The sequence below is a fragment of the Strongylocentrotus purpuratus genome, unplaced genomic scaffold (assembly GCF_000002235.5).
Source record: "Strongylocentrotus purpuratus isolate Spur 01 unplaced genomic scaffold, Spur_5.0 spur5_scaffold_10, whole genome shotgun sequence".
Lineage (NCBI taxonomy): Eukaryota > Metazoa > Echinodermata > Echinoidea > Camarodonta > Strongylocentrotidae > Strongylocentrotus > Strongylocentrotus purpuratus.
The window spans coordinates 22166132-22237665 of NW_022145595.1; the positions used below are offsets into that span (position 1 = coordinate 22166132).

At 37.7% G+C, this 71534-nt stretch overlaps 7 protein-coding genes and 1 long non-coding RNA gene across 9 annotated transcripts; 1 reads left to right on the plus strand and 7 right to left on the minus strand.

The window, feature by feature from the left end:
* Positions 1-10166: 10166 nt before the first annotated feature.
* Positions 10167-25253, plus strand: LOC581875 (cytochrome P450 4V2). Its single transcript, XM_030979775.1, has 11 exons — positions 10167-10530; positions 11007-11125; positions 11779-11864; positions 13361-13554; positions 14288-14357; positions 14670-14796; positions 22225-22407; positions 23034-23136; positions 23611-23745; positions 24209-24388; positions 25006-25253. Exons 1-11 carry the CDS (start codon positions 10365-10367, stop codon positions 25167-25169), a joined length of 1527 nt encoding a protein of 508 aa, XP_030835635.1. The 5' UTR covers positions 10167-10364; the 3' UTR covers positions 25170-25253.
* LOC115921731 lies at positions 16657-18263 on the minus strand. The gene is made up of 2 exons (XM_030979773.1): positions 18058-18263; positions 16657-17335 (listed from the first exon to the last, which is right to left on the minus strand). The coding sequence occupies exon 2, from the start codon at positions 17331-17333 to the stop codon at positions 16971-16973; it is 363 nt and encodes a 120-aa protein (XP_030835633.1). The 5' UTR covers positions 17334-17335; positions 18058-18263; the 3' UTR covers positions 16657-16970.
* On the minus strand, positions 19867-20819 carry LOC115921732. Its single transcript, XM_030979774.1, has 2 exons — positions 20324-20819; positions 19867-20245 (listed from the first exon to the last, which is right to left on the minus strand). Exon 2 carries the CDS (start codon positions 20204-20206, stop codon positions 19898-19900), a length of 309 nt encoding a protein of 102 aa, XP_030835634.1. The 5' UTR covers positions 20207-20245; positions 20324-20819; the 3' UTR covers positions 19867-19897.
* A 2001-nt stretch (positions 25254-27254) lies between the features above and the next one.
* On the minus strand, positions 27255-41108 carry LOC115921734. Its single transcript, XR_004063076.1, has 2 exons — positions 41078-41108; positions 27255-27749 (listed from the first exon to the last, which is right to left on the minus strand). It is a non-coding gene; the product is annotated as an uncharacterized LOC115921734 (long non-coding RNA).
* On the minus strand, positions 27808-37985 carry LOC581825 (hematopoietic prostaglandin D synthase). Of its 2 annotated transcripts, none has more exons than XM_030979778.1 (6): positions 37889-37985; positions 36202-36343; positions 34365-34457; positions 32772-32887; positions 31502-31609; positions 27808-28094 (listed from the first exon to the last, which is right to left on the minus strand). In XM_030979778.1, the coding sequence occupies exons 2-6, from the start codon at positions 36341-36343 to the stop codon at positions 27924-27926; spliced, it is 630 nt and encodes a 209-aa protein (XP_030835638.1). In that variant the 5' UTR covers positions 37889-37985; the 3' UTR covers positions 27808-27923. The 2 variants fall into 2 exon arrangements, with proteins under 2 accessions (XP_030835638.1, XP_030835637.1); XM_030979777.1 differs by having other exon boundaries at positions 37865-37983.
* Positions 28259-30264, minus strand: LOC115921733. Its single transcript, XM_030979776.1, has 2 exons — positions 30127-30264; positions 28259-29032 (listed from the first exon to the last, which is right to left on the minus strand). Exons 1-2 carry the CDS (start codon positions 30176-30178, stop codon positions 28362-28364), a joined length of 723 nt encoding a protein of 240 aa, XP_030835636.1. The 5' UTR covers positions 30179-30264; the 3' UTR covers positions 28259-28361.
* A 3361-nt stretch (positions 41109-44469) lies between the features above and the next one.
* Positions 44470-50080, minus strand: LOC115918465 (cytochrome P450 2D27-like). Its single transcript, XM_030979779.1, has 5 exons — positions 49588-50080; positions 48025-48174; positions 46243-46586; positions 45086-45548; positions 44470-44754 (listed from the first exon to the last, which is right to left on the minus strand). The coding sequence occupies exons 1-5, from the start codon at positions 49967-49969 to the stop codon at positions 44564-44566; spliced, it is 1530 nt and encodes a 509-aa protein (XP_030835639.1). The 5' UTR covers positions 49970-50080; the 3' UTR covers positions 44470-44563.
* A 7951-nt stretch (positions 50081-58031) lies between these two features.
* LOC115921583 (cytochrome P450 2J5-like) lies at positions 58032-65329 on the minus strand. The gene is made up of 6 exons (XM_030979169.1): positions 64957-65329; positions 63763-63806; positions 61924-62343; positions 61213-61347; positions 58582-58921; positions 58032-58210 (listed from the first exon to the last, which is right to left on the minus strand). The coding sequence occupies exons 1-6, from the start codon at positions 65309-65311 to the stop codon at positions 58032-58034; spliced, it is 1473 nt and encodes a 490-aa protein (XP_030835029.1). The 5' UTR covers positions 65312-65329.
* Between the last annotated feature and the right edge of the window lie 6205 nt (positions 65330-71534).

The following is a 71534-nucleotide window of genomic DNA, read 5'->3' on the forward strand; positions in this document are numbered from 1 at the left end:
TTACAACTTTACACATTTTAGATTTGTTCGAAAAAAGTTTCTACTTGGCCTCAATAGGACCTCGCATTAATTGTCAAAAATGTAGAGAAGGGAGAACAATATTCAGCATGTTCAGATGATTATTTTTCGTAATAAGTATGGGTATGATAATAGAGATTTGAGTTTGATTTACTTATTTAAGAGAGAAATGACTAACAGAATAGAAATAAACGAACATTTGAAAGTACAAAATATGAAATTTCCTGCGAATTTGCTTAGTTATATTTGAATAAATAACTTGTGTATTATTGATGTTCCATTGATTTGCTGAATTGTAAGCAAAATTATGTTATTGCTTGAATATTGAATAAAAACCTCTAAGAGGCAAAGAGAAAAAAAAAATGTTCAGATGGATCCCCCAATAAGTAACAGAGTATAAAAGGAACAAAAGATAATTTTTTGCCGTTCTTATGTTATGAAACGTTATCAGTTTGAAACTTTGAAAATAATTAGATTGCGCATAATACACCTGTCAAATGGTGAAATTCAAAAGGAAGAGTGGCCAAATTTAAGCTCTCTATCTTCCCTCGCTCGTTTATAACAAAATTAGTCTTTAAATACCACTGTTACTTATTCTGCATATTTATTTGAAATAAAACTCCGCAAAGAAGCTGTTAACGTAACATCCGTCTTGGGAATATGCGGTTGTAAACGCACCACCATTAAACAATTTGTACTTTGACGATACAATGATATACGAACGGAAGTAGCAACCGCACCCATTTGATGAAATTATTACGCTAAAATCATCAGTATACACCATTTAATAGTCTGGAAGCCTGCCCCTAAATAGTCATCCCCATTCTATCCATAAGATTCGACCCTTCAATGTATAGACAATCTAAATCATTGAGAAAAAGGTTGTCAGCTTGATCGTAATGACCCTAGCTGTCGGGTTCGTTCGTTCGTTCGTGTCTCCTTAGATCAAGATTAATGTAATCTTGATCTTCGGAGTAGTTGCTACAACCGGCCGTGTCAGACACGTTGCCCCGGGGTGCGAGATAGGACTCTTGTAGCGTGCCCCCATTTTAAACAATTTTAAACAATTAACATTACATTTAATTAATAGTATGAAACTATTAAAATTACTCTCATGTTACGGGAAAAAAATATTGCATATATATATTATGAATCAATTGATTTGGTCGATCCAGTTCGATGGCACAAACACGGCACTAATGGACAGAGATCCTAATAATTACAGAGCTTGGTCTTGTTGCTCTGTTCGCCAGCAGTTTGAGGATATGGAATCCCGCGGCACATTACTCACAAGAGTTCTAACATGCCAAGCTTATACAGAGCCTATAATAAGTAATGTTGTGCATGTACCACCCACCCGATCGATTAAAAACTCATAACTCATAACTGAATTTTAACAAAAAAATGAAAAATGAAGAAGAAAAAAGAAGAAAAAAAAAAAACACGAAATGGTAACCAATGGTAAATTTCATAGTTGTGATAAATATCTATAAAGATTTATCAAGCACCAAAAATAAATAATATCATGTTCAAGAAAAGGATATATACACTTTGCATTCTTCTTCCGTGTCCTCAAATGCTCTGCCAGGCCTTGGCACACTGAAGAGCCTTCTCATTTGCTGCCACCAGGTCTTCCAGGCAGCATTGGTCAATTAGGAGTGGACATCTTAATAGGTGTGACATGGATTGCACGGATGTTCCACACTCGCAGTTGGTGTCTGTGTCGTCAGTATATCCCCATTTCTGCATGTTGTATTTACGTCGGGTTAAGCAATCAGAACTCCCAACACTGACCCCATAGTCGGGCGGGTCGATGTTAGTCTGCAAGCACAGACCCTAATTTGACACTTTATCAACAAATCATTGTGCCTTGAGAGAAGTCTAGCCCAGCTACCATGGTCCCATTTTTCTCACACTTTGCAATGAAAATGTCAAGTAACGCCTTAAAAAGTAAACGAAAGTAAAGAAGGAGACTATAGGCTCTGTTCATAGTTCAATTTCTTTATTTTCAAAAGAGTAAATAGAGGACTTTTCCACTTTCAGCAACGTTCTCGCTATGCTACATCACAGCATACCCACATTACAACATACAGAGCCACATACTGACTTATACACAAAGTCAGAGATACAAACATGGGAACCGAACCCATCTAAACAAAAAAATAAAGCACGAATATAAAACGGACTTTGTTTGGGTATTTCATGATGTATACTATGTATAAAACCTCCTACAAAATGTGAGGGAAAATTGTGTTGTTTGACACACGCTCCCACACAAATTGCTCCACAATAGTTTCCAACACGTCTTACTGATTTCCTAACTCTAATCCTGGACCCATACTATATCGTACCGTAAATGTAACTTAAATAACAATCCAACCTTTACCATGCCCATAGAATTTTCATGAAATAAAACCCGGAGCAATTGTCACCAGTGCAAATGTCGAATCACTGCAAACTGACCATCATGTTCCTGAAATAATATTTATTACATGGTAAGCTTTCTTTATTACACTATTATATTTCAGCATGATATGTGCAAGAGCTTCTAGTATGGTGAGCATCTTTCTATCTAGCAACACAATATCAGAGAAACCTTAAAAAATAATATGGCAGGGAGTTACCAACTTTATCATGAGCTATAAGACACTTAATGTATAATGGATCTCTTTTGGTTCTTATGTACATGCAATTGTAATAGAAAATGAATAGTTGAATGCTCAATACTTTGGTTTATTTGGGTTTAATTTTTATATTAAAATCATCTTGTAATAAATCCGTACAAGTGGTATTCCATAACCATTCTCATAAATCTGTTATCATTATTCTAATCATGCAAACAATCACATAGTAGTTCATGAGTTGCAAGATGATTGTACACCTAACGTGGACTTTTCCTGAATGCCTTTATGATATTACCATCAAATAGAGAAATTGTTTCCTTCATCTGGGATAAAAAAAAATAAAAAATGAGCCAATACATGAATTGGATATTGCATGATTATATGAAAGTTATCATCATAATCTTATGTATGTACATGTACAGTTGCTGGGTTGTTTTCACATTGTAATGCCCTTATTATTTGACATGTTGTATATGTATGATTAGTGAGTTTGAGTTTGAAACACTACATCAGAACATAAGCATGGCACCATGTATATTTATACATGTAGCATGTTCGAACCACAGCTAGTTAAGGTGGAAAGGTAGATAACTCTAGTTCAAACTACATGTATATTGAATTTAAATGTTAATACAACACATTTGAATCCCTGTGGCAGCAATAAATGTTCTTTTGGCGATATATTAATCTACATGTGCCACAGCATACCCAGGTGAGGTCGAATAATAGCAGCCGTGCTAAAAACTGGTAACAATAACGGAGCACCAGACATAAGCGCCAATGCCTTTATACAAGACTCCACTATTATTAGAAGTAATGGTACTAGTATTTCATCAGACAAAGGATCGTAATGTGCAAAACTATACATGCATATAATAATAAATCAGCAAATAATCGCAGAATTCGAAACTTACCTGCCCTCATGAGGAAGTATACGCTCTACACATAGCCTATACCACTCCAACAAAGCATAGAGAGTCATAGACCGAATTTTTCTGTCTCTTTCGTTCGTTAGCCTCTGATTTGGGTAGGGTCGGCTCTCTCAAAATGACTATTTAACGGGAAAACTGTGCATGTCATTACGAACTCGTAGCTCGTGCACAGTTTTTCCTTCATAATCATTTTGCCTTCGGCGTAGACTAGAAGGGATGAGGTTTAGATGACGTCATGCGCAGCGAGAGTTTTAAACCACCGCTGCAAGATTTTTATCATGGATGTCGATTTTGACCCATAATTTCCTAAAAAGGGACCATTAAACGGATTATTTCATTCAAGTTGGTATAAGTGGAACCGAAGAAGTTAAGCCTATATAGACCTAATTGTCAAAACAAGATGCACCGGATATGCATCCTGTGAAATATGGAATTTGGCCGGTAGTTTTGCCAAGTTTGGTGTAACGTTTCGTTACACAAAGCGTGAACACTAAAGCGTATAGGGCTGTTCTGTCTCTAGAGAGAGAGCCGACCCTACCCAAATCAGAGGCTAACGAACGAAAGAGACAGAAAAATTCGGTCTAAGAGAGTCAATGCTAATGCGTATTGACCTTTAGCACTGTAATACTTGTTAATAAGCAGCATTTACACGCATGAATAGTCAATACACTCTTAATACACAGATGCACATAATTATGCCGATGTGGCTGATCGGCAAGTTTGACAGTAGACTTACAACTTGAATTTTTTAATTATTTTTTCAAACGTCGGTAAGTTAAACAAATTGTATTTTACTGCTAATTAAGTCTGTCATTAATTGTCACCAAATTACTGATTTTTAGTGAAATCAGTTGAGTTTTGTACAGTGGTGTTTGAAAAGTTGAGAATCAATAGCACAGCTTTTAATACACAGCCAGGATAGCAATGCACCTATGTGTGCCTTATACCAGTACCAGGGCAAAGCTGGCACGGCGACGACTTATTGGGAATATGCATGTATGGTGGCCGTGAAGGGACAACGCGAATAGACGTTATCGCGAATTATTCACGACGAAATTGGCGACGAAATTCACGATATCGTCAATTTCGTCGTGAATAATTCGCGATTTCGTCTATTCGTGATGTCCCTTCCTGGCCACCATACACATGGGGGTATTGTGCGCTATCATAATATTTACACACATAGCCTGGGAGTCTCATTTTCGCACGCTGACGGAAGCTTATAAGTGCCAACCAGATGACGAGATAAGAAGACGGGAAGACGGGTTAAATGATGAGAAGACGAGATAAGAAGACAAGAAGAAAAGTTTAATGACGAGAAGTCGTGTTGTTGGAACTCGGCAAATCGACTTGTTGTGGACAAGAAGACAAGATGACGAGTTGTTGAAACTTCATTTCATTTTCATTTCATTTTATTTCATTCGTCATATAAAAAACATACATGATTAAAACATTGATATTTACAGATAAGTAAAGTACATACAAATAACATAACGAAAGACAAACATAAAATACAAATATATATACGAATGAGGAACCAGCAAGAAAGAACATTTAAGTCTTGTGTGGGGCTGGTCCCTAGCGACAATTTTAACTTATAACACTTAACACCTAACACATAACACCTAACACCTAACATCTAAAACCTGATTGCATATATAAAAACTAATAAAATACTATTCACAAAAACGTAATTGTTTGTATCTTCTTTTAAATATATTCAGAGTTGGGCTTGATTTAACGTTAGGAGGTAACTCATTCCATAAAATTGGTCCTTTAAAGAAACTCGGCAAGTCGACTTGTTTGGGATAAGAAGACAAGATGACGAGTTGTTGAAACTCGGCAAGCCGACTTGTATTGGACAAGAAGACAAGATGACGAGTTGTTGAAACTCGGCAAGTGGACTTATTTGGGATAAGAAGACAAGATGACGAGTTGTTGAAACTCGGCAAGCCGACTTGTATTGGACAAGAAGACAAGATGACGAGTTGTTGAAACTCGGCAAGTGGACTTATTTGGGATACGAAGACAAGATGACGAGTTGTTGAAACTCGGCAAGCCGACTTGTATTGGACAAGAAGACAAGATGACGAGTTGTTGAAACTCGGCAAGTGGACTTATTTGGGATAAGAAGACAAGATGACGAGTCGTTGAAACTCGGCAAGCCGACTTGTATTGGATAAGAAGACAAGATGACGAGTTGTTGAAACTCGGCAAGTGGACTTATTTGGGATAAGAAGACAAGATGACGAGTTGTTGAAACTCGGCAAGCCGACTTGTATTGGACAAGAAGACAAGATGACAAGTTGTTGAAACTCGGCAAGTGGACTTATTTGGGATAAGAAGACAAGATGACGAGTTGTTGAAACTCGGCAAGTGGACTTATTTGGGATAAGAAGACAAGATGACGAGTTGTTGAAACTCGGCAAGCCGACTTGTATTGGACAAGAAGACAAGATGACGAGTTGTTGAAACTCGGCAAGTGGACTTATTTGGGATAAGAAGACAAGATGACGAGTTGTTGAAACTCGGTAAGCCGACTTGTATTGGATAAGAAGACAAGATGACGAGTTGTTGAAACTCGGCAAGTGGACTTATTTGGGATAAGAAGACAAGATGACGAGTTGTTGAAACTCGGCAAGCCGACTTGTATTGGACAAGAAGACAAGATGACGAGTTGTTGAAACTCGGCAAGTGGACTTATTTGGGATAAGAAGACAAGATGACGAGTTGTTGAAACTCGGCAAGCCGACTTATTTGGGATAAGAAGACAAGATGACGAGTTGTTGAAACTCGGCAAGCCGACTTGTATTGGACAAGAAGACAAGATGACGAGTTGTTGAAACTCGGCAAGTGGACTTATTTGGGATAAGAAGACAAGATGACCAGTTGTTGAAACTCGGTAAGCCGACTTGTATTGGATAAGAAGACAAGATGACGAGTTGTTGAAACTCGGCAAGTGGACTTATTTGGGATAAGAAGACAAGATGACGAGTTGTTGAAACTCGGCAAGCCGACTTGTATTGGACAAGAAGACAAGATGACGAGTTGTTGAAACTCGGCAAGTGGACTTATTTGGGATAAGAAGACAAGATGACGAGTTGTTGAAACTCGGCAAGCCGACTTGTATTGGACAAGAAGACAAGATGACGAGTTGTTGAAACTCGGCAAGTGGACTTATTTGGGATAAGAAGACAAGATGACGAGTTGTTGAAACTCGGCAAGCCGACTTGTATTGGACAAGAAGACAAGATGACGAGTTGTTGAAACTCGGCAAGTGGACTTATTTGGGATAAGAAGACAAGATGACGAGTTGTTGAAACTCGGCAAGCCGACTTGTATTGGACAAGAAGACAAGATGACAAGTTGTTGAAACTCGGCAAGTGGACTTATTTGGGATAAGAAGACAAGATGACGAGTTGTTGAAACTCGGTAAGCCGACTTGTATTGGACAAGAAGTACAATCTCCACTATTACTTGATAGGGAGGGGTGCTCTGGAAGATGGGATCTAAAATGGTGGGGAAAATAATGATATAGCTGCAGAAAGCAGACGAACGGCCATAAGTGACATAAAATATGGGTGTGTTTAATTAATGCTCAGTGTATGTTTACAAATTTAAATTCAAACTTAAATGATTTCAATCCAAACTGATAGGATCATTTTCAATTTTTGTACATTGGATAACAAATTTCAAAGTTATAGTGTAACATAGATATTGCGTATAATAATAAAGATTATAATTACTAGGAGTGACACAAATTAACACATTACTATGTGTCTCAGCTGAAATATAATACAGGGATGAGAATAAATTATATTACTCTTAATTCTTTATATTTTCCCCCTTTTCTTTTCAAATAAAAGGAAGAAAACAGAATATAAATATATATACAACATGATAGTAAGACAATATACATATATATATGTTTTAGGATTACCAATTTAGATAATCCCGACAGCTCGGGTGCATGGGAATAATTAATGCCTTTCACAATACTTAATTACATCGAGAATAATAATAATAGTAAAAAACAACAACAATGATTTACTAATTTAGTATATGCATGGTCGTATTTCTATCACATACTAGACAATGAAAATATATCAATAATACATGTATTAAGATAAACAGGAATGTAAATAACAGAAGTATGAAATTACGTGGTCAAAAAACAATACTTGAACTTTGTATATATGTATACATACATACACATACATACATGAGCTCAGGCGCGTAAAAAAAGGAATACTCCTTACCCCCCCCCCCCCCACCCCCGCCCCCCACTGAGCGAAATATCGGTCAGCGCGATTTTCACATTTGTGGGGGCAAAAAAAAAAAAAAAAGTTCTCTCAACAACAGAGCTCGGGACTTCTCAGATTCATGTTCAACTTTATCTTCACTCGTAAAAGGACAACATCAATTCAAATATAAACAGTGGCGTACGCATGATTTTTTCAAGGGGGGGGGGGTTAAAATCGGGCCCAAAATTTCGCAACGACTCAGCCAGCCGCTGAATAAGGGGGGGGGGGGGTAAGAAGATACTTATTTTTTGGTTTCGAAATTTGAAAATTTGACATTTTGTTCGGTTGGGGGGGGGGGGGGGTCACCTATTTTAGGTCAGCCATTGGCATAACTTTTTTCTTTCTTTTTTTCCCTTTTTTTAATTAAAAAAAAAGAAAAGAAAAAACTCAAATTGGGGGGGGGGGGGGGTTTCCCCCCCAAATACCCAAAACATACACATAAAAAAATTCAAGGGGGGGGGGTTAACCCCAAACCCCTCCCCCCTCCCCCCCCCCCCTCCTGCGTACGTACGCGCCTGAATATATATATATATATATATATATATATATATATATATAAATACAATGAATTAAAACATACACATAAATACATACTTATACAACATTCATGTACATAAGCGAGAGAGAGAAAGGGGGGATTAAATTTCGAGTGGAGAAGCCATTAGAGACCAACATCTTTTCGAAGGCTAACTCTGTGGGCTGAGAGTACCATTTTATAAACGTTCTCTCTTTTTTATTCTTCAATGATAGGCCTAATTGATTAATATTGTTGGCACAAGTTCGAGACTTTCAATCAATTAGTAATTAGCCAAATGGTCAACACGTGAGTGCATACTTCCTCTAGTGAATAATTGGCAGTGACAATGGACTTTGTCCTCCTGTGCAAGACAGACCAATAAATGCGCGAAGAATCAATTCATGTATCATTGTACCCGAACTGATCGCCTGCTTATAAACAGTTATTGTCACGTCCATGTTCTCTCTATATAGCTAAAGGCACGACATGCAGGGTGTACTCGGCAAACCAAGAATCAACATTGAAGAGGTGGATTTAACCAGGGAATTGTTACAGACTGTTGTAGCTAGGTATTCATTTATCATTTCTGTCTTCAATTTTTAAATTTGAGGCGATTTCGATCTCCATCTACGGTAAGTGAAGGTACATGTAGTATGAATTCGATATAATTGTAGCCTAAAATCAGCCGCTTCTGCTTACGACGTCATCATCATAATCATCAAAATAAAATTAATGAACGATGTTTGATAGAGAATCCAGAATGTGCGTGGAGGATTACCTCCTCTCATTAGTTTGTTCAGTATTATATACACGTCCTTCAAAATCAAAAGGCATGTTTTTGCTAACTATATATACAGTGCGTTCCAGATTATGATTAATAAATAACACTTATTTGTAAAGCTCATATCCACCTTTTTCATTTGATGCAACTCATATGATGCATTTGTCACACATGAGTGATTAAAAACAATTCGAAGAAAGGGTACCAAAAAATCATTTGGTGAACGGTATCTGAATTTCAAAAAGAAAATCACATTTCAAGAAAGTTCATTTTTTGCCCTTTCATATGACACCTCAGTCAGGAAAAAGGAGCCAGGAATAACAAAGTTCCGTTTAAAGTATTGCTCACATTTCCGTTATTTTATAAAAACGAGTCCGTTCCAGCGTCTGCATGCCCTAACTACAAAACCGACGAAAGACTCCATGCAGACTTCACGATCAGCCATGCTTGAAGTCTTTTGTCAACTATGTTTGTTGCTACGGCAGGCAGCCAGTAAAAACGAATCCGTTTAATAAAATTATAGAAATGCAAGCAGTACGTTAAACAAAGAGAACTTTGTTATTCCTGGCTCAATTTTCCAGATCGAGGTGTCATAATGAAAGGGGAGGAAATGAACCTTTTAGAATTGTGATTTTCTTTTTGAAATTCAGATACTGCTCGCCAAATGGGTTTTTGGTACCCTCTCTTCAAATTGTTTTGAATCACTAATGCATGAAATATGCATCATATCAGTTGCATTGACTGAAAGAAGAGGTTCTAAGCTTTACAAATATGTGTCATTTATTAATTATAATTGCGATTAAGTTATAATATAACATCGATAATTCTCGGGTTCGTCTTTTCTGGGACACACTGTAAGGAACATCCATTCACTGCTATTATGTAAAAATGTTTAGAACAGGTGTCATATGCATATTCACCTGTTCTACACATTTTTACATAATAGCAGTGAAGGGATATTCCTTTGTCTACCTGAGGAACTGTATATTTTGTCCTCTTTCTTTGTTCGTCATATTCATAGTGATAATTCGCAACGAAGTACTTTACAAAGACGTATGAATTAAATTTGATTACAATGTGAAAATGGTCACTTAAAAGGTTGCTATTAAAATCTTGGTTTTATCCAATTTTGAGCACACAGAGCTCCATAATATAAGAGGTGATTAGACAGACCACGTACTCGACATCATGGAATACGGTATCGTCCTCCCAATCATTCTCATCCTCGTCTCCGTGGTCGTGACATTCCTCCTCGCCAAGGCCATCCGTATCTTCGTCCTCATCAGCAGGTTCGATGGACCACCGGCACTACCTCTTGTAGGCAATGCCCACGAATTCAAGAGCGATCAAAGGGGTAAGATTGTGATCTTCATGCTGTCTGAACGCTATTGAAAAAGGAGTATGTTTAATTTGTTTTGCCTACACATTACCGACCACATTTCAATTTTCAGTATTTCTGATCGCTGTTTATAAAGCTGATATCCCTATACTACCACTACTAATACTACTACTACTGATATTACTACGTACTACTTCTCCTGCTACTACTGCTACTACCACCACCACCACCACCACCACCACCTCCACCACTACTGGGACATTCTCTCTATGATATCCTTCTAACCTAACACCTGCAATATATACTCACATCGTGAAACACGCTTTACAATGATTTCAATATTGAGAAATGTCTCTCTTTGCATTTCTTTAAGAATCATTTTCTCTGGATTGTTCGTGGTGATTTATTAACCAGTCCATCAGTTTACATTCAGTCAATCAATCACCCAGCCTGTACTGCTGCTTCTCATCTTTTCTTCTCCAACTTGCCAGAATTCTTCGTTGACATGACAACTCTCATGGAGGAGTACAGGGCGAGGAGTGGAGGGCTTATTAGGATGTGGCTTGGACCGGTCCCATCACTCGTCCTCTACAAAGCCAAACATGTTGAGGTGAATTTTAGGTTGTTCGAAAACTGGGAGCAACTTTAGAATACCCCACCAAAAAATTGACCAGACGTTCGTAGGGTACCTAACGCTTCACTAACGAAGCTAAATTTCAAGACTGAAGTTTCTTAAGTGACACCAAACCTAATCCTAACCCGAATCCTAAACCTAACCCTAGATCACCGAAGTTTATGTACATTTAACCCTATTGATGGGGTATTCTAAAGTTAAGCCGAAAACTGCTCCCGAGACAATATATACCAGGACAGCGTTTCACGAAACAAGTTCGTCGACAACCCATTGAAATGCGCGTATTATAATTTACTCGTGTTTTAATGGAATGTCGGTGAACCTGTACTTGTGACGGTTTCGTGAAACGACGCCCGGTTTACTAACATTTCAAATTTAAACGTCTTGGGATACAACAGTCTCATTGGAAAAATCATGCCTATGTTTACAAGACAACTACCGGTATAAGAAGAATGTGTGGCCTGAGATTTCATTTAAAAATAATTATTTCCACCTCCCTGGAATAACTCACTAGCTCTGGTGGGCCAATCAAGTGGTGCACTGCATCTTAGAGTAACTAAGGCAATACCCCCCCCCCCAACATGTAAATGTTATCTCTCAAACTAGATCCCTCACTTTATTACACACAGGTGATACTGAACAACAGCCGACATATCAAGAAAGGATACCTGTATAAGTTTATAGAACCATGGCTTGGGTTAGGATTGTTAACAAGGTAAGAATTATTTGATTGTCTTTTAACCCCCCCCCCCCCCACCCCCTCTAAATTGCGTATTTCTGTACTGCTACGGTTTTTCATCTACAATGTCTAGTTTATCAGGAACCACTGAGTTTTGGAAACGCCTCCCTCTCAAAAAATGAAATGGAAGCTCTTATTACCAATCATGTGAAAGAATATGTTTTGACTAATACGTGATGATACAAATTTGGCCGGGAAACCGCCTATACTAATTGATATATTTGGTAAATTATTATATCTATCTGGACCGGATAGATATCGCGCACGTGTCGCGTAGTCCCATATACATCTTTCTGTGTACAGTGCTCGTAGCTTTAGCAAGACTGGGCCAAATTTCTTATCATTTTGATGATTCGAGAACCTTGCAGTACACACCAATACTTATATGCTAGATGATCAACCTTTTCTGATCGATTCCACAAGGTTTCTTTCACAATGAAATCGCATGACCAGAACTAGTCTTTATCTTTAAAGTAAGTATGTAAATATTTAATTAATTACTGGGAGAAAAAGTACAAGATAATCTCAAAGATGGTTTCTGATGCTTCACCCATATAGGTAGACACACTTTAGTGGGCACATAATCATTATGTAAATATTTCAATTTTATGTTGATTAAGTGATTAAACACATCAGCTGTATGAGAACCAAATATCTACGTGTTAATCTTCCTAATTACACTTGATCAAATACACTATTCAAACAAGTTCTAACATAATGATTATCACAATGCTCTCGTTGTTACTTCAGCATCATGTTTGCTAATACTGAATCATGCAGACCAAAAAATATATTAAAAGAAAGAGTGGAAATTGGCACGCATTCAATTGATCCAAAAGTATTGTCACTTTGCCCACCATTACAAAAAAAAATCGATAAAGATAATATAGTTACCAATACAAAGTTACCTAGTGTCGTGAACTAATTTAAGTTGAACGCACTTGTTAAAATCAAAGTACAAGATGAACATAGAACTGCGAGAGGAAAATTGGCACAATAAGTAAACAGAGCCTCGTTGACATATCAGAACAGTGTAACCCTTGTGACCATCCTGATAAGAACACAAGATAATAATTTTTTTTATAAATATAGTAAATATATTGGTTTAATGTGCTTGCTAGAATGAGACAAAAACGACGTGGAAGAATATGTGAATACAAAGTAGACTTACGTCCCACTTGTACCTACCCAACATATATGAAGAAGCGTTCATAATAACTGATTGTTTTTTATATCTTCGATAAACACACACCAGATCATAACATTAAATTCATAAATGAGCTAGTTCGCTCATCGAAGAAAACAATTGACAATGTTTTTTTTTTTTGGGGGGGGGAACCAATTTTTTTTTTTTTTTTTTTTTTTTTTTTTGCGAATTCTAAAGCACAACTTAAGTTCTACCACTGAGCCTTGGCGCCACCTCGAATCACCATGAAGACTATATATAACTATCATGACCAATCTTTCTGCAGCTGGGGTCAGAAATGGTTTCATCGACGGAAGATGCTCACTCCGACCTTCCATTTCTCCATCCTGCAAAGTTTCATGGATGTTTTCAACGAGCAGAGCATGATCTTGGTCAAGAAACTCGAAAAGTTTGCAGAGAAATCTGAGACGGTCAACATTTTCCCGCTCGTCGCCTATTGCGTACTGGATATCATATGCAGTGAGTAAGGAAATGTCTTTGGCACACAATAAAAGGGGTCTCGAGGTTTTGTGCACCATAGGTTCTACGAATTGTTAGGTTTGGGGTTCGATTTCCTAATGGTAAATGAATCTAAATATATGGCAGCTGAATTACATTACCTTGTTGAAGGAGACGAAACAAGCAATAACCAAACGAAAATCATTATTATGTATATCGTATTATCAAGAACAGAAAATATCAATGTTTTATATCTTAAGTGTTCTTGTAAAACTATGTCTGATCGGTTTTTATCTATTTCATTTTGTTTACTTCATTTCCATTTCCAAACATAAAATACAACAAAATATATAAACATGTTGTCAAGTTCAGGGCATGGTTAATAATCACGAACAAATGAATAAACTTACAATTAATAAAATTACAGCGTGACTTGGATCATGAATAACTAACAATTACGTAAAGTTTCCCATAATGTACCAAAATTGTATAATGCGATTTTTCCCGTCAATTCTTAAACAACTGAACAAAACAAGGCAGAGGCTGATATGGAAGCCACAGGCTTGAAAATTAAAGGCCCCTGGGCGAAACAAATATCCATGTACAAATTATATTGGACGACCAAATGAAATAAAATGAAATTGCGACTCCAAGTCGTCATAACATATAATTCTCCTGTCACATATTAATGTTCAAAGAGAAAGAGAGAATATTTGGTTTATCATAATCATACTCTATATAATTTTACCCACAGTTACCGCGATGGGACGTTCTTCCAACGCACAAGAAAATAGTGAAAATGAATATGTGAAAGCTGTTGGAAGGTAAACAAAAAATACCACCAGATGACATGCCACATCTGGTAGTTAAACCATTCGTTCTCTCGTCTCTTCCTTCGACTTATCTATGGTATTGATATCAATTTACCATTGTTTACCCTTTAATTACCTTTTTAATACCATTTATTGAAAATAATGATAAAATATAAATTAATAATCATCGTAGAAGTACATGTAGTAGTAGTAGTAGCAGCAGTATTATCAGTAGTTAATAGTAGGAATAGTAATATAAGTAATGTTCTTTGCCATGTTTACAATTATACTCGCTGTGGATAATCTTCATACATAACTTCACAGAATGAGTGAATTGGTGACGATACGAGGAAAGAATCCCTTGCTCTGGCCCGACTTCATCTTTGACAAATTAAAATCCGGTAAAGAACATAAAGAAACCCTGAAAATCCTTCATGGTGTAACCAACAAAGTAAGTTTATTTTATCACTACCATGACAATCAATATTGTTAACGTTTTAATGAATTTTCAGTAAGATTTCGTGTTGGGGTCGGAGAGAGCAAATGTGAAATATTGCTACAACTAGCTTTGTAAATGGGTGTCGAGCCGGGACAATTATTGTTCCCACAGCAATTTGCACATTTTGTGGGTTTGTGGTAATAGTCCAGGCATTTCGTGAAAAAAAAGGGGTCAACCTCCCACTAATTGCAACAGAAAGTCTGTCGACTGTTTTATACCCAGAAATATGTCCTCTATAACATATCAAAAGTCTTAAAGAATCCTGGTGGGGGAAAGTTCCGTGGCGGCCATTTTACAAAATGGCCGCCATGTATAACTACTGTTGTACATTTCTGGGGATTACTTTTTAACAGCACCTCATTTTACCATGCATAAGGTGTCATATGAAAGACAATTACATTTCCTACAAGATGATACCTCATTCAATAGGTTTCGGGATGATTTGATTACCAATTTTGAGCCAAAAGTGTGATTTTTTACCATTTTTTCCAAAAATGTGAATTGTGCCAAAATACATATTTCTCTATATTTATTTGATTATTATACTAACCGACTTGAAACTTGCTGAAAAACTGTTCAGCATCCTGGTTGATATCATATCCAAATTTCAAGTCTATTACTCTTCAAACTAAAAAGTTATAGCGCTCTAAAGTTGAAACTTTGTTATGAGCTAAAATGGCAAATTTGGTTGCTAAGGGCTATCTTCTCCTTAGCAACGGTAACATATTGGCGTGAGAAATAGAATATATCACGAGAAACTGCTATCACCAAGCAGATGACTACTTTTATAGGAAGTATGATGTCCAATGATGCATTTTTATCCTATTTTAATGATAAATATGGCTTAGTTCCCGTTGCTATGGTAATAATATGCCTAGCAACCGATATAAAACACATATTTTTGTTGTAAATCTAATGTTTCCCATATCTCTGCTTCTAAATAACATAGAGTTTTGATTTTAAGTGATAAACATACATTTTCAGGGACAAAGAATCAAATTAATTAAATTTTAATGAGCTAAACCTAGCCAAAAAGCCGAAACGGCAGCCATTTTCCAAAATGGCCGCCATAAACCTGATATTTCGCAATATCTCTGCTTCTAAATGACTTAGGGCTTTGTTTTTCAGTGCTAAATATACATTTTCTGGGCCCAGGAATCCTTTGAAGCGCTATATAAGAACGAGCTATTATTATTATTATTATTATTATTTCAATGAGCTTAACCTGACAAAAAAAGCTAAAATGGCAGCCATTTTCCCAAATGGCTGCCATAAACCTGATAATTCCCACTATTTTTGCTTCTAAAGGCTTAGAATTTTAGTGCAAAACGTACATTTTCTTGGGCTAGGAATCCAATGACACACATTTCAATAAGCTAAACCTGACCAAAAAGCATTATTCTGAGGATGTGTCAACTATATATCATGGCATGCCGCATGCCTTATGGACAACGTACATGTATAGGTCATAATTATTATAATACTGCATGTAGTTACCATAGCCTCAGACTACCATCTTCGATCCATCAATCTTCCTCAAAAAGTCTATTCATTGTCATCACTGTCACATGCAACTTGGGTTGAGTTCGTGCATTCTGACCCTCTACAGTTGCTACATGCAGCTGAGCTCTCTATGCTCTGCTTCTTGCAGGTGCACTTCAGACTGCTGCAGTCTGTCTGGCAGTTACAGCGGATCATCTTGAGGAGCTGTTCTGGAGCTGGTGGCAAGTCGGTCTGTACGCGCATGACTCCTCCATTCCGCCAACCCCAGTCATCTGGTCGTAGCTCATCAGCTGCAATGCCCTTCCACTGCCGGACCTGGTAGTAGACACGAAGGCTGTGGTGTTTCGCTGCTGCTGATGTGGGCGGTAGACTTTGGGGTTGCACATGAGAAATGCTGGAAGCGACCTTCTAGCAGAACCGCTTATGTCGCGCCACGTTGAGTGACTCTGCAGGCTTCCCATTGTACAGGCATGCCAAGGCTTTCTCTCCTGCTTCCATCTACAACATCATCGGTGGACGCTGTCGGTCTGTCAAACACAATTGCTTGTTAACGGAAGTGCGCACAGGTTTTGAATTTGTGAAGGGAAGCTCCCTTGTCAAAGCCATGCACGCGGGAAGTAGTATCACATGCATCCCAGGAGAGCGTGCATGACAAAAATGTGCTGTGATACATCGGGGCCTAACTGCTGTTTGACAGACTTCATGTTCCAGACACGCGGTTTCTTCACATTCTTCTTTGGCTCGGGTTGGAAGAACTGGTCACATGACTCGAGGTTGGTGTGGTAGATGAGCAGGATGAGTAGATCTGTGTCATCTCCGATCAGCACAGTATCAGTGGTGGCTGCAGACTCCACTGCTTTCTGCACTATGAGGAGATCAGCATCACCTGCAGCATGATGTGTCTGGCAGTTTTTTGCCCATAGTTTGGTGCTGAGCATGTTGATGAAGTGCTGCTTATTTGTCTTGTTCTTCATTGTAGCCTGCATATCTTCATCAGGCGCGTAGCCAGGGGGGGCGGTGGGGGCGGTCGCCCCCCCCCCAAAACGCCGGCCAAAAAAAAAAAGAGAGAGAAAGAGAAGAAAAAAAAAAAGAAAGAGGACGTAGGAAGAAAAAGGGAAAAGGAGTCGAGAACGGTATAATGAATCGTCAAAGCTTCCGCGCTTCGCGCGGGAAGGGGGAAACTGAGTTCAAATTAAGAAATATGAGTCGGGAAAGGTACAACGAATCGTCTTCTTTCTCTAATAATTTAATGAAACGTCAAAGCTTCGCGCGAGAGGGGGGGGGGGGAACAGAATTCAGACAAGGATTAAGAGTCGAGAAAGGTACAACGAATCATCTTCTTTCTCTAATAATTTAATGAAACGTCAAAGCTTCGCGTGAGAGAGGGGAGGGACTGAACACAGATAAGGATTAAGAGTCGAGAGAGGTACAAACGATCGAATCGTCTTCTTTTTCTAATAATTTAATGAAACGTCAAAGCTTCGCGCGAGAGAGGGGAGGGACTGAATTCAGACAAGGATTATGAGTCGAGAAAGGTACAACGAATCGTCTTCTTTCAAAGTTTCCGCGCTTCGCGCGGGAGGGGGGAAACTCCCCCTCCCTGCACCCACCCCCCTAGGGAGCGCGCTTTGCGCGTTCTTTAAGTGATTCGCACGCTTTGCGTGCTCACTACCGCCCCCCCTAAAATGAAATCCTGGCTACGCGCTTGATCTTCATCAAATGTCACCGTTGATCCAGCATTCCCTCTTGCACGTTTTTGGTGTGCTGTGCTCTTTGTTGATGTACCATCATATCCATCAAACACGACTGTTGCCTGTCCATACTTCTTTGGGATATACTCTGTGTATTGCGTGCAGATACATTTGTTTGTTGAGCCACGTGCCCATGGAATGCGCTGAACTAGTGCCCCACCATCCAACACGTATTGGACTTGGCCTGTGATTCCTGGTGCATCCTTTGTCAGAAGTGTCCAGATAGCATCTGCTAGCACTGGCTTCTGTGGTTGTCGGAGCAGCAGTGTGGAATCAAACAGATCTGGTGGGTAACTGCACAGCTCATATTTGAACACAGACTCTAGAGCCTCTGTAGCTTTTGCAACAATTGTCAGTCGCTGGAAAAGCAGCTGGGGATCGACTTGTATACTGCCTCATCATAAATCTTTACTGCCGATTTCAAAGCCAAGGTGATGGCCTGATCATTCCTCTTGAATGTGTAGTCAGCAGCAATTTGTCCATCCATGTTGGTCAGGATTGCTGTTCCAACAGTTTTTGCTGAATCCACATTGACTTTGCTGGTTGCATGTACCCCTGTCGAAATGCTGCGCAAGCCCGGATCTGAGCTGAAGGGTGTTCTCTCTTTCAGACAGCTGATAACTGCATGTGTGTCTTTTATGTCACTTCCTTGTCTAGCATTTGTCATGTCCTTGTTTTGTTTACCAGTGTAATAGTTGACACCTGTGAGCTGTTGCATAGCATTGTTGACTTCAGCACAGGCAGGCATGGAGAGCAGCCATATGAGACGCTGTTGCTCTGTCATGCCTCGCCCTCTCGTCAGGCCACCGCTGGTCTTCATACTCCTCATTAGGACCTGTTCGATGGTGAGATCTACGGACAGACCAGCCCATAGGCGATCACTTCTTCTGACAACATTGAACCCTTCTTCGAATCGTTGGTACACATCTGGATGTTCATCCTTGAGCTTGCTCATTTGCTGCACATAGAGGCGGATTGATTTGGTGTAGAGGTTGAGCCCAGAGGCTGCCAGGTAGGGCAACATTTCTGACACAGCTTCAAGGTGCAGCGCCCAGTTTCCAATACGCTCTGCTCTAATAAACTTCCGTAGTATGTCAACCATCTCCATGTACTGTAGCCAAAGTGTGGCGGTCCTAGAGGACTTCAAGGATTCGGTTTGGGCCTGGAAGAGCTTCTTGATTCTGGTTAAAACATCAGCTTGGCAGAACTCCTCTGCAAACACAGAACCTTCCATCAGATTCTTGTAGAGGGCAGCACTTTCATCAAGATCAGTGTTTCCAGTACCGTTTGTCGTAGGCTCATCATCTGGTGACACTGTTGCCTCATTGGTCTCCTCCACTTCATGTGGATCTGCAGATGGTTTAGGGAGTGGCACACCAAGTGCGTTTGACAAAATTAAGGCGTGCTGCATCAACAAGTAGATGTCCTCGTATTGATCGTGCAATAGCCTTGCTTGACATCCTGTGTACCACCGCGTTATCTGCATACATGTAGATTGCTTCCCAAGAAACTCATTTCTGTGTGAAAGCCTCCCAGGCGCAAAAGCATGTCATTCAAAACACTTCCTATGAGCTCAGTCTCGATGATCATGAGGGCTAGCCACCATAGTGGTTGGTCAATGCTCACACACAAACTTCAGTGTGGAATAGATGCAAGTGACATCGCTGGGATTCATGTTGATCATTGGGAGAAACATCACCGATGATTTCCCGGGGTGGTCACCATGATGCACAAGCTGCATCAGTCCAGACCATGCCGGTCTTGGTGAGGTGAACATAACAGATGTCTTCCACAGGAGATCAAGTTCTGCTGTTGGGTCCTTTTGCCTTCATGTTGACCACCTTCTGGTATGCCAGTGTTGTCGTACCGCTGCTCTCTTCTTTGTGGTAATGGATAGCAACTCGTCCCACCGTGGAGATATCGCTGGAGGTGACCTGCGCCCTGAGGGTAGGTCTGCTGGTCTTGGTGGCTGGGGTTATGGCAGCAATCATCCCCATGCCATGGAATGTGTTGTTACCATCAAGGGTACGGATGTTGTGGTCTACATTGTCTGCAGCATACTGGACAAACTCCGAACTGAAATCAGGTATGTCTGTTCCATGAGACATCACAGCATAATGCTGTGATGTCTCATGGAACAGACATACCTGACATCACAGCATTGTCTGCAGCATACTGGACAAACTCCGAACTGAAATCAGGTATGTCTCATGGAACAGACATACCTGATTTCAGTTCGGAGTTTGTCCAGTATGCTGCAGACAATGTAGACCACAACATCCGTACCCTTGATGGTAACAACACATTCCATGGCATGGGGATGATTGCTGCAGACACTGCAGACCTGGTGGTACACTGCATCTGCAGCATGAAGGTCATGCACATGGAGGACACGGGCTTTGACTGTTCCTGCCCAGGCATCCTTCCTTTCGTCACAGGATTCCAAGATATTTTCCTTGAATAATTATGACCTATACATGTTCGTTGTCCATCAGGCATACGGCATGCCATGGTATATAGTTGACACATCCTCAGAATAATGCTTTTTGATCAGGTTTAGCTCATTGAAATGTGTTTCAAAGGATTCCTGGGCCCAGAAAATGTATATTTAGCACTGAAAATCAAAGCCCTAAGTCATTTAGAAGCGGAGATATTGCGAAATATCAGGTTTATGGCGGCCATTTTGGAAAATGGCTGCCGTTTCGGCTTTTTGGCTAGGTTTAGCTCATCAAAATTTAATTAATTTGATTCCGTGTCCCTGGAAATGTATGTTTATCACTTAAAATCAAAACTCTATGTTATTTAGAAGCAGAGATATGGGAAATATTAGATTTACAACAAAAATATGTGTTTGATATCGGTTGCTAGGCATATTATTACCATAGCAACGGGAACTAAGCCATATTTATCATTAAAATAGGATGAAAATGCATCGTTGGACATCATACTTCCTATAAAAGTAGTCATCTGCTTGGTGATAGCAATTTCTTGTGATATATTCTATTTCTCACGCCAATATGTTACCGTTGCTAAGGAGAAGATAGCCCTTAGCAACCTAATTTGCCATTTTAGCTCATAACAAATTTTCAACTTTAGAGGGCTATAACTTTTTAGTTTGAAGAGTAATAGACTTGAAATTTGGATATGATATCAACCAGGATACTGAACAGTTTTTCAGCAAGTTTCAAGTTGGTTAGCATAATAATCAAATAAATATGGAGAAATATGTATTTTGGCGCAATTCACATTTTTGGAAAAAATGGTAAAAAATCACACTTTTGGCTTAAAATTGATAAGTAAATCATCTCAAAACCTATTGAATGAGGTATCATCTTGTAGGAAATGTAATTGTCTTTCATATGACACCTTATGCATGGTAAAATGAGGTGCTGTTAAAAAGTAATCCCCAGAAATGTACAACAGTAGTTATACATGGCGGCCATTTTGAAAAAATGGCCGCCATGGCACTTTCCCCCACCCGGATTCCTTAAGACTTTTGGTATGTTATAATGGACACCTTCAAGAGCACAAAACAGTTGAGACATTTTCTGTTGCAATTAGTGGGAGGTCATATCAAATTATGCCTGGACTATAATAACAATAACATGGTAAAATATATTTAAGTTTCACGTAATGAGCCATGATAATTGTTGTTATTGATATTGTTATGGATATTAGTATTGTTATCATTATTATTATAATTATTATCATTATTATTGATAGTAGTACTGTGGTAGTAGTAGTGGTAGTAGTAGTAGTGGTAGTAGTAGTAGCAGTAGTAGTAGTAGTACTAGGAGTATTATTATTATTATTAGTAGTAGTAGTAGTAGTAATAGTAGTGGTAGTAGTAGTAGTGGTAGTAGTAGTAGCAGTAGTAGTAGTAGTACTAGGAGTATTATTATTATTATTAGTAGTAGTAGTAGTAGTAATAGTAGTAGTAGTAGTAGTAGTAGTAGTAATAGTAGTAGTAGTAGTAATAGTAGTAGTAGTAGGAATAGTAGTATTAATAATAATGTTAATATTGTTATGTATTATTTTTCCCTTTATTATCAATAACCTTATCGTCATAAAACTATTATTATTATCATCACCAAATTATTATTTATTACCATGACTTATCATATAGATGATACAGGAAAGACTGAAGGAGTCTCCAAAAGACACTAACACGGATGATGATGATGTTGATGTTGTTGCTAGGACACGTAAGAGAATCGCATTCCTAGATCTTCTTCTTCAGATGCACCGAGAAGATGCAAGCTTCACCCTGGGTGATATCCGCGAAGAAGTAGACACGTTCATGTTTGAAGTAAGAAGGATGAAATTCATTTTGGTTCGAACTTTGTAGTTATTCCTTCTTTTTCAGGGAAGGCTGGCCTTGGTATAGACGGTAGTAATACAGATACCTTGCATGTTCAAGAAATGATAGTCACTGTAACGCGCGATGAGTCAACGGCATGCTAACGATCCGACTACGACCCAAATCTCTTCTACGACTGGGAGCCCAATGGATCGCAGTCAAGGCTTATAGCACCTTGGACTCTCCCATAAAGAACTTAGTGTAATCGTAGTCTGATCATTTCCCTGTGCGGTGGGCAGTCATCTATATTCTTCATGTCATGTCATAATCATATAGCTCATGATCAAATGGGACATGGGCAGCTCTAAAGGAATTATAATTCTGTCTATATATGTACATGGACTATTACTATTTCTAATCAGTAGCATTTCTTTACCGATTTTTACACAATGGTACAATCGTATTACCATTAAGGGTAGCTGATAATGTTATGTAGGTAGCCTGTATATGGCTTAATGGGTGCCTATAACAATTAAAACAGTTCACATTTCAAGATAACATCTCTATTTAAAACACAAAATTGATCTGATGTTGCTGGATTTTTTTTTTTACCCCCCCCCCCCCTCATTTTACAGGGTCACGACACCACGGCTGCTGCGGCAGGCTGGGCAATCCTCCTCATCGGCCATCACCCGGATGTACAGGCACGACTACATATGGAAATAGACGAGGTCTTTGGTATGTCTAATAAAACAAAGATTATTGAGGCTGGACGGATCCAGGGGGCAATGGGACATGCCCCCTCGGCAAAACTGTGCCCCCCCCCCCCGCTCCTCCCGAAAAAGGAGGACAAACCACTCGAAACAGATAGCCTAGTCAGAAATTTATCCTAGAAATAAAAGGCTTACCCCTAAAATGCGCCAATTTTTTTTTTTTTTTTTTGGTATAAAAGTAATTTTTTAAAATTTTAAATATTGTTTATCTTATTAAACTAGGCCTATTTTAAATCGGGATGACAATCTGTTTTGCATCTTGGTCCTGAATTGTTTGTTTGCTTACTTGTCAGAGAGATGTGGAGTAATACGTTAACATCAACGTTTTAAAGGCGATTTCGGCCCATGCATTACAATTGGCTAATTCCTGAAAAGTTTTACTTTAATTTTTCTTTTAATACATGTTTAACATAATCTTACTCTTTTACTTTCCATACAGGTGACTCCATGCGGCCCGTGACGTCAGATGACCTGTCTAGGCTCCAGTATCTCACATGCGTCGTCAAAGAAACACTTCGCCTCATCCCTTCGGTCCCCAGTATCTTTAGAAAACTCGATGAGGATATAATGTTAGGTAATTTCATCTATCGATAAGTTTTACAGTGTTCCGTCTATCACTTTTTTGTATTATCATTTTAATTTGCTCCCTTCTTTTTCCCCATTCTTCATGTCCGTTTCCGACGCTGATTTTTGCGGAGTTGAATCATCAGGTGGTTCGATAATCGGTGGATAAAATTCAGGAAGTAATTGGGGGACGATGGGAAAGCACCTGGACTGTTGGAGGTATTGGACCCATGTAGCCCCCGATCCCCACCACCCATCCGTACCTTAGATCTACGCAAGTTGTTTCACCCGTTCCGAACATACGGCGCCATACAATGCAAAACGTCATCTGCTGGTCAATGATACAACTTCCCAATGCCTGAAGCTCCTATCTACAGCTAGGCTTGTACAGCATTACCATGTTTACGTACCAACCTGAAAGTATTTTTGTTACGTTTTATCTGTTTCTACCTCTCTATCAAATAAATTATCAGATGGCAAGGTGGTTCCTAAAGAGACCCTGGTGGCCTTAAGCATCTACGGCCTTCACCAAGACCCGGACGAATTCCCTAATCCTGAACGGTTTGACCCGGATCGGTTCCTTCCCGTGAATGCCGAAGAAAGACATCCGTACGCCTATGTGCCGTTTTCAGCTGGGCCAAGAAACTGCATTGGTAAGACAAACCCCAGCAAGGGTTTAGTAATGTCTTCCTTTTTATTTTTCTTCTCGTTTGGGGTGGGGGGGGGGAACTGGTAATACATGGATGAAAGTTAGGGGAGTGGAGCGACCGATAACAAGGGCAAGCGAGAATGCATGCCCTTAGCAGAATAGGGAATCGATCTACTTTCTGCGTTTATGTTTTTATAATATCTTCAGATTTTAAAATGCAAGAGAAAAAAAAACAGAAGCACGCAGTTGTTTATTTTTGTTTGTATTTATTTTATAAAATCAACAATAATGGGAAAATTCATCTTCCTATCCCCTATCTTTATAGCGACGTCCCCTGCACAATTATCACAGACTGGCTCACGAAAGGGAGGGGGGAGGGTAGAACACATCGCAAAGACTTCAATAACAATGAGCCTAGGTCAATTAAAACAGTCTTGTGCGTCACCTATTGAATAGGTTTGAATTGGCTCCATAGGTTGATTTCTCGAACGCATTTGTGATCGTGTTACTAGTAAATAGACAGACAGACGGATAGATAAATACATGCAGATATAATGGTTTTACCGTGACTCCTTTGTAACAGTTTGTACCATTTGACCTCTACCTTCAACATTAACACAGGTCAGAAATTTGCCATGATGGAGGACAAAATAATCCTAGCCAGCATTCTCCGAAGATTCTCCATCAAATCGATCCAGACCATAGACGAAGCCAAACCTGCAGGGCAGCTCATCCTAAGACCCGCAGAAGGCAACATGCTTGTCAACTTAAGCCGGAGAAAATAGCCTGCCAAGGACAAGACAACAAAGCCAACCCAGCGCGTAGAAGTAGTAGTAGTAGTAGTAGTAGTAGTAGTAGTAGTAGTAGTAGTAGTACATGTAGTAGGATCAAATCATCATTATAATTAATTAATGACACATAATATTTGGAAAGCTTAGATCCTCCTCTTTCATTTGATGCAACTCATGTGATACGAATTCGTTTTCACTGGCTCCCTGCCGTAGCAACAAGCAGAATTGACAACAGACTTTACTCCGTTTCGTAGACAATCAGCCATGCATGAAGTCTTTCGTCTAAGGCTGATTGTCAACGAAACGGAGTTTAATAAGTATTTTGTTAATTCCGTTTGCTGCTACAGCAGACAGCCAGCGAAAACGAATTCGTTTGATAAAATTATGGAAATGCAAGCACTACTTTAAACAAACAGAACTTTTTTATTCCTAGCTCATTTTTCCTGACTGAGGTGTCATATGAGGGCAGAAACTCAACTTTCTAGAAATGTGATTTTCTTTTTGAAATTCAGATACCGTCCGCCAAATGACTTTTTGTTTTCCTCTCTTCAACTTCATTTTAATCACTCATGCGTGAAATATGGATTATACGAGTTGCATCAAATGAAAGAGGAGGATATAAGCTTTCCAAATATGTGTCACTTATTAATTATAATTGTGATTAAGTTAAGATAAAACATCGATAATTCTCGGTTTCGTTTTTTCTGGGACGCACTGTATAATGATTTGATCCTATTACATGTACTACTGCTACTACTATTAGTACTACTACTAATAATGATAATAATAATAATAATCCTATTACTAATATTGGTGGAAAAAAAACCTCAAAGGAATATAAAAACAACAAGACTGCGATATCTAATAGAATTCTGTAAAATCTTATAAAACTATCCCTTTTCATTTTTCCTGGGCGTCAAAACACAAAAAGTGTGTCTACAAAAATAGAATTACAGTGAATAATTTATGTTTGAACGATATGTTATATATATGTAACCACTACAGTATTTTCTCTTATGGCAATTGAAGAAATATTCAGAGGTACTCATGTTATCGTATTTTATTACAAACGAAAATGCAGTTTGTGCGTTTTTTTAAAGAAAAACGACAGCCATATAACATATAATCTTTTAAAGCATGATATATTTTAAAGAATTATATAGTTTCTTTAATCTTTATACATTGTACTTTGTGAAAAAGATCATGCCCGTTGTTGATTAGACGTGGCGTGTCATGATTATGATAGTAGTTTTTATAATCGTTTTCACTTTTCAGTCAGAGATTGTAGTTGTTTTCTTATACTCGTTACACAATAAGATTGAATTGTGCAAGCAAAATGATAAGTTTTTTTTAAGTACAAAGTGTTTATTATAAGAAAGAGTGAATGCATATAGCTTACACCAAAGTTAATGAATAGGATCTTTTGCTGCCATGTAATGATAACCAATATTTGTTTACTTTAAATTTGGTCACAAGATGAGATGATTTGGTATTAAAAACAAGGATGTATTTATGTTGATTGAAACTACCTTTGTATTATTCTTTTTGCTATACCTTCTTGTAAAGAAAATTGACAATGTGTACAAAACTCGATATGTGAAATATGAAAATAAACTGAACCTTGAATCTTGAACCTTGAGATTTTCTCTTTGCAACTTTGCTGAATATAATCGACCTCTAAAGATTACCCAAGACAAGGTTTTGTGTCTCTACGACTCGGTTGTGGCATTCCTTTCTTCTAAATTTTGCATTTTCGAGAAATCAGAGCTATATCTTTTTCTTACCAAAGGATTTATCCATTATCAATACATGCTTGTGCCATGGCTAATTACTGAATACTTTCATGTTTTCAATGTCAAGTCATTGGCGGATTTGGGAGCACAACCGGCCGGTGCACCCCCCCCCCCCCCCATGGCATACGTACAGTTAACATCCACAAACACACACGCGCACGCGCGCACACACACACACACATACCTACAACCAGCGCAGCTGAATATATTTTGTATAAAAGCTGCGCTATATAAATCTATTATTATTATTACACGCACACTCACACAAATTAAACACGCAAGTAAATTTTATTATAGTGTTTTTTTAATAACTTAAAACAGTAAAGTAGTAATCATTATAAATTTTAACAGAAACACATTGACATAATGAAACTATAATTATTTAGATCTACGGATACTATCCTGCAATATTAAAGTTTGATGGACAAATTATGGGATAAATATGTTAGATATAAATGGATTTATTTTTTCCAATTCCCATCTATTGCGCCTATTGAAACAGATTTCTTTGTAAAAGAAATGTTCTGTCGTCTTCCAGGTATTTTGGCTGAATCTGTCTTTACGGTCACATTGGTTAAACTGTAAGTTCATTCTATATGTTAGTAAAAATGTAAAATGAAAATGGATCTTTCTGTAATGGTAAACTTAATAGCACAAAAGTGTTATTTTACAAGAATTGCAATCGATTACATAATGCAGCGACGGTTCCCCTTGCAGATTTCTCTTAAAGACAGTCTGTACTAGTTATATATACTTGCGCCCTCTATATAACAAGCAATGCCTAATCGGTGACCATTGGTCCCCCATGGTCGTCTTTTTCTTATTTTAATTGAGAGCTGAGTTGATGAGATAAACACCTGTCCAGTGACCATGCAGGGAGGTCTAATCCTCCCTGGCCAAACTAATACAGACGGGCTTTAAAATGCCCAAGGTCAGCCTAAGAGGACTCCAGACTTTAGATATCCATCTCTCCTTTCGGTCTCTTCTCCAACCAGGCGGCGACATTGGGTTCTACCTTCACGCGGTCAAGGAAAGCTTGCATTGGTGGGTTCTTGGTCAATATGTCTGCGTGCTTGGTGGACAACTGCTCGAGGAGGTTGAAGAGCGCTAGATCTGCCAATGTTACCTGATTGGAAGACATTACACGAGAGGACGCAAGTTAAAACGGAGAAGAAATACTGAAGTAGGACTGGATCTACCATCTGATTTTAATTAGATCAGACGGCGCAAATCAGGGGGGCGTTTCACAAAACTTTTCATCAGTGACAAATGACTGTTTTTGTTATATTATCTGTATCTGTATGATTTGGTCAGCAAAATGTCCTTTCCAGACACATCCACGCTAACGTATTTGTAGACAGAGCACGCTGTGTGTGGGTTGACTCTAATCAAATTATTGGGTATGTTTAAGTAAATTGTTCTTAAAAGTGGTTAATGATGGGCTGTTTACTATGGAAGTTGGGAGGTTATTCCAGTCCTTGATGGTTGACACAAAAAAGGAGTCCTGGTAGGCTCTAGCTTTGTGGCGAAGTTGTAGGAACTTCTGGTTGTTCCCCCTGGTTTCCCTGGGATTCAGTTGTACATAGTCATACAAAGGAATGTCGACCAGTCCATTCTTCATTTTGTATAACATGCTGAGTCTCTGGTTTCTCCTTCTAGTTTGAAGCGATTCCCATCCTAGGTCTTTTAGCGCCTTGGTGACTGTGCCTTCTTCTCTACTGTAGTTGCTAGTACAGAATCTGGCTGCTTGTCGTTGGACACGTTCTAGGGACTTGATATTCTGCTTGGTAGAGGGATCCCAAGCTGACGATGCATACTCGAGAAGCGGTCTTACTAACGCCAGGTACGCAGTTGATTTCACCTTCTTGTTGCAACTCCACAAGTTCCTGCGGACTACATTCTGTATTCTCTGGGCTTTCTTGGTAGCTGCCTGAGTATGAGTATTCCAGCTCAATGTATTCGATATGTGAACACCCAGGTATGGATGAGAAGACACACTCTCGAGACTATGGTTACAAAAGTTATACTTGTGATGAGGGGGGTTTCTCTTACCAATGGTCATGGTACAGCACTTGGTTGGGTTGAAGTTCATCAGCCATGTGTCTTGCCAGCTTTCCAGTTGTCTAAGATCTTTCTGCAGTACGCTGGTATCTTGATCAGCTGATACGGCTGTATACAGCAAACAGTCGTCTGCGAACAATCTGGTTGTGCAGGCCATGTTGTTTGGTAGATCGTTAATATACAACAAGAACCATAGTGGGCCGGTCACTGTACCCTGCGGTACGCCAGATGTAACAGATGCAGGTAGAGATGAATGACCATTGATGACAACTCGTTGTGTGCGGCCCATCAGAAAACTTCTCACCCAAGAAGTGATTTCTCCCTCAAGACCATAATATTGTAGTTTAGAGATTAGGCGACGATGAGGGACCTTGTCGAAAGCTTTTGTAAAATCAAGCACTGCCATGTCGACTAACTTATTTCTATCCAGTTCTTGGCTAATATCATTGATTGTGAGAATTAGCTGCGTTTCAGTAGATCTTTTAGCACGAAACCCATGTTGGAAGTCTGATAGGATATGTTGATTTTCTAGGTGTTTCATTACGTGGCTATGTATGATGTGTTCCATGACTTTACTCAGTACTGATGTCAACGAGACAGGTCTGTAGTTTGCAGCACTCTTCCTGCTCCCCTTCTTGAAGATGGCGGCTACGTTGGCGTCTCTCCATTCTTGCGGTACTATTCCAGTGTTGATGGAAGATTGGAACAGGTCTTGCAAAGGTGCAGATAGCTGCTCAGCTCCGATCTTCAGGAACCACGGTGGAATGCCGTCCGGCCCTTGTGCTTTGTTGGTCTTCAGCGTGCTGAGCAGCTTTTCGACCCCTTTCCTAGTAATGTTGAGATGTCCAATCTTCTGGTAAGGGCTGTTGCCAAGGGACTGTGCTAATCCAGGAGGCTCGTTGGTGAAAACGCTCCGGAATTGTTCATTCAAAACGTTTGCCTTGTCTGTGTCGTTGCTTACAGTCTTCTCCCCTTGCTGGAGATCTGCTACTCCCGAGTTTTCTTGTTTCAGTTGCTTAATGTAAGACCAAAACCTTTTTGGCTCTTCTAGAATTGCCGATTCAAGAGTGTCCCTAACATATAAAGAACGGGCTTCTTTAATGAGCTTGTGGGTGCTTTTCCTAAAGGCCTTGAACGATTCCCAGTCATCTGGCTTTCCTGTCCTAACTGCCTTGTTGTATAATCTCTGTTTCTTCTTAATCGTACGACGTAGTGATCTATTGAACCATGGTAAGTTAAATCGACTAGTGGAAAACTTGTGCGGGACATGTTTTTCCATTGTGTGTAGTATTGCACTTCTAATTTGTTCCCATTTGTCCTCTACACTTTTGTCTTGGTTCGTTTGGAAATAAGTATCTGAGAAGTCTTGAAGTGTTTCCTTGATACCCTGAGTATCTGCTTTACCCCTGAGGTAGATTTTCCTTCTTATCGGGCGCTTCCTAGTAGGAGCTACTCTTAAGTCCACTATCACTGAGCTGTGGTCAGCAATGCCATCTGTAACAGATATCTTGTCCACTATTTCAGGGTTATTGGAGAAGATCAAGTCCAAGATGTTTTCTGTGTTTCCCTGAATTCTTGTAGGTTGGGTGACATGCTGATTAAGTCCCAATTCTTCCACTAGAGTGACAAGCTTATCAGCTGCTCTGGTGCTGTATCCACTCCTGCTGGAGACAACATGATCATCCCACGAGATGTTGGGTAGATTAAAATCCCCTGTGAGGATGACATTGTGAGAATTGATCTTATTTCCTAACCTTGTAAAGGATTGCGCCAGGTGGTCGATTGCTTCACCATTGCTGTCATTCGGTGGACGGTAGAAGACTCCCACAAGCAAGGGTCTACACCCCTTTATTTTTGTTTCAGTCCATAATATTTCACAATCAGAGTTAAGTTCACTGCAGTGCGTTGTAATCAAATCCCCCTTCACTGCTTGGAAGACTCCACCTCCAGTCTTTAGCTGTTCACGATCTTTCCTGAAGATAGAGTGGTTGTCTGGGAAGATTTCACTGCTATTAACCTCTGGGTCAAGCCACGATTCTGTTCCACAGAATTAGCTACTGAAATCCTTGCTTCTGATTGGTTATCAGCAGATTTGTCACTGATTTTTGTCATTTGTCATTGAAAAAAGGCTTTGTGAAACAGGCCCCAGAAAGAGGAAGACATACTACCCATAATTATGTCGTTGAGATCCAGAAGGGCGTTTACTTATACGCTTAAACACAGACTTAATGCCCTTCTTGCTCTTAACAGACTGTATATAGAGCTATCGATACCTGTCAATGCCCCTGATGTGTAAGATATCAGAATAAAGAATGCAAGTCAGAAAGGCGGAAGAAATGATTTGTTAATGCAGCGGTAGATGGAGAGGGAAGATATAGAACGAGATGTGGAGTAGGGGTGTTAGACGATTGGGTCAAGTGTGGGTAATATATTTGGTTTTTTTTTCATTCATGTTGTGTCTATGATACCTACCGTATTTCCAACAAGGAATCCTTTGTCGTCACCATTCTTTTCCAACCAGCCAGTAAACACGGACATGTAAGTTTCAGACTTCTTCGCGAACGCTGTCGTCATATCCTCCTAAAAATATAAATGCGTATTTGTCACAGTGAATTTACATACTGTCAATTATACTGCGATACGGAGGTGGGGAGGGACGTAAAGTGACATGATTCTGGTACGAGTATAACCTCGCACAACTATTTGCTACAAAAACTCCCCTAGGACAAGTAACCCAGGACCATTATGCCCTTTGTCAATTACTACTCTCGGAAAACGGCGTCGTAAGATCCCGGCGTATGATATATAATAGGGACTTTTAGATTCTGCACGACGAGAGCGTGGACTGCCCTTTTAAGGCAATGTGACGTCACTGCCAGTGCCTTAAAGGGACGTCACATTGCCTTAAAAGGGCAGTCCACGTTCGCGTCGTGCAGAATCTAAAAGTCCCTAATGATTCTACCCCCTTCCCCGATAGCTACCCTAACTACACATATTATGACGAGTGGAAAACGAATGCAATCAACAACATGTTTTAAGGCTTTTTTATTGCTTGATCTTTGCAATATATTAATTGTCTCTTAATTGTTCCTTCTTCTTTCCTCTGAACTGTAAAATATCAAGATAATCTACCAATAAAAGCCTATAAAAGGACTTATGTTTAATGATGTCGTTTTCATATTGCGTAGTGGCGAGTGGTGCGTAAGCGCCACCTGTCGGCAGTGTTTGGATAATGGTCATAAAACGCTATTTTGTGCTATAGAGAAAAATAGGAAGTTAAGAAAACGTACTGATGAAGGGACAAAATCGCTAACCTCATTGACAAAAAGATCAACGTATTGATAGTAAGAAAATAGAATTTTATTTATAATAGTAGAGGTGTCGTGGTCGAGTGGATACGTCGACGGACTGTCGATCTTATGGTCCGCGGTTCGAGTCCCGCCGCAGCACTAATGTCCTTTGGCAAAACATTGATCTACATTTGCCACACTCAACCCAGGTGATGTAAATGGGTACCTGGCAGGAATTAATTCCTTGAAATGCTAGTGCGCCGCAGTGGCTGCCTTGCTAAAGCCAGGGTAATAATCGGGGCAGCGCCAGGAGCGTCACAACGTGACGGACATGTGCGCTATATAAGAAGCCACCATTAGTATTATTATTATTATAATAGAGAATGTGAGTTTTTTTTATAAATAGTAAAGAACAAGAGTTAAAAATGATAATAGCATAAATCAAACCAAACCTTTCGCTTGGCGTCTTTCTCGAAGATAAGTTCAAACATCTCATTGAGCATGTCAGTGCATAGATCACTCATCATGTCAATCATAGTCATCTCCTTCTCATCGTTACCAGCCAGCCCTGAAGAAAAAGAAATATGAATAAAAGTAAATAAAGCCATGTTGATAATCATTTACTAATATTCACGAATACTTAAATAGACTTGGTAACATTGTTCAGATGAGAGAAAGTGGTGCTAAGGTAGTGACTTCAATGATAGATGTTCAATTAAAGATAATCTGAAAGTTTAAGTGAAAACGGACCATTATTAACGATAACAATTGGGAAAAACTGAGCTGATCGATACCTTAATTCTCCCAACAATATTATTACAATTCAATTACATTTTAGGTTAATGTAAATCCTCACAAAGCAATGGTTTGGCTCTATATACCATTCCAGACATTTAAGTGTTGACAGATTTTTAAAAGCCTGTCTGGGAAAAAAAAATTAAAAATGGGAGAATTCAATTTTAATTACTGTTAGACGGTGTTGCACAGTGACAATTTTTTTGAAAACTATTAATATCTAAGTGGTTTTAGAATATTTTCAAGATTTTGTTTACATGTTAGAGGGTTAGTAGAGTAAAAGAAAGATAATATGTTTCATTTAATACAAAAATTACGCAATCTTTAAATCAACTTTCAACAATGTTACCGTGTCACTTTAACGTATAGGAGATGGATAAAGAAAGGCTAGAAAAAAACTAAAATATGATGAGGAAGAAGAAATCTGAGATTTGAGAATTTGGGTGAAAGATGTTGATGATGAGGAGAGTGGAAATGGTGACGATTGACCATGATGATGATGATGATTGAGATGATGATCATGATTATGATGATGTTGGTGATGATTGTGATGATAATTATAATCATGATATTGTTGATGAGGAGGACAATTAAAATTTATGATATTGTTTATATAGTTAAATGTTGTTGATGATAATGTAATTAATGATGATAATTTCATATGATTTAATGTATTGATTTGTCCAATGCATTTTCTCATGTCTATTTGTTTCGCTCACAAATGTTTCGTACTTTCTGTTCATGACCAAAAAGAAAAATTACACAAAGATACTAGCTGGTTCTATAGGATTAAGCTAAGTTTATGCCATTCCACTGTCAATATACATAATCTATAAAATAACAAGTGTTTAAAATTAGACGAGAAAAGAATAAAAGTGATGACGATGAAGATGATGGTATTTGTGATAATGTTGTGAACAATGATATTGGTTAGTATTCGGATGAAGAGACGAATGAAGACGATGATCATGACATAAATTGGAGGCGGGTGTCACCGATGCTAAAATTAAACATAAAGATACCAAATTCAATGGTGTGCATGTCTTTTTCAAATAATTAGGCTGTTAGGCTTTCTGCTCATTCTTGAGCCTCAACTCTTTCATGATGTCTCTCCAAAACTAGCTTCAGTAACTATGTCTTTCTTCAAAACGTTAAACTATCTTCTGATTTAGTAGTTTGTATAATCATGATATTACTTGTAATGTCAAGTGTATGATAAGTTACTCTTATTTAACATCATTTCATCTTACCAAATTTCCTTGCGAGATGGCGAGCTATGACCATACTTTGCATCATGGTCATCCCATCCAAGTCCATGACTGGACAACAGCCCATTGGGAATCCTGAATATGAAAGAAAAAGTCAAAAAGCGTTTAACGTTTTATAATTTATATTTGTTACCAGTTGTAATGCACAAAATAATGCTCCTGTGACGATTACTCCGCGGTGAAGACACAAACCACCAATGTCTAACTTCCAACCCTGAACCATACTATATCTTATCATAAACCTCAGCCTAAACTTGAGGAATTCATAGTTATAAGCATTTAGGTTAGTCAGGAATCCCATGACTTTTACATGCCGATCGGGCGATCGCCTGTCTGATTATCAAGATATCTATGATCGGAATTCGAAATTTCAAAAATCGTTTTCCCAACGGTTTTTTAATATTACACTTCAGTCTTCTGGGGGGATGGAGTATAGTAAAACCGTTTACTCAAAGACTTTTACTTCGTTGAGGCACTTCATGATCAAGAAGCGAAATTTGTTTAGGGCTTCAATATTAAACTATATCACAGACATTGATAACACATATAGGGCCATGCATCTCAGATTTGTAAAACTGGAAACATTGTTAAACATTGCCTTTAATCTAAGACCGACTTGTAGCCCTAACCCTAACCCTACTATAACTTTGACGAAATAAAGCCTGGAACAATGTTGTCACAGGACCCAATGCCAGATTGGTTGTACGGCAATCGCTCCGGTGATAACGGGTATGATGTTTGATTTAGCGCTATAGATTAGTGTTCGGCAAATTGTCGCCGGTCAACGTTGTGAGGCTATTAATTGGTATTTCATCCCGTACCCGGCGATGTTATTTCTTTTACTTCTACCTCTTCTCATTATGTATGCTTCACAATCCGCCTTCTTCTTCACGTCATATTGACTCCCTAGCCATGACCAGTAAATCCTCATCGCAAACATGATTGATATGCATCATAATATACTTGTGGGTTTCGTGAATGAATCGTGGACCTTTTCTTTCTTTCTTTTTTATTTATTCGCTTTAACGTGTGCTTTCAGATAAGAATGGGTGTGGGATTTAGTGGGTTTAGAAGGTGCGCCATGGAATTCGGTTCGCAAACTGTGAACAAAGTTATCTGCGTTTTGTTGGATTTTCGCAAACAGATATTTGCCCAAAAGATCAAGTATTTAGAAACCATATGTGAATGCACTCATCAGTGTACTTGGCAAGGTAGGTTCACAAACAGACTTTATGTTTAAATAGTACCATTTGTGACACACCCACATCGGGATGGTAATCTTATCAGAAATAGAAAAACGAATTGGTTTGCATTATTGCATCAAAAAGAGGTAAGAAATATAACATTCCAACTTTATGGACAACGGTGAACTAAAAGTTAAAATTAAAGGGTGGTATTCTCGAAAGCGGACTAACTTTAGTCCATGGCTTAATCCACCGACTAAGTATAGAATGCCAAGTGTCCATATGAATATGTTTTTAAACATAATTAATAAACAAAATATAACTATGATATAATTATGTTTTCATGGTTATTTAGGGACATAGCAAATTATTCAAATATATATTCATATGGACACCTGGTATTCCATACTTAGTCGGTGGATTAAACCATGGACTAAAGTTAGCCCGCTTTCGAGAATACCACCCATGAGTATCTATTTCTCTCGGAAGGACCATTTTTTCAGTGATATTATATCTGACACATGATTGGTCAAACCTTTTCTTTGAAGGAAAGTAATGTAAATGTATAAAATACATCGGGGAAAAGAAATCACACAGTTTGAAGCTGAAAGAGATGGGGTCATGTCATCACTTACTTGACCTGTCTGTCTTGCTGCTATCCCACTCGGCAGGCAGAATTCGTACGTCTTCGTACTCGACCTGGGCCTGTGCGAAGACCAGACGAATCACCTCACCTCGTCCGCGGACGTCGAAATAGGTCAGCTTGTACGTCGACATCTGGGGGGGGGGGGGAGATGAGAGAAATTGTTTACAGGTATAGACTAGTTTTGGAAACGCCCCCTACCCCTCTCAAAAAATGAAATGGAAGCTCTCATTACCAATCATGTGAAAAAATATGTTTTGACTAATACGTGGTGATAGAAATTTTTCCATGAAAGCGTCTACTTATTGATATATTTGGTAAATTATCATATCGATCCGACCTGGAAAGATATAGCGAATGCACTTCAAGACTGAAGATTTGGGCATATATTTCTGCTTTTGGGGGGATTTAGGTTGAAGTATTGCCATCTAAACCTCAGAATGCAATATTTAAAAAATATTGAATAAATATTTTGCACCCAAAACCCTTGAACCACAATTCAACCAAAACTGGTCTATACCTTTAATTGTTATAAGAATAATATTATTTGAGAAGCTAACTAGAACAGCTGAAAACAGAAAGCTATGGCGAGCTTGTGTCTTCACATTTTCAAGGTCCATTTCATTGTCACCCCCAATGCCCTCCAAGTTATGATAACTAGAAATCCACTTTAATAAGGGTTGGCCAAGAAAACTTGGTAATATTGGGAAACATAATGTTCACTGCATTTTGGGATAAAAGTTAACCAACTTTTTAAACCCAATGTTGGATAATTGCGATGCCTAGCATACGATAGTTTTTACTATCACTACGACCGTCATGATCTGCAATCTATCATTGTTCATGTGACACATTTAGATCAATCGTGATGCAAGATTCCTAGTACATGTTTTGGGATATAAAAAGATATCAAAAAAAATAAACGTACAACCAAAGAATTATAACGCCTGAATAACTACAGTCCATCAAGTCTGCCACAAACGTGAGGGATCTGGAATAATAAGGACAAAGGGAGTAGGGGGTTGGGTTGATACGAAAACGCGAAACTCTTTTACTATCTCGACATTGATTTTTTTTTCGAGGCAGGGTTGAGTCTTGACAACCATCCTTACCCGCCCCTAATATCGGAGGTCTATCCAAACCCAAGCACTATTGTATGTCCCCTAAACCGGAATCGCGACCCAGTTGGACCCAAAAGAAACTCATATGCATGGCTAATAGTCGTCTTTCATTTTCAAGTGTATCTTAGATCTCTTAAATAAAATCAAAATAAGTTGACAAACATGAGGAAAAATAATTTAATTTTAAATCATATAATAAATTCAATATTCGCAGAATGAATACATCACTTGGATTAAACTAGGCAGGAAACAAACCTCTATGTAAGAACAATCTAACATACTATGCCCACATCATCTTGTCGTCATTACAAAGAGAAATGTATTGTTCAATAGCAATACATAAATATCAAGATGGTTCATTACGTTATAATATCTCACATGTCTAACGTTTGAATTCCGTCATGGGTTAATTCTGAAAAAACAGCAATAATCCATGAACAAAAATACTGCAAGGTGATTTATCATAATTCAGCAATACTTATCATAAAAGTGATGAGACAATGGAATTTAGAAGAAAAAAGTAACGCTGCTTACCTTCGGAAGCTAGAAACCGTGTACCTTTTGAGAGAGGAAAGAGACACCAAAAGGAGGTCTTTGAAGTTTGTTCGATTCGCTGCCTTGATTACGAAGACTTGTCCTTGGATCCTGCGTTTGAAGCCTTTTACGTGGCCGAATTTCAAGTGGTCAAAGGGTCAATCAATAGCTAGTTGATTTCTAGTAAGTCGCGACAGCGGAAGCGGTTTCTGATTGGTCAGTAAAAAAGATAGGGAGCTCCAAATGGTTCCATATAGTAGATGCCTGGGAGGGAACTACACTGTTGCCACTGAAGTTGGAATAAAGTTTTCTTACCTCCTTTCATGAAAGGATTTGGGGAGTATGATTCTTGAAAGGTAACGTGTATATCTTCTCAGGACTTTATTGATCAATCTAAGAGTCATAGAGATTGATCGTTTGGGTTCTGACAAGGTATTAGCTATTTCAAGAATAAACATATTGTCAAAAACATTTCGTCAAAAACATTTCATAAAAAGAGGTTAAAGGTATTACAAAGTTTTGGTATGGGGTCATGAATTTCGTTCAAATTAACATATTGGAAGCATATGCGTTCCTACAATATTCATTGATCGTTGTCCCGGTTGAAATCGAGTCTAAAGTTATGAAATTATAAATATTAAACTCTTTATGTTGTATAGCTCCCTCTCAAGGTTAAGATATTAATTTAGCTATGAAACAACGTTTCTTGACTAAAATCGACCGATTAGCTATTCCCGTTTGGAAATTATATATCACAACTACATATTCTGATATTTTCATGGTCGCAGTTACCATTGTACGACCATAATCACCATTTGAAATTTATCAACATTTACCGGGAGCACCGGTAAATTTTTATATTCAATTTTTCTCGAAAACAAAAGTGTTTTAGGGGTTAATTTTTTTAGAGCTTATAATACATCCACAGGGGCATCCAAATATATCAAAATTGTAAAGATTCACTATCCACCCAATTCTCAAAATTTCCCAAAACTTTGTATTACCTATAACAAAATTAATCCGACTTTATGGGCACCAATGTCCATGAAACAACCTACGATCGCTGACGCGCAAGCGTCTATGTCACAACTATATCTCTAAATGCGCTATGGGCCAAGCTAGCAGTGTACAAATAAGTTATGCAAGAGTTCAAACAACACGGTCTGTTTTGCATAATCGTTATGCATACGAAGAGGGGCGTAGGCCTTCACAATAATGACTCTGTATAAACAGACTTGTTGTAAATTAACGATGATAAGTCTTGAACGCCCACTCTGAATTGCATTAAAAATTAAACACGATCAATTGAACCATTAAAGTCATTTCGAGAATATAATCCTGACTCTAATTTGTACACGGAAACCCTATTTTCTTGGGGATATTTTGGATAAACTATTCAAAATACACATGAATTGCACATTTTTGCTTTAGGGCGAAGCCTTCAGTTTTCATCATATTGATGAAGAATCTATGAAGAAAGAAAAGAAAAACTTGGGCCCCTATTCATAAAACCTTAGTGAGCCTTGTTGTCAGTATGTACTATAGCCTATGTAATTAATTGACAACTATGCCTTAGTAAGGGTTTATGAATATGAGCCCAGGCTCTTAAGGAAAAGCTCAAAATGTGGGTTACTAAACTGTTTGAGACGCCTGTCGAAAAGAGAAAACCCCGTCTCCAATTGCCCGATTTTTTCTTCTTTATTATGTGGAATAGTTTCCTGATCCAAAAGCACTGAAATATTGTCTTATACACATATAAACAACAACAACAACAAAAACACACAAAGCAGGGGGATAGGAAATTACAAAGGTGTATTGACCATGGAGCAATAATTGTCGCCATAATAGCATCGTACAAACTAATCAGTGCTCTTAAAATATACAGGAGGGGGAAATTCGCCTTTTTAGAGTTTATTTTAGGAGTCGCTTCGATACTGAAGGGGAATCAACTATCAAAGGAATATATATTTATAACTTGATCTTATTTAAACATGTGTGGATATGCTAGAGGTAGATAATTATGTATGTCATCCGTGATTTTGTATCTGATTAAAGATTTTATACAAAGAAAAAGAAAACTCTCCAAACTGAGTAATTCTAATTATTCCTTTGGAGGAGTCTCACTATAAACTGAAGACAATTCAACTCCAAATCCGAAGGGATCCCTTATTAAACCAGGATCGCAAAGAGGTCCGAAATATCAACCTGAGGCAATTTCCTAAGGCCCTGTCCATCACCTATTGAAACGAACAAACATTATGTTAATGTATTACGTAACCCGAATATTATTTCAATAGGCTTTTCAATCACTGAATTGTTGGAATGAGCAAACATGACAGTGATGTTTTACTATTACGTAATCCAAAATAATTTCTTTGGGCAATTGCCCGCGAGTAGAACTCCGAAAGCTTTTGCGCTCTTCTTAATATAATGACTCCGTAAAGAGTGGATTCCAAATCTTCTATAATGGGAGAACAGTTAGCATCAATTTCGACATTGGAAATTGTACAATATGGAGTATTTAATCATTAAAACACAGATTAATAACGGATAGAACGATCCCCTGTAGTCTATATGTAGTATACTAGCGGAGAGGGGGTGGTGACAAAACAGCTTGCCTATATGTACAAATAACGCTGAGTAATAGCGCTCCCTCGATGGATCGTAGTGTGCAGACACAGACGTCATTTCGAATCTTAAAAATCCTATCCGACGAAAAAACAACTTGATATTAAATGGAAAACTGAATGAATTAGAATACAAATATAAAGGAATAACAAGTATTTACCCTTTCATTATTGCACAATTACCTATTAATCATCCTTTTCTTTTCCTTTGCCTTTTTTTAATTGTTTGTTGTTGTTTAAATTCTATTATTAATTAATATTATTAATATTTAGTCATCGTCATAATCATCATCGTCTTCTTTTTTCCCTTTTCATTTTCCTTTTTTTTTGGTTCTCGTTTGATTTCTATTATTCAAATTTAGTCATTGTCATCATCATCATCATTATCATCATTTGAATCTGTAGTATGCACTAGCAGTGATACAAAAGGAACGTAAATTTAAATGAAGCTGAATACTTTCTTAATTTACATGATATCAAATGTGCTGAAATAAGCCACTACCTGTATAGAAAGAATTTAAAGCCCCACTGCACTACTCGTAGCTAGTTGCGCCCTCTATATAACAAACAATGCCTAATCGGTGACCATTGGTCCCCCATGATCCTCTTTTTCTTATGTTATCTGAGAGCTGAGTTGATGTGATAACCACCTGTCCAGTGACCTTGCAGGGCAGTCTAATCCCTCTTGTAAACTACGGCAGATAAGCTTTAAAGTCAGCCGGTAACATTGTTGAAGGTTGATAAAAAAAACTGCCTAATTTGTATTCCTTATTTTATTCCTTCTACTGTATTAATCCTCTAACGTGTACAAAATCCTGAACAAATTCTCAAACCACAAAGATATTTATGACTTTCTTTGAAGGCGTCAACACCCTCAAACACTAAATTCTCCCCACCAATTTTCGAATTTTCCCATGAAATAAAATAAGACATACATCAGGCTTTTAAAAATCTGTCAACATTTAAATGTCTAGAATGGTTTATAGAACCAATTTTTTGCTTTTTGACGATTTACATTCACCTAAAATTTAATTAAATTATGATAATATAGTTGGGAGAATTGAGGAATCGATCAGATTATTTTTTCCTCCATTTGTTATCATTAATAAAGATCCAGTTTCACTCAGACATTCAGATTATCTTTAATTGTACATCTAGCATTGAAGTCACTACCTTAGCATCAGTTTCTCTCATCTGAACAATGTTACCAAGTCCCTTTATACAAGTAGGCCCAAATATTACTTAAAATCTGAACCCGACGCCGGCTTTAGGTTTTTGTTCACAATCGGGTTTAACAAAATAGTAGTTAGTTTGAGGTCTAAGTTTGCCTTTGTTAAACGTGACTTTATACCCAAGGTCGGGTTTGATTTGTAGAATATGGACTGTTGAGACTGTATTTATTGGTGGCGACGGTGATTTTTATGAAGAGCACCACCTACGATGAGTACGACAAGAGTTCTTCTGATTTCGTATATCTGAATTAGAATTCTCGATATCACACATTAACTTGTTGATACCAAAAAGGCGATTCCTGATATTTCACAATTTAATTCTTGATATCACAAACTCAAATTGTGGTCTATTTGGCAATTTCAGCTAAATTTCCCGTCATAATATATTTAAAGTGTTTACAGCCTCTTTCTAATTGAGTATACTTGTAAAACTTAAAAATGCATATAAAAACTAAAACCTATACCAATTAAAATCGCGTATTTATCACTTAAGTTGACTTGAATTTAGATTTTGTTTCGATAAACATGAGATGTAAATGAAGCAAATTAATCAAAAGATAAGTGAACATAAACCCATGATAATGCTATGAAGAAAATACATAACACACTCAGACTATAATATTGTGGTATGAAAAATGCTTATGCATCTTTTTAATATATTCACAGTTAAACGTTTCAAGTTTCAAATGAATCAGTCAGTGGTAATCAAAAACAAGGTATATAATATTTCCATCTAATATGTGCCCCGACAACTGGCAAAACGGTAAAAACATAATGCCCCTTAAAATATAATCAGCCCCCAATACATGTGTCTATTCGATTACAAAGGAACTTTAAAGGTAATACAAAGTTTTGGGAAATTTTGAAAATTGGGTGGATAGTGATTCTTTACAATTTTGATATAGTTGGATGCCCTTGTCGATGTATTATAAGCACTAGAAAATTTAGCCCCTAAAACACTTCTGCTTTCGAGAAAAATGGAATATAACAATTTACCGGCGCTCCCGGTAAATTTTGATAATTTCAAATAGCGCATACGGCCGTACAATGGCAGCTGCGACCATGAAAATCTCAGAATATGTAGTTGTGATATATAATTTCCAAACGGGAATAGCTAATCGGTCGATTTTAGTCAAGAAACATTGTTTTATAGCTTTATTAATATCTTGACCTTGAGAGGGAGCTATACAACATAAAGAGTTTAATATTTACAACTTCATAACTTTAAACCCGATTTCAACCGCGACAACGATCACTGAATATTGTAGGATCGCATATGCTTCCAATATGTTCATTTGAACCAAATTCACGACCCAACACCAAATCTTTGTATTACCTTTAAGCCGAATCTCTTGAAGGTTTTCTTTTAATCTTTCCCGAGATTTCACATAAGTTGATGCAGTTTCACAATCCATACAAGTGGATATAATTATGCTGTATTGATTTTGACTGCACGTTTGCTATTAAATATTGCAATCGATATTTTGACCTCTAGGAAGAATAGAACCATTTAATCAATGGCTCGGAATAAAGCTATCCATGCAGTATTCTTTTTAAATAATCATCATTAATCTTTTGATGTTCATATGTATGTTTACATGCTCCTATTCTGAAAATAAAACATAACCAAACCAAAACAAATTTATTCATGTATCACATTATGCCTAATCTTACGTATAACCGGGTGAGAGGAAAGAAGACCTCTTTCGGGGTCGATATGTGGTCCTCGATTTTGCTCTCTATCTAAATAATTACGTAATACATTTCATTAGCAACCTTATCCATATTCAGCAAGCGTTCGTATCAACGATTTATCAAAGATTTAATACTAAGTATATAACAAACAGCAATCTATGAAAACATTGTAGAGCATTATCTAACCCTTAGATTACAGATCATCTTTAATTTACAGCCGTTATGTACACGCAGTTGTACAACTACGTTTGTATCGTCTCGAACAGGTGGTTTATTTTGCAGGAACTAGGGCATCACTACGAAACCGGGTCACATTTACATATTCACTATATACAATATTTGACAAAAATATTAACATAAAATGCAAAAGATGACATGCCACTTTCAACCCGAAGGCAAGTACATTTTTTTCAGATCAAATTGATTGAATTTCATTAGCCTTTTTCGTCATATAATGAAATGTGCGAACATGGCCAACGGGGTATTTTATTTGTCCTTAAGTTGATTTCTTGAGAGTCTTTGCGATTGTGTTTTGTCTTCTTTCGTTACTGTTACTCTCAGCTATTATGAATGGCCACTTGTAGTTCGCGCAGTATGCTATTTGCCTATGTATGAGATGTATGCGTTTTCCATAGATGTAAAAAGGAAAATAGTTACGAGAAACTTCCCCTTTATTGTTGTATTTCCCTCCTTTAGGAGATTCTGTTAGATATGAATACAACTTTTTTTTTCTTCCTCGAGCACTCTCCACCTTCTTTATCTCCATGATTTTCAGACTTTCACATGTGTCGAATATTCTGCTTCCTATTATAAACCCCATGCCCATTTTCGTTTCTGTAGTTGACCACACATGTTGAAAAGCTCTGTAGTAGATCATCATGATCTGCAAGGCTATGAACATGAAAACGAATAAAAAAATGCAGGGAAGATGCACACAAAAAAGTACCGCACTTTGGTCACAATCGAGCCCATTTCTATCTCAAGTTATTAATCAAAGTCCCATTCGTAGGAAATGGCGTTATTATGATTATGTACTAACGTAAATAAACGCCGAGTTCGGAAAAGCCACTGAAAAGAAGCCCCTTGACTCGTCATTGAAGTGTTCTAAAGCAGTTTTTTCATCGAGATAATAAAAGTCTCTCGTTTTATTCTTCATTGGCATTGGTTGGATGTCCCTCGATGAAGTAGTGGTTGGGCCTCCATGTTAGACCAAGAACTCCTTGAAGATCATCTTTAATTCCAGCCGGGAGTTTTAGTTCGAAGTTCTGGACCAGGAAAGTGGTGAAAATAAACATCTCCATGCGAGCAAGCAGTTCCCCAGGGCACTGTCTCTTGCCTAAATGAATAGAAGAATATTGAATATTATTTATTTTTATTCAGGTCAGAAACTATCCTTTTTTCGTTATATTTCAATTACTGTACTGAAGGTTGAATTAACAATGAGAAAAAGCCAATGTGTCAGCTTCTTGGTCAATTTCTGCAAATGAATTTGTTTGATTTACTATAAATCATTGACAAATCCTTTCCGGTGAAATATGTTCAAGTCGTCCTTTTCATTATTCTTCTAGTTTCTCTACTTTGCTAGTCATCTACTTCTAATTGGTTCTCTACTTAAGAATTCTTGTTCTCAAAGTCAATGAGCAAAATTCCTTCGTCGGGAAACTCACCGTAGCCGAAAGGAACTGGTTCCAGGCCCCTCATGAAGTTACCCGCGTCATCAAGAAACCTTTCTGGCCTGAAGACTTCGGGATCCTCCCAGAACATGGGGCTCTTGGCGAAGTGCAGGAGATTGGCTGCTACGGCACTGCCCTTGGGCACGTCGAACCCGCCAATGTTACAGTCCTGAGAGGTCACGTGAGGCAGATGGATGGGGACAGCGGGGATGAATCGCATGCACTCGGCGATGGTCGCCTCCACCAACGGAAGGTACTGACGATCGGCAATGGTCGGGAAACGCTCGTCACCCACCAGGTCATGGATCTCTTGGCGCATGCGCCCCTGGGCTTCGGGGTGCTTTGAGAGGAGGTAGATTGTCCAGCGGAGAGTGGATGCTACGGTCTCCCAGCCGCCCAGGAGAGCGTCAAAGCAGCTAACAATCATGTTTGTATCATCAAACGATTTGAGATTATTCTGTAAAACGAGAATAATGATATTTTTCGTTGATTTTTTAACCAGTTTTATCGAATGACTGTGAAATCAAATGTGAATGGAGGGAGCTTCTTCTTATAAAGGGAATGCGATTTATCATAATGTTACAATACGAAAAGATGTGCTTTCAGATTTGTATCATGATAAAACTATATGCAAGCAACCGCAAACAAATCAATTGTACGATCATTGTCTTAAAGCTCTGTGTTACGGAGTCCAGTCCTGAGTAGTATTACAGGAGGAGGTCTAGGTTTGGAAAGTATAGTTTTTAAAGATTTATGTAAATTAAGATCCGTTGCACACAGGGAGTAACTAGACGAAGCAGGACATCTTCAGATCGAGATGATACGGTGTTTGACACGCCATGTAAGAGAAACATGTCGTACACAAAGTGAATGCAAACTGAACATTTTGAGGAAATATGGCCTTTATTGGCTCACTGACTATACAGACTTGATTATCGCAGGTGTGCAACGGGAATCGCATGTATGGACACCTCTAGTGGTTTATAATACCATAAATTGCAAGGTAATGGTCTTAAGATTGCTCAATTAAATGTTAATAGTCTTCTCAAACATATTGAAGAAGTGAGGACATTTGTAAAATCAAATAACATTCAATTTTTTGCTGTAAATGAAACCAAAATAGATGTCAATGTGTCGTGGTGAATACTTACTGCGTCAGCACTGGCCATCTCCTTCAGATATGAGCCGATGAAATCTTTGACCGGCGCATTCGGGTCAAAGTTCTTCCTGTGTTCATCGATCGACACCTGGATGAAGTCCATGATGGTGCGACAGAGCCGACGGATCTCGAAGTTGACCGGAAGCGGGAGTCGGGCGAAGACGGGGTTGAGGCTGAAAAGTCCGGCGGGACCGCTGATGTCGAAGAGCTTTCCCGAGTAAGCCACTATGTCCTGGAAGGCTTTGTCTTCCCAGTCGTAAGTGACCCCGGTGATAATTCGCGTGATGATGTTGGCGATCGACATGTTGACCATGATGGCTGGGTCAAATTTCTCACCTTGAAAAAAGGGGTATTTATGATACAAATTATGATACAAATTTGGTCTTGTTAAACTTCGGTAGCCACATAAATATTCTTCATGTGGTACTTGCGGGTTTAGTTTTATGACTGATGTCCTTCAATTACCTGAACCCGTATTCGGACACCTACCCCAGGACATCCACCCCCAGATCCGAATAACCATCCCCAGACAACTACCCCTTAGGGCAACCACCCTCTAGGACGACTAACCCCGAGACAACTACCCCCTTGACACCTACCCTCAGACAACTACCCCCAGACAACTACCCCCTAGGACAATTACCCCCAGACAACTACCCCCGGACAACTACCCCCAGACATCTACACCCAGACAACTACCCCCAGACATCTACACCCAGACAACAACCCCCAGACAACTTCCCCTAGGACAACTACCCCCTAAGATAATTCCCCCGGACAACTACCCCCTATGATAATTCCCCCCGAACAACTACCCCAGGACAAATATCCCCTAGGATAGTTGTCCGGGGTTAGTTGTTCTAGAGGATGGTGTCGTAGGGGGTAGTTGTCTGGGAGTAGTTGTCCTAGGGGTAGTTGTCCTAAGGGGTAGTTGTCTGGGGGTAAGTATCCAGGTGGGAATTGTCCCGGGGGTGGTCGTCCTAGAGGGTGGTTGCCCTAAGGGGTAGTTGACTGGGGGCGGTTATCCGGGGGTGGATGTCCAGGGGGTAGGTGTCCTAGAACCGCCTAAACCATTATGTATTCAAATGTGCCGTTATTACAATGACGTATTATAGGTAATCCCATCATATGATTTCTACGGGATATTGGAAATAGTGGAATTCAGATTGCCATTGAGTTAAGTTCTCGAAAATCTTTGCCATCGTGCTCAGATCTATGTAATCATAATAATAATAATGATAATAATAGTAATAATAACAATATATGAGATTTGTAAGGCTCGAAATACGCTTGAAATCATATGCTCAAGGTGTACTTGTACTTGTACACCAAAAGAATTGGGTTTAGGAAAAACAAGAAATCCGGTGTTTTGAAATCGTGAATTAAGATTTAGACGGAATGTCATGCTTTATCTAAGTAATATTTTACAGTGGAGCAGAGCCATGAAATAAAAGCCAATGAGTTTTAAATACAATGCGTTCAATCATGGGCAGCCAATGGCGGTCTGATAATTGGTGTGACTGTGATTGTCAGAGAGAATCTCTGTATACGAGCAGTAACATTCTGTAATTGTGGTATTCGTACCAGCTGATTTTTAGGTAAGTCTAACAAAACTTTTTTCTCCAAAATCAGGACGAGATTAAGTTAAAGCATGGGTAATCTTCTCTGGCACTGCGAGCTGGGTATTCACGTATGAATCCTAAGTTGCGGAACTGATATCGGACATTATTTAAAGACGTATTGATTTTGTGCAGACATTGGATTGTGACCTCACCTTTGAGATTCTTGACCTGTGTCACAATGTTCTTGACCTGTCCACCCACGATGTCCTCCAGCCTTGAAACACCGATGTCCACCTTTCGGAAGATGGAAACGAAGAACTTTCTCTGCTCTTTCCACGATCCTCCGTTCGCAAACGCAATACCTGGAGAAAAGAAAGGGGATGAGAAAAAGGCGTATAACAAAAACAGCGACTAATGATATTGATAATATTAATGATAATAACAATAATACAGCTGATAATAATGATAATGAATAAATTATAATAATGAAAACGAAGAAGAATAAAACAAGATTAAGAAGATGGAGATTATCAAACAATGTTATAGTTATGTATTTATTTCGAAAACTGCAATTCTATTCCTTACATATGCGGTATAATCTTTTACACATTGAAATTGAAGTTGTACATGGCTTGTATACACATTGCAAATTAAGCCTGCCCTTACCCTTGTCTCATCATATGAACCTAAATTTTGTTATATTATCCACTCTCTGCACTCCAGCCGTCGGCCGTCTGGTTGCTTACTTACAAGCATTTATGATTTCTTAGCTGTCGGGTAAAATAACCACCAATATAACCACAAAATAACCAAAATATTATTAAATAAGTATGGGTAGTTATCGCCAGATGTTTTCATTTTATAAGCACGTAAGAGATTGATATCAAGTCTAAGATATATTAAGATACAAAATTACGAATTAGTAAATGCATGATTGGGTTCACCGCAGTATGGCGCACTTCTTCTATCTGGTTATTAATATTATAGGCCAGGTCTCCAAGTTGACACATAAACACAACCCAATAAAGCTTTGAGCCTTGAAGGTCAGGAGTAGCTGGTTATACATTGTACGACATTTGCTCCTAAGACAATTACTCTGCGGTCATTTCCATCTCTAACCTCCTCCCGACTTCAAACTTGGATCCAAAACTGCACCTATCCCTATCCCTAAACCTAGACCTAACTTAAGATCTAAATGCGACCCTAATCCAAACCCTTCACTCTAAAGGCCGGAGCAATTCTCGCCGGAACAAATGTCAGAGCACCAAACAGCCATAGTACATGGTCCATGATGGAGTTCAGTAGAATGTGGAACTCTAAAAACTCTTAAATGACCTCGGATTGATTTCTCGAAAGTGTTTTATTTTGAAAGAAAACAAATGCAACAATAGGATTTTAAAAAGTAACAGGACAAACATTTGATTTGAATTACAAGCACATGCACCATAATTATTATTTATTAGGGAGAAACGTTCTGTTCAAAGAATAATCCAGCACAAGAACTAGGTGGTGCCGATTGTGATAATTTAGTCTTTTAGATGTCTCTTTGTACTAGTACGATCGCAGGGAATTTCGAGTACTCAGCTGAGCGGCAAGATTTTCATACCCTATTTTGCTGATTTTAGGAATCATGTTTCGAGCGTGTAATAATATTTCATTGTACTGTTCACACATTTCAAAAGGTGGCGCAAATTGTTTTGGGAAATCGCCTAAAATTGAGCTCTCGCCATTATGTTAACTCTATAGTTCTAAGGATGAGATGATGGAACACTCACCATTGTTTTCCCGACCCAAGACGTAGTCCGATGCGAAGAAGGGAGCCCGGTCACACACATCCGTGTTCTGGAAAGTCTTCTGCATCACCTCCTTGTCGTTGATGATGACGACGCCGGTGCCGAAGATCTTGAACCAGAAGACATCACCATACTTCTTGCTCCACCCGTTGATAAGCTCGTGTTGAGGGAGCTTGGAAAAAGCGACGGTGAGGAGGTTGCCGAGAACGGGTATGCCGCTGGGTCCGGGTGGATGGGTGAGCTTCTTCGAGCTGTCATTTTTTCTCCTCAGACTGAATAGGACGACGAGGATGATGGTGAGACCGGTCGTCAACAAGGTCGAAAGATTGTGAGTTAAGAAGTCTGTTGACATCACCTGTGCCATTTTCAAATGTTTGTAATTTCTACCCGTTGATCTCTATGAGCAATCAAATGGTCTTGTCAGCTGTTCTTATCTTTTACCCCAGCAGATGGCTTCTTTTCAGTATTCTGAATTGATAAGTTTATGAATACGATTGCAACAGTGATAACGTTTAGTGCAGCTTTAAATTAAGAACTTTCTGGAACAAAGTGAAGAGTTTTCAAGCCAGTTTTGAAACCAGTAGAGCTGTCCGCCTTTGCTGTCGTTGATTTTTAGCTCAGAAGCAAAAGTTACTGTTGATCGAAAATTCTGTAAAATTTCGAACGTTGTTAAGGTCACGGAGAGCGAAACGATTGCCGTCGGAACACGTATGTCTGTGATATCCCTTTGGCAGTGGAAGTGACTTTTATACCGTCAGAACAAGCCTTCCTCCTGCTGTTCACCTCGCCTTAGTTCTAGTAAGTTTGTGGGCGTAACCTATGAAGTTGTGTTGTTATCGGTGGAACCACAAATTATAACGGGGCAATGCAACTAAACAACTATCTCGATTCGATAAGCTAAATTAGGGGATTATTACTATGCCCAAATAAGACTAATTATTTGAATGTCTATTTTTGTTTCTTAATTGCCCCTGTGTCAAGCGACGTACTATATTTAGGGCATCTAATTGCAAAAAAGTGATAAAAACATCTTAATTGTTCGCCCTCATCCATGTCCGATCTTCCTAGAGCCTATTTTTGTTTCTTTCTTTTTTATCACACTGACCTGATTATTATCTTGATTTTTTTAGCCTATTTCTGGATCGGCTGTATATTTTTAACCCTATATCTTTTCAGTAGAGTAATTAATATATCAGTGAATTTGATTAAAGCATCTTTAATTCAAAGCCAGAACGTATAGTCACAAAATGACCTACCTTGTTATCTAAACGATGTTATTCTCTTTGAAACTTTGGCAAAGTGTTAGTCCTCTTCAAGCTTCTGTTTTTATTTTCTTTATATTCCTAAAGGGGTGTCAATATAAATTAGGGGCGAACTGTCATAACCTTAATTGACCCTTGAATTGTATTTAGCACAATTGCATAAACGAAGGCTATACAATTTTGTCCCCTATCATCCGAACCCCTCCGCCCCATCCCCAACTAAAATAACAATATTTTTAAACGGTTACTATGCATAACATTACAAACTACTACAACTTAACCAAAACACGAAGATTCAATTAAATTCATTTTCAGATATAAAAAATGGCATGGTAAGTGTTAATACCAGGTTGTAATTTTTTTTTTGGTGGCCCTTCCGATTTATACTGTCATTTTGCCCACGTAAACATAATAAATTGATCGTCGATGACAACATTTTGATAGACACCATTATCCTATAGCAAAACAAAAGTTTGTCAAACAAAATTAATGCTGCACGAATATTCTTCGACTCTGGTTTACACAAGCAGCTACACGAGAGGTAGGATAGAATAGCAAACACCATTTTGTTTCCTTTATAAATGTCGAATATGAGTTGGGAAAAAAATGGACGCAGGATATTTCGCGGCGGAACTTAGAGGGATCCGGTAACTTTGTCTCAGATTCTGAAGCAAGATTCTGGATTTAGCTCATGTTGCAATGATAATTATAAACCTTTAGGTCAGTCAGGAAACCCATGACTTTTACAAGCCGATCGCCTGTCTGATTATCAAGATATTTATGATTGGAATTATAAATTTTGAAAACCGTTCGCCTGACGGTTTTCATAACTCTACAGTCTAATGGGGAAAATGAGAATGGTAAAACCGGTCACTCATAGATTTTTACTTTTTTGAGGCACTTCTTGATCATTTTGAAGCGCATTTTTTTTTAGGGCTTCAATATTATACCATATCACAGACACTGATAACACGTAGGGCCGTGTATTTCAGATTTAACATTGTTAAACGATCCCTTTAATTGAACATTCGTCCGGGGGTAGTTCCTCCGAATTTAAATAGTCGGTTTGGAGCCAGAAGGGCGATAATAAATTATAGTTACGATTGAACACGTGAATTTACGCCTTTATGGCTACTAACAAACTATTTAATCTGCCCAAACAGATCGTAGTAAATCAGAAATTTCTTTTGAAAAAAATATTTTTAATGATTTTTTAATAAAGTATTGGGGCTTGTGCGTGTAGTGAGGGTGTGCGTGCCAATGTGTGAATGTGTTGTCTATTTTGTTATTGCTTTATTATTTGTGGTTAAACTAACTTAGCTGAACTCTGGTCAAGCTTTATCCACATGTTCGATCTGGTCACTAATCTATTTGTCTACAACTTGTAAGTAGCCTAAATCAAACAGCGTCTCTGTTTGATGTAAAAGATAATATTGACTTTAAATTCGCAGATTTCATCTTGTAGTAGGTTTCGTAATCTTTGTTTTACCCGTCCACATGACTAAACTTAAAAGATCTTTTCATCATGGAAGCCTTTTTTTCCTTCCATTTTTAGTTTGTTTTTGGATTGGTTAATCTGATTGTATCGTAGCAAGTCCAAGCTATTTTGTCACATACGTTTAACCACATCTGAGATGTCAGTATATGTTGTTGGGTTTTGAGCTGGGTTTGTGCTAGGTGTTGGATTGGGTACGGTGTAGGATTCTTGTCGGGGGTTGGGATTGGGAGTTTGATTAATGTACTGAATTGCCGCGGAGTAATTGTGGCCGGAGCAGGTGTCGTAGAACTAATTATATTACTTATAATGTACAATTTTACCACCATAATATTATCATGCATATGTTTTACGTGTATTTTTTTACTTTGTCACTGATGTATTGTACTTTGTAAAAAAAACTGCAATTCGGCTCTCGGGCCTTAAACCATTTTAAATTAATAAATGAATTAATAAAATATCTGATAACTGTATCAAGCTGATAGCCCTAATTATTAATTACTCTTTATTCTATATACAGTCAAACCTGTCTAAAGCGACCGCCAAAGTGAAACACACAAAATGTTTTTTGTAGACAGGTGGCCTGTGTAATAATAGTGTAAACTTATAGAGCGCACACACCGTCCAGAGACGCTCATGGCGCTAGCTCAGCAACAGTTTTCTTTGATACAAGTAAAGTAAATAATTTTGCAATATTTTTTGCAATAATTTGTTATAATCCATTTTCAATCCTCAGCTCTGCCTGTGTACTTGTAGACAGGTTCCTTTATTGGATACAAAGTAGTTTAAATGAACAGTCATTATTCTTTTCTCTTGTTGTTTATGATCTTGACGTTATTATTTCTCTATTACTCTGTTGGTATCTTCCTGATTCCCTCTAACGGTAAATTTTCCCAACCAATTTTTGAATTATCCCAAACTTGTTCCAATGAAAGTAGGACATAAAACAGGCTTTAAAAACATTTCAACACCTACATTTTTAGAATGGTATTTAGAGCCAATTAATTGCTTTGTGACGATTTACATTCACTTAAAATTAATTTAATTATGATAATATAGTTAGGAGAATTTAGGAAACGATCAGAACAGTTTTTCCCAATTTGTATGATTAGTAATAGTTTATTTTCACTCAAAATTTCAAATTATCTTTAACTGTACATCTAACATTAAAGTCACCACCTTAGCACCATTTTCTCTCATCTGAAAAATGCTACCAAGTCCCTTTAACTAGAAGACCGAACTGATGCTCGATGACGATCATACATGACCCCACTCTTTTCGGCCACTTCCTTTACATAAGCGTTTAACATGAAGGACAGGATATGAGGCATTGTTCGAATCTCAAGAAAAGGTTACTTCATTATTTCCTCATATCGCACGAACATGTCCATTGGAGGTTAATATGCATTTCCCCCCAGTTATTGGTCTGGTATTCTTTGCCGATGCTTGCCTACAATAGAGTGTTGCTTTTATTCTTTAATTTTGAACGACAGGAAGAGACATTGTTCGAATTTCAAGAAAAGATGGGTTACTTCATTATTTCCTCAAACAGCATATCGCACGAACATGTCACTTCCTTCGTTCATTGGGGAATAATTGTGCATTCTCCCCCAATTATTGGGACATACATTTTGCACTTCGTTTTTTTTTCTTTGCCGATGCCTGCTTAGTGTAAAATATTAGGGTTTTTATTTTTGTACTTTAAATGATCTGTAATATATGTCTCTTTGTTCGATTATTCATGTGTGTATAGTGAATTTCGATTTCATATTTCTCTATATATACTTTAAATTCTGGACCCCTTGGTGGAACAACGCCACCATGTTGGTGGATGCTGAGTAGGGCCATCAAGCCGTTTATCTCTTTTAGTATGAGTACATATTTTGTGAATTAATGTTTCGATTATTGTACTTTTTTTTATAATGAAATAAATTCAAATCAAATTTAACAAGAATGAGAAAATGAGAAATTTTCCGGTTTTCCAAGAAAGATTACACAAATATTTCCCTTAAAAATTCTTATAGCACTGCATACATAAACACAAATGCAGTCGAATGTTGTTTTTTGTTTTTTTTTTTTTGTTTTTTTTTTTGGGGGGGGGGGCCCTGTATTATCAAGAGTTGCGATTGATTCAAATCAATGGCAACGGACAAATTAATCGCAACTGTGTACTAAAACAGGAGACGGGATCGACTTGCGAGCAATTTGAATCAATCACAACGCTTTATATGAATACGGGGTACAGGTTATACCAACAAATTATTTTGTTTGATTTCTGTGTCTGTAACAAAGCGTACTTGCCTTTTCATGCTTGAATAAAATAGCACCTGATTCGACGATCACTACACATAGCCTAATTCAGGAGATCATTCGAAGTTGATAATCTTAAAAACAGTTTTAGGAATATTTATGGAAGTATTATGAATGGGAAATTATGTACAGCCGTTCAATTTTTAAATACAAATTTCAACAAATGTTTTGAATAATATAAATGAAACATGCTATACCAAGAAGATGACATTTTTAAAAGTCCATAGATGGGGGAAAATAAGTATATACGGATATCAACATCGATTCGATAAACGATCCAGCCAATGAACGTGGATAGGCCAAAAATTAGTGGGGAAGTAACAACGCTTTCAGTTTAGATTTGATAAAGATCTCAACATTTTACATTTTTTCTTTACTTATCTGGAGTGCTTTGATAGAAAATGAACTATTATGTCAATAGATGGCGCTCTGTCAATCAATCTACATGATATACATGAACTTCAGTCACCCCGCCGAACCGACTACAAACCATTTTTTTGTTTGGTTGGTTGGCTGTTGTTTTTTTTAAACGATGATATGATGATAATAATAATAATAGCTAGTTCTTATATAGCGCTTTTTTCAGTATCATCCTGAAATAAATAAAAAGAGTTTCAATTAAAAAATTACATTGTCGATTTCATATGCTGCAAAAAAAATTAATGCAAGCTTGTTCTGTTGGAATAGCTGGCATACTATTTCCCCAGTCCTTCTCTCTCTCTCTCTCTCTCTCTATATATATATATTCCTTATGCTTTCTTTCTCTTTTTATTCCCTTCTTTCTATTTCTGTCTATTTTCATCTTCCTCCCCCTCTCTCTCGTTCTCTTTTAATATCTCTAATGTTTCTCTTTCTCTTTCTCTCCCTCTCTCCCTCTCTCTCTCTCTCTCTTCCCCCTCTATCTTTTTTCTTCTTCTCTCTCTCTCTATTACTTTTGCTTCCATTCGTCTCATATGGTCTCATAAAATAACGGGATCGTGTGATGTGTACGACAAGTACTGCGGAAGAGAATTCTAAATTTGAAAACAAAGTTAAGTTGTCAGGAGTTTTGTCCAGATGTTTGGTGTCTACAGATTCTAAATGCTCCATTTAATACTTTCTGAATGCAACTCTCCCCTCACATTTTCCCTTTCCTTCTCTCTCTCTCTCTCTCTCTCTCTCTTTCATTTTTGTTGGACTTCCACTTTCCACCATGCACTGTGTTCATATGAATATTTATTGTATGAACATGTTTACTTATGATGAGAACGTCAATATGACGACCCCTCTGTTTTATATATGATTTTATGTGACTATATATATGTTAACAATTCGTATAATTTTGATGATATATATATGGAAAATAATTGAACATCAAAATCAAATCAGATCAAGTACGGTTCACTCAAATATAATGATACAAGTTTATTCTAGAATTTTTTTTTTCTAAAAATATTTATGAAGAAATATATATGTAATATTCCTACACCGGTTATTAAGATGGATAAATGAATCATTTTTGTATTAAAGAAAAACACATTACCGTGACAGTACCGCCTAATTGCGACGAATTTACAAAGCTGTTACAGAATTATAAAATTTAATTCCAAATTACAGATGAGCGATGCCATTCATGATATAGGGAGTATTATATCAATGACACTGAAAAGGAAAAAAAACAACCTTTATAAAATACAACATTTAATATTTAATTTAAAAAATATATTTCATCAAAGAATAATCTGTATGTTACAATATATTTTCTTAAAAAACGATATTTCATTCTTTATTCAAATTACTTGATTCGCCAAAAGTTGTATATGTGTGACATTGTAAATTAAAATAACAGACCAAACCTGCAATACATTATTTGCTAATAATCATACAGTGCAAAATAGTAGAACTACAAATAAGATTATACAATGTGAATATACTGTAAATACGCAATTTCTTAATTCAAACAATCAGCTATATTTGGGCTTTCAATTTAATTACTTTAGCTAACACATAATTCATCTTCCATCTCTAGAACTGCCCATTGTATACCCTTCTCTTTTTTCTTATTTTCCCTTTTTTACAATTGATTATAAACATCATGTAAAATAAAAACTTTGGGGGAGGAACATGTACATACAACTATGACAGGAGCAACATTTATCTTATTAACGAAATTTGTTCCATGATTGTAGATTATAAGACAGTTTCATATAGACATAGCTACACCGACGATAAGGGCTTTTTAAAACGCGATGAATGACAAAGTTCTGGGCGCAACCTAAGACATGATATACGCGTATACTGAGTTGTGTGCTAAAGGATACAGCAAATAAGAAGTGTATTTTCACCTAAAACAAAAAAGGAAACTTCTCGAAGAATTAAAAAAAAGGAGCCTCTTATTCATTTTAATTGTATAACATACTGTCCGGAAACAATTAGAAAAGGTCGTTTATGTAGCACATTTTAATGGGAAAATAACATTATTTTTTTTTTAATTATCAAAGTTATATAACAATTCTATTCTGGGTTTATGAAGTGCTTTTTAGAGTATTACTCCTGTCATCGGATTTAGGCTCGCCCAAACACAATGTATACACATTTTCAACTCACTGGGGAGCATTTCAAACCAGGCGTCATTTTACAGACGCTCACAATTATAACAATGCTGAGCAAACTATATCCTATACCGGGCAATCTGGGTTGCAACTTGTAGGTGGGAAATGTATGTTTCAATATACATTAAAAAGGACGCTAGTGCGGTGCTGGGATTCGAACCCTCAACCCTTGGATCGGGAGTCAAGTGAAGGGACCACTATACAATGGCACCTTCAAAATGATAAGAGATGAATTCAGTCTTGGACATGCACTGTACATAGAAATCGGGTTAGAAGCTTGTGGCATAAACGTTTGGTCCAAGTTTGGTCCAAACCTTTCCAGGGGGGGGGGGTTCGTTTCACGATATTCTTCCCAACTGACATACTAAGTTTCAAGTTTCAGTTTCAAGTTTTATTTCAATTCAAATCCATTAAAAAAAACCATAAAATACAGATTATATACAATATAGAAAACAGAGAACACACACAAAATGGAAACATGTCTACATAATATACCGGAATTACACAAAGTTATTCAGCAATATAAATGAATTGGGAAAACTGCAAATAAAACCATAAGGTTATGTCGAAGGCAGTCCCTGTTATTACAAGAAATGTCACATATAACGTTTCACCTTGAAACAGGAAAAAAAACAGCGCCATCTAATCATTAGTGATGAACAACTAAACAAAAAACAGCACAGCCAGGCAGAAATAATCGTTTTAGATTGGTCATCCTTAAAACCCAAGAACAAGAACAACAACAAGAACTCGGCATTCTCTTCTTTATTAACGTCGAGGAGCTGCAGTGATTTTGTAAGGCTTGGGATGATGGGTGAGACCGTTGATGCCATTCCGGGTGATGGGCGTACCCTCAGGGAGTCGCAGGGTGAAACGATGCAGGATATGAGTGAAGATCACAAAGAGTTCTGTACGAGCCAATTGTTCACCTGGACACACCCTTCGACCTGGAGTGCAAATTGATTATGATGATGATAATAACGATAATGATAAGAATAATAATTATAATAACAATAATAATAAAGATAACAATAGTAATAATAAAAATGATAATATTTGATAGTAATAATAATAATGACAATTAAATAGTAATTTTCATCACGGCGATAACTTAATGACCCGACATTTACTCCTGCGGCAATAACGGCTCAGAGCTTCATTTCGTCAAAAGCATAGGGCTTGGTGTTTCAAGGAGATGAGATTGGGTTTCAGGTAAGGTTTACGGCTAACGTTATGTTCATGCATAGCGTTAGGTCAAAGGTCAAAGTTTTAAAAATCGGTGATTTAGTCCTTGATAACCATAAAACCGATCACTTACCGACACCGAATTCAACCAGCCCAGCTTCCAGTTTGCTATTGTACAGGCCCGTCTCCTTGTCGATGAACCTATCTGGGACGAACTCTTCAGAATTCTCCCAAAGCGAGGGCGATGAGGAGAGCCAGCTTGCATTCGTACCGACGTTCGTTCCTTTCGGGATGTCGTAGCCTCCAAGTTTTACGTCGCAACGCGTTCGATGTGGGATTTGGACGTTGATCAGGCGGCAGAAGCGGTAACACTCTACACTGGTCGATTCCGTGAACGGGAGATTTTGGCGGTCAGATAGAGACGGGAGACGATCTCGCCCGATCACCTTATCGAGCTCAGCTTGCACTTTGGCCTAAAACGACATGAAGTAGAGAACAGGTTCTGAACTTTTGGACTTGTTTCAATCAACCGTTCTTGGTGAATACCGTGACACTCTAATTAAGATTCAACTCGGGTGTGTTTAATAGTGTTGGTTGGTTGGTTGGTTTTATTTTCCGTATACGAATTCAAATACATACAAGAATAAAATTTACAAATATAATACAAATCAAGAATTAAAAACAGTTGGAGCCTTCCTGTGTGCGTGTGTGAGTAGTCGTAGGTGTGTGTGTGTAATTGAGATTGCAAGATTATTATTATGACGGGAGGTCGATTAAGATTACAAAATATCTGGAAATAATCCTGCTCCAAGATGTGTTAGTGTGTGAGAGACTCCCTGTGTGCGCGTTAGTAGTCGTATGTGTGTGTGTGTGTGTGTGTGTGTGTGTGTGTGCGTGAGTGTGTGAGTGCGCGTGTGCGCGTGTGAGTGTGGGTGTGTGTAATTGACTTTTATTTTTAAAGAGTAGATATTGTGACGGGGGTTAGAGAACTGGTACTCAGTAGATGTACAAGATTACAAGATATAACCTTCAAGATATCTGGAAATATAATCCTATATACTCAAAGATGTATACCATCCAGAACGGTGTGCGTTCTTACAGATTGACAACATTCATACAATTTACGAACTCGCGATAGCCATGAGGATTGGGAAATTTCAAAAAAGGAGATCAAAAACATTTTTGTAAGAGCCAGAGTTACAATTCTTTCGAAAAAACTTAAGGAATTTTAGTACAAACTACTCCACGGAGTAATTTATACAAAAGAGCATCCCTCAAAATTTGATTTTGTTGATAATGACCACTGTTCTTTTTGAAAACATACGTCAGAATCAAACAATTATTTTGGGATTGTGGAAAAATGGGGCTAGTATAACTACAAAACGTTAGGTGGGAAAATATACATGTTGGCATTATAAGAAATACATCGAGAAATAAATTCTGCAAAAAAAAAATATAATAAAGTAGGCTTATATGATATTAAGACAGAGACAGAGTCAGACATAGAGCTGAGAGAGAGGGAGTGGGAGTGAAATAAAAATAGAGAGGAAAGACCAGAACTGAAGAAGAGAAAAGGAAATTTGAAAAGTATCAAGTTCGAATAGAGAAAAGGGATGAGGGAGTGAGAGTAAGGATATAGAGGGTGTAATTCATATTTCATACACAAAATAAATTGTTTGAAATGATATTGAAATATAGGGATGGAAAAAGAGGTTTGCAATGAAAAAAGTTAGTTAGGATTAGTGTTTAACTACATCTAGTTTCATGAAATACTTACCATCTTCAACAGAATTGAAGGAATGAATGAATAAATTTTAGTATATTGTTACCTTTCTTTCTTTCTTAGTGGATTATATAAACGATGAAGGCTATATATAAAATAGTACCAATGTGTCGTTATTTTCATCAAAATAGAATATTTAAAAAATATTGTAGAGAAGCTGACAAATGAGAATGATAATATAACGCCGTTAATCGTGAGAATACTCACTTCTATCCCGAAAGAGTAAATTGCTACTTCATGTCATGGTTGTATTACAGAGCAGCAATGGCAAACAATAATTGTCGCTTAAATTGAGCAATAAATATTGCTGAACTTGCTTTTCCCAAAACTACCATGAGACATAAAGCTGGATAAAACTATGATCGACAAAAATGATATTGTCTTGAAAATATTCAGAAAATATTGGAAATAGAATGAATAAGACATAGATGTGTCATGTCCATCGAGGGTGATGAACTTGATTTGACCTTGCCTAATTGGATGCAGATTGATAAAACTGACAAAGTAATTTAAAGTCATGTATTATCATATGGTATCTATTAATTTTTTACTTGACTAAAAAAAAAAACAGGAGTTCTTAAAATGTATTTACTTATATTTGTTTCTGTAAAATCATTTTGTATAAGTCACATATTCAAGTGGAATCTGATTGAATTGGTATCGAATAAAGATCATGGGAGAAAAACAGAAGCGTGTAATTGGACTTTTTTGGTGGGGAGATATCACCAATATATAACCTTCCGAAAGCCATGAAACACTTTCAAACTGGGCTCCAATGTAAACATTTTGTAGGCGAAGACAGATATCTGATCGTACTGTTGACAGTAAGGCTAAGTATAGATCATCTCGCATCTCCCTAAGCTATTGGGCACTTTAATACCTCGTATACTTTGTACCCACCCTAATCTTTCTGCAGCGTACGTCTACTCGCACGATGTTCGCACGATGATAGTGATGATAAGATGAAGATGATAGATTTACCTGTACGTCTGGGTATTGAGCCATGAAGAGGAAGTACCATGAGAGGCTGGTGGAAACCGTTTCGATGCCTCCCAACATCAAATCCCATACGACCTGCTTGAGGCATTGGTGAGTGAAGGACCCGACATCAACGTTCTGTAAAGAAAGAAGGAGGGGGACATTAAAGTTAAGGTCGGCTCACATAGTAGCGGCAAACGACGGAATCAGAACGATTTTTTTTTTTGCCGCCACAAAATTTTCAACATACTGAAAAATTGCCGACGGACGCGACTGATAAATTCGGCCGTCTGCGGTCGCTAGCGGATTCGCCAGCGACAATTGAAGGCAACACACGTTGATTGGCGGGAAATTGAATATTGCAATTCGCTTTTTAGCAATTAGCTTGCGGTACCCCCTATATATTCGTCATAGTGTGAGTCGGCCTTAAAGTTGTGTACGGTCATGCTCTAACAGTCATGTTGCATTAGCGTAATCAAAGAGGGTGGGGAGTATATAGAAGGACGAACAATAAATCAAATCAAATCGAGTCAAATCAAACACCTTAAACATTTTCCCGAATGAGGCATTCCGCAATTGCAACTTAATTACATACGAAGGTGCATGGAATCTAGAATTAAGGATTTAAATTCTTACGTCTACAGCTATACAGTATTCTTTCAAAAAACAAAAAAAAATTAAAAAATATAAAAAAATACGGGGTTCAACTCTGACCTGTGCTTTCTTATTCGCCTCTTCATGCATGAATGCCTCTATCAAATCTTTCGGCTCATCCTCAGGGTTATACGCCTGGCGATGCCGCTTCAGGATCTTCTCCAGGAAGTCGAACATACCCTTGACAGCCGCATCTCCCATCTTGTTATTCTCCATCGGCATGTAGGCCAGGACCGGGACGTGGTAGAAGAACGATCCAGGACCCATCCATTCGAAGACCTGCTGGGCCCTCTTGGTCAACTCGACGAACTCCTCGTCGTTGTAGTCATACGTCTTTCCCGTCAGGATTCCGGTGATGACGTTTGAGACTGTGACGTAGATGTCTGTAATCGGATTGAAGAAGGTACCCTCCTGACTGGCGAAATTTTTGATGAGTTTTGCCGCTTCGGCTGCCACCAGATCCTCAAAGTTGCTGTTGTGCTGTTTTACATTGCGAAGATATTGAGTGACAAAACTGCGTTGTTCTTTCCACAGATGGCCTTCGTTTGCTGATATTAGCCCGAGCCCTTAATGCAATGGAGTAAAGAAGATCATTTGTGTAATTCTTAAATAAGCAGTATAGATTTAAAGTAGATATTCATTGATTTTAAAAACTAACTTAATTTCATTATTGCAAAGTTGAAACTTTGATTCGACAAGGTTATCAAAATTCAATGCTTGGAAACATTCGAAGTAATGATTATTATAAATTATAAAACGCTTAAATACAGCCCCGGCATAGCACCTGAAGAGCTCTCCGAACGCTGCTGAGATGTGTGAGATCACAGTATGGACACGATTTGCACAAGCAGATGATGTCCCATGACATCTCACACATTTTCAGTGCCTGTGTTTTCATCTTCTCTTGAGTTCTTTCTCTTACTTCACTACCGTCAGGCTAAATGTATAATCTATTGCCTCACTCTAAATCCCGTACATGGTTTTATTTTGATGACAAATGCAGCGATATAAAAATAAAGGAATCTGTCGCTTGTAAACAAAATAAGACGCCATTGAATATTCAGCTGCACACAACGCGGTATGTTCGGCGTTTCAAGAGGGAACAAATGCCGTCCTTAATATCATTCCGGGGGGTTTCAATTCGAAAGTCTGGTTTCTTTGATTGTTAATTAACCCCTATCCTGTGTATTTACGAGCAAATTTTTTTAGTTATCGGAATCGGGTCATATCCCCTTTTGAATGGTTTGACATGCCATCACATTTATATACACTTAACTCATTATAATTTGACAAATAAAAGCTTTGCAATTATGTTCATTCTTTATGGGATGTCGTCTGCTTGGGCAGTATTGGTCCATATAGTGACGTCATTAAAACATCGTTATTTTTCCGGCGAATCTCTCGTATATCCCAGCTGCTATGCAGGTGGTTGTATTTGTATTTTTTATAAATCACCCGATATGTAGTTGACCTAAAACTTGTACGATGGCCATCTGTTAGCTTACCAGTTTCTAGTCATACATTAGTTGACATATTTGTGATTTTCTTTGAATTTCACCTTTAAGAGTAACATACTTCATCCCTGACTACGGAACTCTACTGGTTATATCTACAGAATCTTCTACGACACATTCTTTTTAAAAGTTGTTTATATGGCTTCAAAGTTCTAATCATATGGCATATGAATATCTTAATTTCACCATCTACTGTTGCGTACGCCACGAGGTGTTTTAAAATTGAATGGCATCTTTAATGTGACCCTGTGAGGTAGCGAAGCAACCGAACAGGAGAAGGTGTTGGAGAGGGTTATTCCATTTTTTTCCTCCAAATTTTACAGTAAATAGAGACAGATATATGAAATAGATGTCATTATGTACATGATATATATAAGCACGTTACAATGATACTCAATTCACACTTGAGATTAAAGAGAAGGTTGAGTTCTGGGAAGAGGTGAACAATAATTTGTGAGCATTATCATTCTTATTATGCAAGTGTGGAAGAACATCAGATAAGTTCCCTGAAAAGCATGGCTCTTCGAATGCCTTCATATTCTAAATATGTCATGTAACATCGTAAATATCCGGGTAGGATTTTTACACCAAGTGTTTGTGTAGTCCCATACACATCTTTCTGTGTACAGCGTTTGTAACTTTACCAAGACTTGGCCAAATTTCTTATCATTTTGATGATTCCAGAACCTTGCAATACACACAAATTCTTATATGCTAGATGATCAACCTTTTCTGGTCGATTCCACACCGTTTCTTTCACAACACAATCGCATGACCAGAACTCAACTTCATCTTTAAGTAAAATGTGAGGAACCTATTAAAAAGTGGTGTTGTAGATTATAATTTTCAGATGAAATAGACATTGTAGATCAAAGGAGTACGAAGCTTTTTTTTTAAGTAAGAAGAAAAGGGGGCACATATCCAAAGGGAAAAGGACACTTATTTGAAAAATGTACAAAATAAGGGGTTTTAAGCCAAGTTTGGGGTGGGAAGGATATTCCCACCACCCCCCACCCCCCTGGTTCCTACGCCTGTGTTGTAGATGAAAGTGGGAAGGATATTCCCACCACCCCCCCCCCCCTGGTTCCTACTCCTGTGTTGTAGATGAAAAGTTTTGAGGTAGTACTAGTAGGGAAAGACATAATTTAGAGGGGGAATTTGAAACACAATGGAATGAGGAAATTTGTATAAAAATATGAGTAAAAGGGTTGAGGGCCCCTTATAGTAATTATACTACATTTTTTTTAATTTTTAATATATGAAATCCTATATATATATTTTGTTTTTTTGTTTTTTTGGGGGACACTAATGTATCATGCCAAAATATCACATTTAAGTTTAAAAACTCTGATACCAGTGACATAGTAATGCAGTGTTTTGCCTTGTTAACTATTCAGTGTAATTCCATTATCAAAATATAGGACATAAGATACAAAAATTGCAAATATTCGTTGCCCAAATATCAGGTGACGGGTGCCCGAATATTGCAAGTTTACAGATTGTAGGGAGGTTGCAGCTTTAATATTTTTTTAAATAATGTACGTGTTTAGCAAATGGACAGATATCATTCTATTCCCACCTGTATTAGATCTGTTCAGAGCTTTGTTGCACGGTAGAATAGGAGCACGATCGTTGAAGTCGGGACTCTGAAACGCCTCGTGGACGAGATCGTAGCTGTTCAGGATGACAAACCGCGAGCCGAACATGCTGAACATGTAAAGGTCCCCGTACTCCTTGGCCCACATGTTTAGGAGGTCCCGCAGTTCATACTTTCCCGATGTTAGCGTCAGGTAGGACCCGATGATGGGCCAACCTTTTGGACCAGGTGGAAGCTTGTATCGTTTGCGACGCAGCAGTTGGACTACGAGGTATCCCACGATGCACGTCAGGACTGTCGTAGTTAGATACGACGTCGTTATCAACTCGGTAATCATCGTTGTTTTCTACAGTATGGGGTGCACAGCTGTAACAGATAACAGTAGACTTGCGTAAAATGTATTTAATTTAGATCCAATTTAATATGCTTGTTGTGCGTGAGATGTCGTTTGCCCGACGTAGGATGGCGTCAAAGGGCAACTATGACGCGCTATGTGGCACAGAATGAATAATAACATCAAGTCTCTTACAGGATGCGTCATTAGAGACTTTTAGATTTGCACGTCGACATAATCGACTGCTACGTTTAAGGCACTGGCAGTGCCTTAAAAGAGCATCGCAGTGCCTTAAAAGGACGTCACATGTAGCAGTCCACTATCTCGACGTGCAAATCTAAAGGTCCCTATTAATCTACCCGACGTAGGATATGGCACAGGGCCAGAGGCCCGTTTCATAAAACTTGTTACCTATTACTACAACGGCTAAATTTTTATGACAAATGTGCTCTCAGCTAATCAGATACCATGATTTCAATAGCTTATAACAGTATCTTGTAACTTGTTATTGGTATCAAGTGTTATGACACAGGGCCCAGAATGAACAATGCAAACATCAAACACGTATTTAATCAGGATGCGTCATTTTGCTGACGTAGGATTGCGTCACCGACTGGCTTGCCCTTAAGACGTCTTTCAATTTAGAGTCAAATCGGAAACAGAGTGATTTCAAAGTGAACAGTTACAAAAATTGATTGATTGATTGATGTTCTGTGACTTTCCATATACATAAGTGTCATCACAGATAGGCCTTTATGAATTTTTAACATGGTCACATGAAATCACACATAGAAAAATAAAGAGGTCGTCATAATCAAAGCTTGATCGGTTGGCCAACACAAAAAATAAGAGAGAGAGAGAAAAAGAGAGAGAGAGAGAATGTAAGAAAGGGAAAGGAAAAAAGAATAGTTTCAGTCAGATAGTATTGAGTGGAACTTTTAAAGCTTATCTGCCGTAGTTTACAGGAGGGATTAGACAGCCCTGCAAGGTCACTGGACAGGTGGTTATCTCATCAACTCAGCTCTCAGTTAACATAAGAAAAAGAGGATCATGGGGGACCAATGGTCACCGATTGATCATTGTTTGTTATATAGAGGGCGCAAGTAGCTACAAGTAGTGCAGTGGGCCTTTAAAGTCTGAGATTTTCATGTTGTAACCTAGCTAGCTAGGTTTGATTTGATTTGATTTGATTTATTTATTTCTGTTTGATTTTCTTTTTCTTTTGCATTTTTTAAAAATATATAACAAACAAATATTGCAAATTTACACATGACAAAAGAATATATGTAGAATAAAGTAAGGCTGGCTGTAACTAATCGAAAACATCAGGTACAAGTATCTAGATTTAACCATTGCATGAAATTTACCTCATAGATTGGATTGGTGCAGGTGAATAACGCCTGGCGTACAAGGGGCATAAGGTATGGCGGCTATCTTGGTACCCATTCCGTATAGATTTAACCATTGACCTTTGATATGTTTCGACAAGACTTGATACAGATGAAAATGGGTCGCTTAATGATATTGATCCAGATTATACTTTTTCACATCTAATAATAGGTATAGCACACCAAAAATAAGTACACCAAACACAATTGATGATTGCAAATGATCAAGCTTTGTGAAAGCTTCAAAAAACAAAAAACAGAATTGAAATCGGTCAATGCGTTGGGATTTTATATCATTTTTTTGAAATCGCAAAATTACCGAAAAACCTGCCAGAAATGGTCAAATTGGCAAAAATGGCAAATTTCGACAAAGTTGACAACTTAATTCATCACTTTCTCGGACATAAATAATAAATTAAATTATCAGACACTAAAATATCATCTTTGTGGATCACCGTCACAGCTATTTCCTCATGTGTTTCACAAATTATTCAGAAAAACCGATCAAATGGTAAAAATTTGCAGACTTTCAGCTACATCACAGTGTATTTCTCTTTTTAAAAGATGTCAGATTTGAGGATTTATGACGATTTTCCGAGAAACCATTCAACCGGCCATAACATTCCACAGGGACTGAATTTAAGAGTAAAAAAAGTTTGGTGACCCCAGTAGATATGTGGCTACTTTAAGTTTAAACAAAACATTGATTCAATGAGTGAAACACATGAGGATATTGCATTTTTTGTAGGGGAGTTTAATACATTGAGGTGCATTTTCACCAAGCAGAATAAAAGTGCAAGTAAATGGGCGATCAGCGGGCCATGTCACATATGGCTGAAAAGACAATATTCTAATTAAATAATTTAACATATTTCCCATATGCCTATAACAATGAAACTACACAGAATTGTAGTTAAAGGTATGCTTGAAATATATGTGAAATAAAACTTTAATAATATTGTTTAATTTTTTTTAATAATTAAAAAAAAAAAAAGAAGCTATTTCTACCAACTGACTGCTCTTGTGTGTGTGTGTGTGTGTGTGTTCGCGGGGCAGACTGTGTGCACAGGCAGTGTGATCACCCTACTAATAATCCCATTAAGTACTGGCTACCTGTTGATTTTAATGTGAGCCAAGATTTAACTAATAACTATAAACATATATTTAGCATTCTCCACTTTAATTCTAGAAGTTTGAATAACAAAATTGACGCTATTGATCAGTTTATTAGTCAACTTAACTTGAAATTTTCTATATATGGTTTTAGTGAAACCTGGATTCACGATAACACAATGTTATTATTTAATATAGATGGTTACACATTTTATCATAATGATGGACGAGGTAGGAGAAGTGGAGGGGTTGCACTCTTGGTCAATGATTTATTTGATGCTAAAGTTCGAAATGATATTTATTTACCTGAAACTCTCTGTGAATATCTTTTTATTGAAGTCATATTGGATAATGGTAAAAACATCATTGTTGGTATAATGTATAACATTGATCTACTTAAATATAATTCGCTTCAATGCATTGATGATTTTGTAAATATTATGTATAGCAACTCATTTCGCCCAAAAATTGACAAACCTACAAGAATATGTAAGAAGTCTGTCACTTTGATGGATAATATCTTGACAAATGTAGTCACTAAAGACATTCACTCTGGTATTTTCTATAGTGAGATAACAGACCATCTACCTATTTTCCAAATAACCAACCTCTCTACTAGTTCTTGTCATAGACCATCTTCATTTTTTCCACATAAGGAAAACGGATCCTTTAAATTTAAATTCATTTCAGAGGGATTTATCTGTTTTAGAATGGAATGAAGTATTTTTTCTTGTGATGTAGATGGGGCATATAATTCATTTTAAACATATTATTTAAAACTGTGTATGATTATAAGTTTGTAGTTCGTAAAGTGAAGAAAAGAAAACTGCCACGAAAACCTTGGATAACGCTTTTACTGTTAACAAAATAAAAATAAAAAGTATAGATTATATAAAACATTGTGTCAGAAAAGAAACGACAGCAATGAATGTAAATATAAAAAAATTAAAATAAACTAGAAATTTAATTCGTCATGGGGACGAATTAGGTGGTCTGTCTTCAAGTCTCATGAGAGATTATAATATTTACTATATTGAGAAAGGGAGAAGTTATATAGACATGTAAACAATGATGATCATCATGATGATCATGATGATGATGATCTTGATAGTAATGGGGATGACGATGATGATGATCATGATGATCATGATGATGTTGATGAATATCATCAACAGACCACGATGACATCAGACTGAACAAAATTAGAGAACATTTAGATAGCGTATAGTCTCAGCTACAACATACTCAAAAATCAACAAAAACCAAGCAGAAATAACAGCGATATTGCTCGCAAAAGACAAGAATGTAGAATCCAGATTTGAGAAAAAGTCATCTCCCATAAGGATTACACGCCAAAAGTAATGGATCTAGTGATAATAGGGTAATAATAAAGTAAATATGGTTGTTTATTACATTATTTGCAATTGTACGTGTTTTAATATTCAAAGGAGATGGTAGAGTGAAAGGTCAAAAAGAAAAAAAAGTGAAGAAAAAAAATTGTTGGAGACGCCCGGACTCGAACCAGGGACCTCGAGGTCGGAAGTCAAGTGCGTTACCGATATACCAAAACATTTCCCATAGAGATTACACGTAAACGGAAAATGGAATTATCAAATCCCACTTTGCAAGTGAGATATGAGCATGATCCCGGCATCTGATCGAGAAATAAAGGGCACACTTGTGATAGCTTATTGTCTCAGCTACAACACACTCAAAGCTCAGCGTAAACAAAGATAAAACGACGGAGATATGGCTCGCGAAAGACGAGAATGTAGAATACAGTTTTGAGAAAAAGTCATGTCCCATAGAGAATACACGCAAAATGTGAAAAATTGACATGCCTCCTTTAATCGCAAAAATACGCCATGATACCATTGTCAAAATGAAATATCGTGAAAAATGCATTTGTAGAGAATATTCTCAGGTAGAACATATCAAAATTTGAAAGAAAATTGATCAATATTTACAGAGAAACAATCAATTTTTCAAAAATCTGCTGACGTCATAATATGCAAATTGAAATTTTGAGTTCGGAGGCCATTATGATGACGTCATGAGTTAATTGAGGATCAAATGAGACATGAATTCATATCTCCAACTCATGCTTTTTCCAACCATGATATAAAAATTGGGGGTCAATGGACTATCTGAAGAGCTATTTTGATTTTTAAAATGGCATGTTTTTGATCAAATTTGCATTATATTGCCCATAGCAGCACGCGCGGATTTTGAACTTTGACGCGCGCTCACGGCCTTATGAAAGGTCAAGAGTGACTGAAATTAATGTAAATTGTCATTTACGGTAAGAGGAATCTAAATCATGTAAAAAAAATTAAATTTGACTTTTTACGCGCGCTGTGAGCGCGCGCAACGCGCGCGGGGACACTTACGGACGGAAAATTTTGAAATGCTTAAAATGACCTGAAACGTGTGCAAACAAAATTTGGGACGAATTGGAGCATTTTAAAAATTTTAAGCGGGCGTACGTGCGCGTCGAGGTGCGCGCACGGATTTTGTTGACATTTTTAGTTGACCTTTGACCGGAAGTTGATGTATACTAAATATGGTTTATTTTTGATTACTCGTTATTGAGATATGATAATGACCTGATTTTTACAAAATGGCGCCTGGATGACGTCACGATGACCCCATGAACTTGAAAAAGGTTTCGGGAACTTCATATCATAGGGCCTGATGACTAGCAGAAATTTGAAGGAAATTGACCAGGTCGAGTTCGAGTAAACGTATACACAAAAAAAGTGTACGGAATAAATAAAAATAAATAAAGAAAGAATAAAGAATAAAGAATAAAGAATAAAGAAAGAAAATTCTAACGAAATCAATAGGTGATCTGTCATCGACAGACCACCTAATTAAACTCAATTTCACAGTCTGTAAGAAAAAAATATTTTTGTGATTTATTACAGAAGAATAGGAATAATATGTATAAAACTTGGGAAGTTATTAATGATTTATTAGGAAAGAGAAGAAAATGTCAATACCCTAATTATTTTCTTAAAGATAAGAACAAGTTAATTGATCGTCAATTGATTGTAAATGAATTCAGAAACCGAAATGCAATTTTAGTTCATTTTTACGAGATCCTTGTAGCACATCAAAAAAAAAATCATCCTACCAACAAACAAGAGCACAGATTTTGAAGGAATAAGTCAGTACATTATAAAACATGTTATACATTTCATTGTCAAACCAATTGTTTTTATATGTAATCTTTCCTTTTTGTCAGGAAAGTCCCCAAGAATTTTAAAGTAGGAAAAATCATACCCATATTTAAAAAAGGGGATCCCCAAATATTTTCTAATTATCGACCAATAACATTACTCGCCTGTTTTTCTAAGATACTGGAAAAATTAATTTATAGGCTCTTTAATCATATAAATAAAAATAATCTTCTGACTGTTTCTCAATATGGTTTTAGAAAAAACTTATCATGTGGACATGCCGTAATTGACCTTCATGATCACATACTCAATAAATTAAATAAATAAATAAATTACATACATTAGGCTTGTTTCTTGATTTGTCGAAAGCTTTTGATGTCATTAACCATGATATTCTCCTCACTAAATTAAAATATCTTGGTATATACGCGGTATTTCTTGGGAATGGTTCAGGGACTATTTCAGTGATCGTATTCAATTCACATCATACAACAACTTCTGACAAAGAGAGGATCCAGTATGGAGTCCCACATGGCTCCATGC

What these genes read in the sequence shown, in the direction of transcription:
- LOC115921732 (XM_030979774.1), bottom strand. Translation starts at nt 20,206, where the DNA reads ATGTCTCATGGAACAGACATACCTGATTTCAGTTCGGAGTTTGTCCAG.
- LOC581875 (XM_030979775.1), top strand. Translation starts at nt 10,365, where the DNA reads ATGGAATACGGTATCGTCCTCCCAATCATTCTCATCCTCGTCTCCGTG. An exon ending in GGGTTAGGATTGTTAACAAG is followed by an intron (nt 11,865 to 13,360) that starts GTAAGAATTATT and finishes ATCTTTCTGCAG; the next exon opens with CTGGGGTCAGAAATGGTTTC. An exon ending in TGGGCCAAGAAACTGCATTG is followed by an intron (nt 24,389 to 25,005) that starts GTAAGACAAACC and finishes ACATTAACACAG; the next exon opens with GTCAGAAATTTGCCATGATG.
- LOC115921731 (XM_030979773.1), bottom strand. Translation starts at nt 17,333, where the DNA reads ATGCAGGCTACAATGAAGAACAAGACAAATAAGCAGCACTTCATCAAC.
- LOC115921583 (XM_030979169.1), bottom strand. Translation starts at nt 65,311, where the DNA reads ATGATTACCGAGTTGATAACGACGTCGTATCTAACTACGACAGTCCTG. An exon ending in AGTGTGAATTGAGTATCATT is followed by an intron (nt 62,344 to 63,762) that starts GTAACGTGCTTA and finishes AATGTAAAACAG; the next exon opens with CACAACAGCAACTTTGAGGA. An exon ending in CTCAATACCCAGACGTACAG is followed by an intron (nt 58,922 to 61,212) that starts GTAAATCTATCA and finishes ATGTCGTTTTAG; the next exon opens with GCCAAAGTGCAAGCTGAGCT.
- LOC115918465 (XM_030979779.1), bottom strand. Translation starts at nt 49,969, where the DNA reads ATGGCACAGGTGATGTCAACAGACTTCTTAACTCACAATCTTTCGACC. An exon ending in ACAGGTCAAGAATCTCAAAG is followed by an intron (nt 46,587 to 48,024) that starts GTGAGGTCACAA and finishes CCTTTTTTCAAG; the next exon opens with GTGAGAAATTTGACCCAGCC. An exon ending in AGATGGCCAGTGCTGACGCA is followed by an intron (nt 45,549 to 46,242) that starts GTAAGTATTCAC and finishes CTCGTTTTACAG; the next exon opens with AATAATCTCAAATCGTTTGA.
- LOC115921733 (XM_030979776.1), bottom strand. Translation starts at nt 30,178, where the DNA reads ATGACTGGGAATCGTTCAAGGCCTTTAGGAAAAGCACCCACAAGCTCA. An exon ending in AGCACCCACAAGCTCATTAA is followed by an intron (nt 29,033 to 30,126) that starts AGAAGCCCGTTC and finishes CCAAGTGCTGTA; the next exon opens with CCATGACCATTGGTAAGAGA.
- LOC581825 (XM_030979778.1), bottom strand. Translation starts at nt 36,343, where the DNA reads ATGTCGACGTACAAGCTGACCTATTTCGACGTCCGCGGACGAGGTGAG. An exon ending in AGAAAGACGCCAAGCGAAAG is followed by an intron (nt 31,610 to 32,771) that starts GTTTGGTTTGAT and finishes TTATATTTTTAG; the next exon opens with GAGGATATGACGACAGCGTT. An exon ending in GATTCCTTGTTGGAAATACG is followed by an intron (nt 28,095 to 31,501) that starts GTAGGTATCATA and finishes TCTTCCAATCAG; the next exon opens with GTAACATTGGCAGATCTAGC.